Below are 72,089 nucleotides of genomic sequence, written 5' to 3' on the forward strand. Positions count from 1 at the left end.
GCTCCCTAATTGCCTGGTCTTTCCACTGGATGAGGGTTTTTAAATTTTTTCGCAGTGCACACCATTCTGGGAGTCTTTGAAACACATGAACGACCATGAATATAAGGACTCCAACTGCTGCTGTCCTCTACAGCAGCTCCATACAGACGCACATGCTGGGAAAACCCGTGGCCAGATTACGACGTGCTGGAGGAGGAAGAGACCTGAATTAACAAGTTACCTAATTTACAATAGTCAGCTCGTCTGTTCCATACTCAATGAGTCAAGCATGAAATTTTTTTAGGTATAATATACAGAGAGGAAAATTTACCACTTTCAATGTACAGTTTTGTGAGTTTTGAAAGTTGTTTTCAGTCATGTCGCCACCACATCATGATATAAAACTGTTCCTTTCTTTCCAAAAAATTCCCTCATGCATATTTGGAGTCAACTCTGGCCTTGCCCAGAGTCCCCAGCAATCATTGATGTTTCTATGCCTATGGACCACCTTTTCCAGAATGTCATATAGATTCATAAGTCATTTAGCTTTGGGGGCTGGCTTCCTTAACATACCTACATTTAAAATTCATCCATGTTGTTTCATGTGTTATTAGTTTGTTCTTTATTATTTGCTGCATAATATTCCATTGTGTGGATATACTGGGGTTTGCTTACCCAGTTAACAGCTGAAAGACCTTTTGTTTGTTTTCAGTTTGGGGTGATTATTAACAAAGTTGGTGTAAACATTTGCAAATAAGATTTTCTGTGAATATAAGTATTCATTTCACTTGAGTAAATATCCAGGCATAGCAATGTTGGGGCACACGGTAAGTCTGTGTTTAACTTGACAAGAAACTGTCAAACTGTTCGTGGCTGTACCATTTTGTATTCCCAACAGCAATGTTTAGAGTCTCCGTTGCTTCTCATCTTTGTCAGCACTTGGTATTAACAGGTCTGTTTTGTTTTAAAGCATTCTAATAGGTGTCTAGTGTATTTCACTGGGGTTTTATTTTCCATGTCCCTAATGACTAGTGATATTGAGTACCTTTTTATGAGCTTAGTTTCCACTTATATGTTTGTTGATAAGTCTCTTCAAACATTTTGCCTATTTTTTACTGGGTTGAGGTTTGAGAGTCTTTATATGATCTGGATACTAGTCATTTAGGAGACGTGTTTGCGAACACTTTCTCCCTGTCTGTAGCTTATATTTTCATTCTCCTTTGTTGTTGTTCATTCTCTCAGTCATATCTGACTCTTTGTGACCCTGTGGACTACAGCGTGCCAGGCTTGCCTGTCCATCACCAACTCCTGGAGTTTGTGTAAATTCATGTCTATCAAGTCGGTGATGCCATCCAACCATCTCATCCTCTGTTGTCCCCTTCTCCTCCTGCCTTCAATCCTTCCCAGCATCAGGGTCTTTTCATTCTCCTAACAGTGCCTTTTGAAGAGCAACATTTCTCAGTTTTTATGAAGTCCAATTGATCACTTTTTTTCTCTTCTAGGTTGTGCTTTTGGTATCAGTTCTATGTAATTTTTGCCTAGCCCAAGTTCACAAAACTATTCTCCTATGTTTTCTTTTAGAAGTTTTATAGTAGTGAGCTTTTATATTTAGGTTTATTGTCTATTTTGAGTTCATTTTTGAATAAGGTGTCAGGTATAAATCAAGGTTTGTTTTTTGCATACGGATGTCCAAGTATTCCAGTATAATTTGTTGAAAAGATTATCCTTTCTCCATTGAACTGCCTTCCCACCTTTGCCAAAAATCAGTTGACCATATACGTGAAGCCCTATTTCTGAACTCTCATTTCTGGTCCACTTATCTATTTGTCTATCTTTGTGCCATATCACTGTGTCTTAATTACTGTAGCTTTATAATAAATTTTGAAACCAGTTAGTGATAAAGCTCCAATTGTGTTCTTCTTTTGTAGATTAATTTTGGCTATCTTAGTCCTTTTGTCTTTTCCACATTTTAGAATCATCTTGTCAATTTCTACAGCTTGTTGAGTCCAAACCATAGTTCGAATAATTATCTGTGTGCCTTTGAGCAAGTTATTTGATTCTTTTGTGCCCATTTCTTCATTTATAAATGGAGTTGAGATGATGATGCCGCTGATGCCTACTTGGTTATGTTTTTTTTTAATTTTATTTTTTAAAAATTTTGGTCACACCGTGAAGTATGAGGGATCTTAGTTCCCCGACCAGGGATTGAACCCCCATCACCTACAGTGGAAACATAGAGTCTTAACTGCTGGGCTGCTAGGGAAGTCCCTCATTTAGTTGTTTTGAAGTTTCAGGACATAGTGAGAACTCATTAAAGGCTAGCCATTTTTTTCCTCACCATCACCCTTCCAACTGCCTTTTCCTTTGATTTCTTTAAGACAGTGGGGCACCATGGTGAGGACAATGGACTGGAACTGGGTGAGACTGATGGCAGGAAAAACAGGTCAGGAAGTGATTGCAATATCCCCGTGTTAAGTAATGAGGTCAATGTTAGTGAAGCTGTAAAGGAAGACTGAGCAGATAAGTAATTGGTTAGAGGAACTGAAAACAAGGAGAGCTGAATTTGACTCAGAATTGCTAGCTTTAAGAGACTGTGGCTTTTGGTGACTTACATGGTATCACATATAATTCACAATCTTTTTTGGGGGGGTCGAGATTATAGGAAGTTGGGGAATGATGGCATTCTTTAGACTGCTCTTTTGCTCACTACTGCTTACCTAGGACACAGCACCAGGCCTTGCTAGGTACTCACAGTAGACAGAATAATGCCCCTGCCCCCAGGTGTCCACATCCTACTCTTTGGAACCAGTGATTCTGTTACCTTTCAGTGCAAAAGAGACTGTGCAGATATGATTAAGCTATAGAGCTTGAGATGAAGACAGTATCCTTGACCTTCTGGGTGGGCCCAATATAATCACAAGGGTCCTTATAAGGGAAGGAGGGAGGGAGGAAAGTCAGAGAGAGAGAGAGACTGAAAGATGCTTTGCTGCTGGCCTTGAAGATGGAAGAAAGAGCTAGAAGCCAAGGAATGCAGATGGCCTGTGGGAGCTGGAAAAGGCCAGGAAACAAATCCTCCCTGGAGTCTCCAAAAAGGAATGCAGCCTTGTCAACACCTTCATTTTTTCTTAGTGAGATCGATTTCAGGCTTCTGCATTCCAGAAATATAAGATTATACATTTGTGTTGTTTTAAGCCACTGCATTTGTGGTAATTTATTATAGCTGCACTAGAAAATGAATGTATGTTTTATATACAGTGCTGAGAATTAGTGAAGATCTGTATTCTGCTGCCTGTAGTTTACTGAATCAAGGTTTGCACAACCTCATACTTCTCTAACAAAAGCGTGCTACCTGGTTGTCTAATATCTGATTGAAACTGAGGGGAAAGAAGAGATGTATGAAAAAGACACAGGCAGCCTTGCCCAGAATATCTACTGTTATCCTTCTTTAATTTTACAAAATGCTTTGTTTCCAAGATCCCAAACGTCAGAAACAAGTAAGTAAGAGGTTTAGGGGTCTTTGAGGAACGCAGAACAAACCCAACCAGAACAAAATAGTGGTAGGAACTCAGGCTCTGAAAGCAGGAAAAAACAAAACTGAGAGGCCTATTTTGCTAATGGGGCTGTTTCCAAGTGTGCTTCTCCCAGGCCACTGCTGATTGCATTGTGGAAGAGGCCACCGGCTCCCCATTTTCCCCTCAGAGGACTATGGGGGAATGTTCCATTTCTGCAGGCCTTTTGGCCTGGTCACTTTCCCAGCACATGCACTGCCAACTCCTTTCTGATCTCAGTTCACAGTTTACACTTCACAAATCCAGCTCCCTGCCCTGGTGTAACCAGAGACAGGGATCACCCCCATGACGTAAACCGAGATTATGTAAACTGAGTTTTTAATGTCAACAGAGGTCACCCGCTCTTTAGCTCTGTTTAGCTTTCTAGAATTACAATGGCTAACAGTTATTGAGTGCTCATGGTGTACAGTATCTGCATTCCTTAATCTTTCAAAGCCTACTACACTCTCAGTTTTACAGATGAGGAAAAAGAGACCCAAAAGGTTTTAAAACTCATCAAAGCTCACATGATTGGAGCAAATTCAGGAATATATATGGTTTTTCTTAGCAGACAAACTTTCTCTTTCCCCTGAAATTAAAATGTACTGCCTAGAAGCCTTTGGGCTTAGCTATTCTAGCAAGGCCTTTAGGAATCACAGCTTTTTTTTTTTCTTCCCTATTTCTAATTTTTCCCAAGGTGAGGCATTTATTCAGGTTGAGGCTTACAGTCCATTAGAAACTCAATTAGCAGAGCCTTGAAACACTGGAAAGGGGAAAATCACAAGAAAATAGGCAAATCCGAAATGTATTCATTCCCAAGAGACATAATGAAAACAACATTCCGGATCAGGATCCAGAAGCAAAGCAAGATCAGCATCATCACCCCAAGACTCGGTTCCATCTGCAATCTCATACCTGCTGAGATCGGAAGGGGACGCCTGCTACCACTTGGAAGCATTTCCAAGGACAAGAGCTAAAACCAAAAATCTTTTCCATGGGAACCTACTATGTAACACTGGAAACTCTATTAAATACTTTGTGATGACCTATATGGGAAAAGAATCTTAAAAAAGAGTGGATATATGTATATGTATAACTGACTCACTCTGCTGCACAGCAGAGACGAACACAACATTGTAAATCAACTATACTTCAACAACAAAAAGCTTTTTTCAAAAAAAATTAAAAAAAAACAAAAACCTTTTTCATTATCCACAACATTCTAATCCCTAAGCCAGTCCATATACTGCATGTTTTTACAAGAATTACCAAATAGAAAAAAAAAATTACCAAATGGAACTCAAAAAATGGAAAGCATGCTTTGTGCTCAAAAATATAAAAATACATTTGTGTATATATTTTATAATTTTATAAACACTAAAAGTTCTTATGTAAATATTATTTAAATAGTATGTAAATATAAGGTATATAAATAGATGTGGTAAATACAGAAATATAAGGGAAAATACTAAGCTTTGGTATATATAATTTTAATATTTATATAATTCATGTATTTAGTAAAATTCTGTGTATATTCAAGGTCACCATATTACCTTACCCAAAGAAGTTCCTATAGACAAAGTATCTCTGATTTAGTCATCCTACATTTTGAAAAAGAGTAAAAACTTAATATATTTTTAAAAGAAAACTGTGTCATCAGATCCATTTTAATAAGGCTGACTAATGTTACTAAATATATAACACTGTCTAATACTAAATTACAGTTGAAATGCATTACTAAGAAAAGACGATAGCCCCAACTATAATTTTCATTTTGTCATATATAAAAACGAGATATGACTCCTGGCGTACATTCTTCTGGAAATATCGTTCATTATCTGTTCATCTGTCTCGGAAAGTCAATGCCTTGTGCCATTGCCATTTTGATGGTAATCTAGTCTTTAGAAGGCCAAGGTATGAAGTTTCCTCTCTTGTAAGAACCTCTCACATCCCATGTGACACATTCTATGTGTAACCCAAGCCGTAGCTTCTCCCTACTGTCTTCAAATGTGATGTTTTTTCTATTATATTTGGAGAAAAGCAGGTTCATCGTCTGTCTGCTCCAGAGTCACTCACTTGGCACCTCCTTCTCTGCTTTGTGAGCCCCTGCTCTGCGCCACCCCAGGCAGCCTTTCTCCCCCATGTGACGATGCTGTCATGGAGAGGGACGGTGGGCCACACTCCCTGTGGTGGCTTGCCCTTCATTCCCCCATGCAGGCAGGGGATTAAGACCTTACTGACCGCGTAGGGATAAACTTATTGGTTTGACAGGGTAGAAAAACCTTTTTAACTAAATGCGAAATATGAATTCTCTCATGCTGTTGTCCAGTTGCTCAGTTGTGTCCGACTCTTTGCCAATTCTCTCATAGTCCAAAGGAAAAGAACAAAGGACATTAAACACTTCATTGAGGAGGCTGGGGTCCTTTTGATGGTACATCCCAGTTTTCAGACTTGCTCCCAGGCCCACTCTTCTCTGTCCCTTTGAGGGAGAGAGAGAGCAGGAGACCCCTTCATCACATGTGTTCAGTACAGTTTTCATTCCACCATAGGAAAAGTCCACCCCCTGTCTCAGGGGTCAGCACAGTGCTGGGTTTATCAGCTTCTGCAGTGGGCAGTTGGGGACCCCAGCCGGGCCCCCTGGGACCCTGTCTACAGTATCTATACGCTCCTCTCTTGGCTTCTGTGTGCTTTTGCTTCTAATGGTCTACATTTGAGACTCTTTTTAGAAGACTACCCTTATGCTATTGAAACTGCTTTAAAGAGCCAGAGCCAGGGCTAGGCGGGCATAGCAGTGTGAAAGCCCAGTTCCCTGGCTTGAAGTCGGGACAAACTCAGAGGGGTGACCATCTCCAGAGGCCCTCCTACCCCTCACAGGGTCAGGCTGAGGCAGGGTCTTCACCTGAGATCACGCCCTCAGGGTTTCTCCCCTTCGCAGTCTCCGGTTTCTCTCACCCTTTAAAGGTCTCCCTGGAAGCACTTATTTAAAAAAAAAAAAATGACTCTCATATGAATCCTCATCTCAGGGTCTTCTTCTGGGGGACCAACCTCAAGCAGCACCTTTCTAGCCATTTTTAAGCATAGTCAACGGCTCTCTAATTCTCAGGCAGGACGTTCCCCAGGTCCAGCAGAACAGCCCAGGATCTCTGGTGTGATAAGTCAGCTCCTCTGAGCTCCCTCCCCAGCAGGGCAGGATGAAACTGCACCCCTTCTCTGCTCCAGTCCCCAGTGGGTAAACGCTGGGCAAAATAAACCTCTGTCCCAAGACAAAAAAAAACCATTCTCAGCAGTAGATTTAAATCTGATTAAAGAGAACAAACTTTCCCCAAAGCAATACAACTTGCAAAGAGGTGCTCTACACCAAATTAGATTCTATAATTGGCCAAGCTGACTCTCTTCCCCTCTTCTACCTCCTGCCCGGATAGGAACCATATGCAGGAAGTCAGTCCATCACATGCTCTTGTGAAAGAACAAGCTGTCTACCCTGAGGGCCATTTTTAGTAATACAAACACTCCACAGGGGCTTTGATACAAAATGTCTCTTTTCTCTGGTCCAGTGATTCTCAAACTGTGTTGCCAGGACCACCAGCAGCAGCAGCAGCGAACTGGTTAGAAGCACAAATCCTCTGACCCTACCTCACACCTACTGAATCAGAAGCTTGGGTTGCGGGTGGGCCCAGTGACAGGCTTCTCAACAAACTCTCCAGGAATTCTGATGCATGCTCAAAGCCGAGAACCACTGCTTTAGTCAAGTCAGGCATCTTCTGTCTTTAGTTTCTGTAAACATTTTTTTTCAAATTCTCAGGAGAGAAAGTAGGATTGGCTGTTACCAAGAACTTTCAATCCTTGATGCAATCATCTACAGCAAGGAGAAATGATGAGTAGAACCAGGGGACCTCTGTGAACAAAGAGGCCTCTGTGAACTGCTGCATCCACCATTATTCACTGGTCCAGGAGTCATGGAAGACATCATCTATGATGACAATAAAATGAACTAGGTCAATCAAATATAGTGGTCTTCATGACAGGGATTTTGAAAAATGGAAATGAAGTGTTTCTCTGCTTTAGACTGTTTGGAAGAGCCTAATATCGACATGAGTGCTCCTCCAGTGTGTTCTTATAACATGACCACACTTACCCCATTAGTGTACATACTATCATAACTGCTTGCTTATGTTGTCCCTATACTGGAAGCATCTCAAAGATGGGGACTGTTTCTTGTCCACCTCCACATCTCTAAAGACTGTACCACAGTTCAGTTCAGTTCAGTTAGTCGCTCAGTTGTGTCTGACTCTTTGCGACCCCATGAACCGCAGCAGGCCAGGCCTCCCTGTCCGTCACCAACTCCCTAAGTCCACCCAAACCCATGTCCATCGAGTCGGTGATGCCATCCAGCCATCTCATCCTCTGTCGTCCCCTTCTCCTCCTGCCCTCAATCTTTCCCAGCATCAGGGTCTTTTCCAATGAGTCAACTCTTTGCATTGGGTGGCCAAAGTATTGGAGTTTCAGCTTCAACATCCAGTCCCTCCAATGAACACCCAGGACTGATCTCCTTTAGGATGGACTGGTTGGATCTCCTTGCAGTCCAAGGGACTCCCAAGAGTCTTCTCCAACACCACAGCTCAAAAGCATCAATTCTTCGGCTCTCAGCTTTCTTTATGGTCCAACTCTCACATCTATACAAGACCACTGGAAAAACCATAGCCTTGACTAGATGGACCATTGTTGGCAAAGTATTGTCTCTGCTTTTTTAATATGCTATCTAGATTGGTCATAACTTTCCTTCCAAGGAGTAAGTGTCTTTTAATTTCATGGCTGCAGTCACCATCTGCAGTGATTTTGGAGCCCAGAAAAATAAAGTCAGCCACTGTTTCCACTGTTTCCCCATCTATCTGCCATGAAGTGATGGGACCAGATGCCATGATCTTAGTTTTCTGAATGTTGAGCTTTAAGCCAACTTTTTCACTCCCCTCTTTCACCTTCATCAAGAGGCTCTTTAGTTCTTCTTCACTTTCTGCCATAAGGGTGGAGTTAGGTGATCAATAAACATTTCTTACATGTTGAATAAGTAGAAAGAAACCAGGCATCAAAATAACGTAATAAATTCCTAACTAGAGGAAAGCCCTGGGATTAGGATTGATGGTTAGTTTCTTCCATTTACATAAGCAACTCAAGGCAACTCTAAACGAAATACAAGGCCCCAAAGTACCTGAGTCGGGAAGATCTCCTGGAGAAGGAAATGGCAACCCACTCCAGTACTCTTGCCTGGAAAATCCCATGGATGGAGGAGCCTGATAGGCTACAGTCCATGGGGTCGCAAAGAGTCGGACATGACTGAGCAACTTCACTTCACTTCACTCCAAAGTACTTTGTGGTAGGGGAAGGTGACAACAGTGGAAACATTTTACAAAGGAAAGGTGTTTTTTTGTTTTGGTGCTTGAAGAGTGTGAACTCTCCACCCCCCTCCAGTTGTACTGAGATATAATTAACATACAACACTGAATACAGTTAAGGTACACAGCATATTGATTTGACTCACATATACTATGAAATTGTTGCCAGAGGTGCTTCAGTTCTTTGCTCAAAGCCCACCAACCTAGCCTTTAGCAGGAGTTAATATAATCTTTAAATTAAAGGGTGCAGAGATAAAAAAGGAAACTACAAAAATGGAAAAAAACCAGAATCAGCTAGGACCAAGATGGCAATAAATCTGACTTCCAACAGACCTGGTCTCATTATTTGCTGATTCTAGTACATTAGATACTAAATGACACATCTACTGGTGCTCATGACCAGACATTGAGTTCAGTTCAGTTGCTCAGTCATGTCCGACTATTTGGAACCTCATGGATTGCAGCATGTCAGGCCTCCCTGTCCGTCACCAACTCCCGGGGTTTACTCAAACTCATGTCCACTGAGTCAGTGATGTCATCCAACCATCTCATCCTCTGTCATCCCCTTCTCCTCCCACCTTCAATCTTTCCCAGCATCAGGGTCTTTTCAAATGAGTCAGTTCTTCGCATCAGGTGGCCAGAGTATTGGAGTTTCAGCTTCAGCATCAGTCCTTCCAATGAATATTCAGGACTAATTTCCTTTAGGATGGACTGGTTGGATCTCCTTGCAGTCCAAGGGACTCTCAAGAGTCTTCTCCAATACCACAGTTCAAAAGCATCAATTCTTCGGTGCTCAGCTTTCTTTATGGTCCAACTCTCACATCCATACATGACTATTGGAAATACCATAGTTTTGACTAGATGGACCTTTGTTGGCAAAGTAATGCCTCTGTATTTTAATATGCTGTCTAGGTTGGTCATAACCTTCCTTCCAAGGAGCACGCGTCTTTCAATTTCATGGCTGCAGTCACCATCTGCAGTGATTTTGGAGCCCAGAAAAATAAAGTCAGCCACTGTTTCCACTGTTTCCCCATCTATTTGCCATGAAGTGATGGGACCGGATGCCATGATCTTACCTTTCTGAATGTTGAGCTTTAAGCGAACTTTTTCACTCTCCTCTTTCACCTTCATCAAGAGGCTCTTTAGTTCTTCTTCACTTTCTGCCATAAGGGTGGTGTCATCTGCATATCTGAGGTTACTGATATTTCTCCCAGCAATCTTGATTCCAGCATGTGCTTCATCCAGCCCAGCATTTTGCATGATGTACTCTGCATGTAAGTTAAATAAGCAGGGTGACAATATACAGCCTTGACATATTCCTTTCCCAATTTGGAACCAGTCTATTGTTCCATGTCCAGTTCTAACTGTTGCTTCATGACCTGCATACAGGTTTCTCAAGAGGCAGGTCAGGTGGTCTGGTATTCCCATCTCTTTTGGAATTTTCCACAGTTTGTGGTGATCCACACAGTCAAAGCCTTTGGCATAGTCAATAAAGCAGAAGTAGATATTTTTCTGGAACTCTCTTGCTTTTTTGATGATCCAGCAGATGTTGGCAATTTGATCTCTGGTTCCTCTGCCTTTTCTAAATCCAGCTTGAACATCTGGAAGTTTATGGTTCACATACTGTTGAAACCTGGCTTGGAGAATTTTGAGCATTACTTTACTAGCATGTGAGATGAATGCAATTGTGTGGTAGTTTGAGCATTCTTTGGCATTGCCTTTCTTTGGGATTGGAATGAAAACTGACCTTTCCCAGTCCTGTGGCCACTGCTGAGTTTTCCAAATGTGCTGGCATATTGACTGCAGCACTTTCACAACATCATCTTTTAGGATTTGAAATAGCTCAACTGGAATTCCATCACCTCCACTAGCTTTGTTCATAGTGATGCTTTCTAAGGCCCACGTGACTTCGCATTCCAGGATGTCTGGCTCTAGGTGAGTGATCATACCATCATGATTATCTGGGTCGTGAAGATCTTTTTTGTATAGTTCTTCTGTGTATTCTTGCCACCTCTTCTTAATATCTTCTGCTTCTGTTAGGTCCATACCATTTCTGTCCTTTATTGAGCCCATCTTTGCATGAAATGTTTCCTTGGTATCTCTAATATTCTTGAAGAGATCTCTAGTCTTTCCCATTCTAATGTTTTCCTCTATTTCTTTGCACTGATTACTGAGGAAGGCTTTCTTGTCTCTCCTTGCTATTCTTTGGGACTCTGCATTCAGATGGGAATATCTTTCCTTTTCTCCTTTGCTTTTCACTTCTCCTCTTTTCTCAGCTATTTGTAAGGCCTCCTCAGACAGCCATTTTGCTTTTTTGCATTTCTTTTTCTTGGGGATGGTCTTGATCCCTATCTCCTGTACAATGTCATGAACCTCTGTCCATAGTTCTTAAGGCACTCTGTCTATCAGATCTAATTCCTTGAATCTATTTCTCACTTACACTGTATAATCATAAGGGATTTGATCTAGGTCATACCTGAATGGCCTAGTGGTTTTCCCTACTTTCTTCAATTTAAGTCTGAATTTGGCAATAAGGAGTTCATGATCTGAGCCACAGTCAGCTCCCGGTCTTGTTTTTGCTGACTGTATAGGGCTTCTCCATCTTTGGCTGCAAAGAATATAATCAATCTTAGTTCGGTGTTGACCAGCTGGTGATGTCCATGTGTAGAGTCTTCTCTTGTGTTGTTGGACGAGGATGTTTGCTATGACCAGTGCGTTCTCTTGGCAAAACCCTATTAGCCTTTGCTCTGCTTCATTCTGTACTTCAAGGCCAAATTAGCCTGCTATTCCAGGTATCTCTTGACTTCCTACTTTTGCATTCCGGTCCCCTATAATGAAAAGGATATCCTTTCTGGGTGTTAGTTCTAGAAGGTCTTGTAGGTCTTCATAGAACCGTTCAACTTCAGCTTCTTCAACATTATTGGTCGGGGCATAGACTTGGATTACTGTAATATTGAATGGTTTGCCTTGGAAACGAACAGAGATCATTCTGTCGTTTTTGAGATTGTATCCAAGTTACTGCATTTCGGACTCTTTTGTTGACTATGATGGCTACTCCATTTCTTCTAAGGGATTCTTGCCTACAATATCAAACTTGGGCTAAGTTGATCTCAGCTTAGTTACATTATTATTCGACTGCTCTAACCTGAATGGAAAAAGAACCCTTCTCTGCTGAGGCAGATGGCCTTGACCAGGATCGGGCCCCAGCAGGGTCCATACGACTTAATTAAGTAACAAAACGATTATGACAATAATTTTAGCTAACATCCATCATCTCATACATGTACAAAAGAAAAAGGGGAAAAAATGGTTTTTTACCTGATGATGAGAACTCTTAAGATTTACTCTCTTAACAACTTTCAAATACATCACAGAGCAATGTTAACTGTAGTCATCATTTTGTACATTACATCTCTAGTACTTAAAATACCTTATAATTGGAAGTGTGGACCTTTTGACCATCTTCACCCACTCCCCTCTCCCCACCCCCCACCTCTGTTAACCACATATTTAATCTCTTTCTCTATGACTTTGGGGGTGTTTATTTGTTTTAGATTCCACATATAAGTGAAACTGCACAGTATTTGTCTTCCTCTGACTTATTTCACCTAGCATAATGCCTTCAGGGTCCACCCGTGTTGTTGCAAATAGCAGGATTTCGTACTTGTTTATGGCTGGGTAATAGCCCATTGTGTGTATATACATACACACACACAAACACACACACACAAACCACAACTTCTTTATCTAGTCATCTGTTCATGAACTAGAAAGGTCTTTAATTGGAATCTTAAATTGCTTTTATGTCATAAAGGAGAGGTCTGTGGTTGCTTCTCAGGCCCCAGAAAGTAACATTTTATCCGTTAAAATGTACTGTTTTTCTGAAAAGAATTTATGCCATTTCCTGGGCCCTCAAAGCCTTTGTGAAGCTCCAAACATTTAGAGGACAGGTCAAGGTTTGGGGGGAGGGAGGTGAAATCTGAACACTGAGTATAAACGGGCTAGAGGGGAGTAGAACAAACAAACAAAAGTGGGTTTGGGTGGGGTGCTCAAGATCTTTACCAAGCAAATACACTGGGGATGGGGGGATGGGAAATGTTATCTGGTGTTTTAGAAAGGGAGTTTTAAGTTAAGGAGCATTTCTTTTAAGAGGCATAAATGTAAAACTATAATTTAAATCACCTTCCAGGAGTGAATGTGTACAACCAATTCATAAGCAGAAAGGGATCAGAAAATGCCAGCCCCAAATATGCTACCTTGACATAAGAGTTATTTTGAGCTAAAGGCAGTTAAGAAGCAACAAATACATAGAGAGCTCTCTGCCCTCCTCCTATCTGCCTAGAAGCAGAGCATAAATCTCCCCTTGTAAAAGTGTTCCTCCAGCCTTCTCCCATACCAGGAAGAGGAAAACCACCTTTAGCAACTGAGACATAAAGTCACTCCCAAGATGGGTCTGCATAACAAACCTTACCCAACAGCCTTTATCTTCCACTTATTTCTCCCATATATTTTGTTATTGTTTAGTCACTAAGTCTTGTCCGACTCTTTTATGACCCCATGGACTGCAGTTCACCAGGCTCCTCTGTCCATGGGATTTCCCAGGCAAGAATACTGGAGTGGGGTGCCATTGCCTTCTCCAGCCCATATATTTTACCTTTTCACAATTCACTGCCCCCCTGGAATCCCAAACTCCTTTATCTTTGTCTTATCACTTTTCCACAAATTTATCACCCTTTGTTAAAATGGAATATAAACCCCTGGATCTAAGTGCCTGTTGGAGTCTACTCCTTTTTTGTGAGGACTCCATATGCATATGTAAGAAACCTTTTGTCCTGTTAATCTGTCTCATGTCAGTTTAATTAGCATGCCCCAGCTACTGAACATAAAAGGGTATAGGAAAAGTTTCTTCCTCCCTACAATATTTTATTGGGCGCTAGAGAAACAGCTTTTGTCTTGAGTTTTGGAAAAGAATACCTTTAGTTTTTTCCAGAAGTTCTGGGTTTTGTCTTCCTCTCTTTTGTCTTGTGTGTTAACCTTGGTGGTTTCCTTGATTTTTCCAGCAAGTGACATCTGCATGATTCAGATCAGCCCAGGCTTCCCTGTACCCAACCTTTGGGATGATTGGTGATGAAGGAAATACAAAGATTTTGAGACTCAGTGTTAAAGTGAATTTACTTCTAAACAAAAAAGGGAAAACCTGACTGAATACAGCAGGATTAGGTTTTATGGGATGGAGTCTTCAAACTATCAAATAATAATTCAGAGACAATTAAAGTACTGAGGACTACACAAAGGAGAGCAGCTCCCACGGAGGCCCTCTCAGACCAAAAGCAAGGGTGGGATTTACAAAAGAAAACCTAGAAAGTTTCACAAAGAGTGACTGGTTGAACAAGACCAGGCTTGTCAGTTTAAGATTGGTTCATGGTAATGAAGCTGGGCACAGGCCATTTACTGAACCCCAAGTCTGGTTGTGGTTTTTAAGAGCTGTGTTTACCCATCAAGTCTGTTATGTTGAATCCAGATAATGCAGTTGAGTTATATATAGGTTGCAAACAGTCACAGTTGCATCATCAAGCCATTTTTCTGCTGATTTGGACCAGCTTTCCAGTAAGTGGTTGCTCAGTTCCTTTTAGTGGGGCCCTGATCATGCATTGTCTCGTGTGTGTGTGAGTGGTGTGGTGTGGTTTGTGCATGCTCAGTCATGTCCGATTCTTTGCGGCCCCTTGGACAGTAGCCCACCAGGCTCCTCTGTCCGTGGGATTCCCTGGGGCAAGAATATTGCAGTGAGTTGCCATTTCTTTCTCCAGGGGCTCTTCCCAACCCAGGGATCAAACCCACATTTCTTGCTTGGCAGGTGGATTCATTACCACGGAGCCACCAGGGAAGACTACTTTGTTAAACCCAGGATTTGTCACTGTGATCAGGAACATCTCCATAATTAACAGTTGATGGTGATAGACATTCTTTGCTTGATCAAACTTCAGTCAGGTTCCTGAACCTTCTCCTAGGCCCATCTGCACACTTGTGTAACAGAACAGAACCCTATGGGGCCTTCCCGGGACAGGCCTCCCCCCACATCCTCTTTGAAGTACCTAATTAATAGTATTTGATGCAAATTTCCTGAGTTGTTTTGTAGATGTGAAAACTCCCCACCAAATGGAAGATGTTAACTACTCAATGACCATGAGCACAGAGCCCCAGGCCTCCTGGAGTCTAAGGACTGGTTAAGTTCACCACTGGGACACTTCCCTGCTACCTCACCATCAGGCAATCAGAGAAGTGTGCCATCCTATACTGTGTAACACCACCCCCGGCCCCTCACCTGGCTTTTAAAAATGCTTTGTGGAAACCCTTGCGGGGAGCCTGAGGCTTTTTAGGGCACGAGCCACCTCATCTCTTCACATGGCCTTGCAATAAACCTTTCTCTACTCCTAATTCCCATGTTTCATTTTGACCTCACTGTCTGTAGGACACATGAGCCTGCATTAACAATTTCTTGTAGAATCTCCTTTTGGCAACAACCCTCTAAGTCAGTTAACCAGAACCCCCTCTGCTCGGTATCTGATCATCCTCAATATATGATCACGTTCCTCATCTTCCACCATCCCCCTGGTGATGTCTGATCATCCTGGCCTGTCTTCAGTAAAGAATCCTGTTAGGTCAGTTTAGCTAGAACCACCCCCTTACCCCTGATGTTTTCTCTCAATAATTTTCCAGCCACTGAGCCCCACCCTGCTCCTTGGTGTAAATTCCCACGTGCCCACCATATTTGGAGTGGAATCCAATTTCTCTCCTCCAGTGGAAAATCCTATTGCAGTGGTCCCTATACCATCATGAGGGTCTTGAATATATTTTTCTTTAACAATAATTCACATCTGAAGGGAGAATACATTAAGTGGACAAAGTAAAAAAGACTGTGTCTTATGTTGGGAGGTACCCCAGACCATCCCCAGGTTTGATGATTCGCTAGAACTCATAGGACTTTTTTTTTTTTCAACTGGAGGCTGTTTTTTTAACTGGAGGCTAGTCACATAGGCGGCCTCTGCTTACCATGTATAAAAATTCTAGATTCTTGGAAAGAAAGCAGGTTTCAGCATAAACCATATTGTTTAACAGTTTGGGCACAGTGAGCTAGTCTTATCAGCTAAGAGTGGGAATTCTCTCCAGAATCTAAGTTCCCAGATGTCAGTCAATAGCCCATCTTATAAGCAGGCTTTTCAAAGGACAGCAGTCAGGCCTGCTATGTTAACTCTTCTTTCAGCACATATCCTTATTAGAAATCATTCCTTATCATGCTCAACTTTTGTATTTAGGACATCATGGAGAACACAAATATTTCTATAAAAGATTTACCAAATCTAAGGACAATATCTACTTCTCCACTTATGTTTTACAAAGATTTTGTTCCCTGGATTAATTTTTTCTGTCAGATCTCCCAGACAAGAGATCAGCAAATTATGGCCTGTGGGCTAAGTACAGCTTGCCCTTGCTTTTGTAAATAAAGTTTTATTGGAACAAAGCCATGCCCATCATTTATATATTGTTTATGCCTACTTTCACACTAGAAGGGCAAGTTAGGATAGTTGTGACAGAGATTGTATAGGCCTCAGCCTAAAATATTTACTATCTGGTCCTTCAGAGAAAAAATTTGCTAATCCCCATCCCAGACCATAAAAAGTGCAAATAATCAGCTATCTTGTAAAAAAAAAAAAAAAAAAACTACAGGAACAAAGTTAAAAGACAGATTTAGATAAACAGAACTTTTATGCAGAAACATGTTCTTTATAGTTTTATTTATCCCTTTGAAAAATTAGAGACAGCCTAGAAGTCCAACAACTTTTTAAAAGATAATTACAGTGACTGTGACAGAAAATTCTCACAATCTATTACTAATTGATCAAAACACAACATAACATTTTGATCACATACTATAACTTTATTTCTATCATCACTAAAATCTATCATCGACTTCCCTGGTGGTCCAGTGGTTAAGAATCTGCCTGCCAATGCAAGGGACACAGGTTCGATCCCTGGTTCAGCAAGATTCTACATGCAATTAAGCTCATGCACCACAGTTACTGAGCCCTTGCACCCTAGAGCCCATGCTTCACAAGAGAAGCCCACACACTGCAACTAGAGAGGAGCCATCACCCACCACAACTAGAGAAAGACCGAATTCAGCAACAAAGACCCAGCATGGCCAAAACTAAATAAATATATTTTTTACAAATCTATAATTAAAAATGACAAATAATGACCTCATTGGGTTGTTGGAAGGGTTAAATGGGATATTATACTTAAAGTGCATAGAAGGCATCTAGTAAATGCTCAGTAATGTTAACTGTTACTGTTTCTATACAAATATATAATCGCAGACTGAGAAGAAATACAATGAAAAATGTGATGCTATAAGAGAGGATCCAGGATCCACGCTAGGTTTTCAAAACAAAGGATTCCTGTCAAAACAAAGGATGCCATGATGCTGACACAGAGCTTTAACTTCTAAGAGGCTTTGCCCTCAGAGTCCAGAGCCACCAACCTTGAAACAGGCCACAAACGAACACCACAGAAAGGACTGCAGACACTCACTGATACCAGCAGCAACACAGTTCAAGAGCATAGCTCGTTATGGGGTACAAAGTACTTTCACACAAAATAGACTCATGTAGGTACAACAACAAACCAGTGAGGTAGATAGTATTTAGGTTCTCAGATGAAGTGACTGAGCTGTAATGACTTCTTTAGTGTAACCCAGAAAAGGGGAAGACTGAGATTTAAACTTCATTTGTCCATATGTCCAACTTCAAAACACACATTTCCCCCATGCCCCAGACATAGAAGTCACTGCCTCCCCATCTTGTCCCTTAGAATCTGGGAAGGAAAGCAGAGAGTACAGTCTAGACATCTTACAGTGCATGGGCCAGCCCCCAGAGCAAGAGCAAAATCTAGCCCCAAATGCCAATAGTTGTAAGACTGAGAACCCCGTGCTATAAACTAACAAGACTGGTGGTAAGGATGGGTGAAATGAGTTTCATTATTTTTTTAATAACTTAAGTATTTGTTGTTCAGTATTAAGTTGTGTCTGACTCTTTGCGACCCCATGCCCTGCAGCATGACAGGCTTCCCTGTCCTTCACCATCTCCTGGAGTTGGCTCAAACTCATGTCCATTGAGTCAATGATGCCCTCTAACCATCTCATCCTCTATCATCCCCTCCTCCTTCTGCCCTCAATCTTTCCCAGCATTAGTGTCTTTTCCAATGAGTCAGCTGTTCGCATCAGGTGGCCAAAGTATTGCTGCTTCAGCATCAATCCTTCCAATGAATTTTGATTTCCTTTAGGATTGACTGGTTTGATCTCCCTGCAGCCCAAGGGACTCTCAAGAGTCTTCTCCAGCATCATAGTTGGAAAGCATCAATTATTCACACTTAACTTTTGAAACCATCCCATGGCTTTAGTTGGCTGCACTGCCAGTATCAATTTCTCATCCCCACTCCCTAACTTTTCCTTCCAACAGCCATCAGTTTCTCAGGGGTGGAGCATTTGAACAAAGCTAAGCCGATAAGTGCACTGCATCTCTCTATACAATGACTGGTTCAGAGGTAGGCATGTGGCACACTCTAGGCCAATCAGAGTTAATCTTAAAACTGCTGCTGGGAAGGCAGCAAGTTCTCTTTCTCCTGCTAGAAATGAAAGAAGAAAAAGGAACCATAGGTGTTTCCTGCAGCCATCTTGAGACTGCAACAGGATACATCTTTGGGTTGAATGACTTTGCAAAAGGCAGAGTGGAGAGACAAAATCCTTGCTGATGTACTCAGGCCACTCGATCAAGGCTCTCCAAAAGCCAACCTAGTCTGTAAACTTTTTGCTTGCATGGGTTATTAATCCTGTCATTATTTAAACCATTTGGAGTTACATTTTTTGTGCTTATAGGCACAGAATGGAATTTGGGTTTATAGTTTGGCCTAATAGCCATAATTGACACATGTATGTAGAACAACTGAAAATCATCCCCCTGGTTTTCTTCTTTGAAATACCTGCCTCAGGGTGAAGGTGAAAATCAGGTATCACTCTAGCTCAGTGGTTCTCAACACAGGCTGCTACATACTGGAATCATCTGGGGAGCTTTATTTTTAATTGAAATATAGTTGATGTACAATATTATGTGAGTTTCAGGTGTACAACCTAGTAATTCACAATTTTTAAAGGTTATGTTCCATTTATAGTTATTATAAAATATTTACTATATTCTCTGTGCTGTACAATATATCCTTGTTAGCTTACTTATTTTATATATAGAAAAGACCCTGATGCTGGGAAAGATTGAGGGCAAAAGGAGAAGGGGGCGGCAGAGGATGAGGTGGTTAGACAGCATCACTGACTCCATGGACATGAATCTGAGCAAACTCCAGGAGACAGTGGAAGACAGAGGAGTCTGGTGTGCTGCCTTCCATGGGGTCACAAAGAGCTGGACATGACTTAGCGACTGAACAACAATGACAAATCCCCTCTCCCTATTCTGCCCTTCCTTCTCCCCACTGGTAACCACTAGTCCTCAAGATCTGTGAGTCTGTTTCTGTTTTGTTATATTCATTAATTTATTTTATTTGTAAGTTCCACATATAACTGGGAGCTTTAAAAGCTGCTAATGCCCAAGCCACCTCCAGAGATTCTGATTTAATCAATCCAGTGCTTGGCTTCCTGGTCATGGAATTTTTTAAAGCTCCACAAAGGTACAGCCACAGTTGAGATCCACTGGGCTTCACGCAGCATAGACTCTTCTAAACACCATTCAACATCCTCTTTATTCGCCAGGCTGACCAATTTGTTCTTAGTGATTTTTGTATATGTTTTTCAGAACTTTTAGAGATTGTCTGGAGCACAAATTTTCATTAGTTATGGATGAGACCAAATTTCATGGTTTCCCAAAATAAAACTACTTACTATTTTACACTTGCATAATGTTTCTGATTAGGAAAGACTCGATGTGGGAATTGAAGTTTCATATTTAAGCAAATCAATAGACCATGACACAGAAAAATGTTCAATGACCACCTCTCTGGACATCTGAGAGAGGTAAGTTCCAGGGCTATTAAAGATAGGGACTGCGAACTAAAAATATATTTTTCTTTTGGTCAAATTTATTCCCAAATATCAGAAATAGAGACTATTCCACTGGCTAGAAAATCTGTGATACCTCCTCCTCTCTCTCAGGCCCAAATCCTAGGATATTATAGGTGCCACAAAACCCAGACTGATCAGGGAATTTACATTCATCACTTTGATGCAGCATAAACTTAGGGATCTTCTTGCATCTGAGGATCACATGATGTAGAAAAATAATTCCAACTGGTCACAGGATAAGAACTGAAGACCTCAACAGAACCTTGGACGGACACTGCAAGACCTCAAGGGTTACTCAGGAAGAGAAGGAGCCAGAATTCTCTGGTTAAGTCTGTTTCCTTTTGTTTTGACAAATCCAGTTCTCATCAGAGTGAAGGTTCATATGCCCTCAACTTAGACTGAACATGTGAAAATGCTGTAACATCAAGTACTGCAGAAAACTGTTGGCTCCAACTGCTGGGTTGCCCTGAGACCAGGAACAGGTCTCTCCCTGTTGCTGGTTGCCTCATACTAGGATCTGTTCCTTCCTTGAAAAGTAAGTCAGATTTCCTCAACATTTAGATCAGAAAGGCTCTAGATTTCATTCATCCAGAATGCAATAGATCAGAAAACCAGGACAAGTGGGAGAAAAGCAAACTGGAATATCCTTCAGTTCAGCAAAACATAGGAATTGGCTGATGAAGGAAAAAGTTAACACTTAAAAGAATTTCCAAATGCCCATTATGGTAACAAATAGTTATTTGTTATATTTCTCTTCTCCCCCCCCCCCCCCGCTAATTTGCTGCTTTTGCAGGATCCCTCCTAAATGCTATTTTTAATTCTCTGTAGCAGTTGATAAACGTTATACACCTTCTTGTGGATGGATCGAGTGCCATCATAGCACTATCCAGATCAGTTCAGTTCAGTTCAGTCACTCAGTCGTGTCCAACTCTTTGTGACCCCATGAACCGCAGCACGTCAGGCCTCCCTGTCCATTACCAACTCCTGGAGTCCACCCAAACCCATGTCCATCAAGTCAGTGATGCCATCCAACCATCTCATCCTCTGTCGTCCCCTTCTCCTCCTGCCCTCAATCTTATCCAGGATCAGGGTCTTTTCCAAAGTCAGCCCTTCGCATCAGGTGGCCGAAGTATTGGAGTTTCAGCTTCAATATCAGTCCTTCCAATGAACACCCAGGACTGATTTCCTTTAGGATGGACTGGTTGGATCTCCTTGCAGTCCAAGGGACTCCCAAGAGTCTTCTCCAACACCACAGTTCAAAAGCATCAATTCTTCTGCTTCTTTATAGTCCAACTCTCACATCCATACATGACTACTGGAAAAACCATAGCCTTGACTAGACGGACCTTTGTTGACAAAGTAATGTCTCTGCTTTTTAATATGCTGTCTAGGTTGGTCATAACTTTCCTTCCAAGGAGTAAGTGTCTTTTAATTTCATGGCTGCAGTCACCATCTGCCGTGATTTTGGAGCCCAGAAAAATAAAGTCAGCCACTGTTTCCCCATCTATTTGCCATGCTTTTGCTAATTTCTGAGGTACAAGAAACATTGACTTTATCTTTCTTTTTTTGAATTAACTTACTTGGAAATAATTTCAAATTCAAAAATTTGTAAAAATAAACATTGTACAAAGAACCCTGTATATCTTTTTCAGGATATACCTGAATTTACCCAGATTCACCTATTCTCCACCCTTCCCTCTTTGCAAATTTCATACATCATAGCCCTGGATCCCTAAATATTTTAGTGTGTACTTCGGAATGATGGAGATGGTCTCTTACATAACCACAGTACAGTTACAGACTGATTGGATGCCAGACACTGGATCCATTGTTAGGTGCTGGATTTAAGTAATTTTTGTAATATTCTCTAATTTTTGGTAAATAATTTTGTGCTTTCCTCTGAGATGCAGGTAAGTTACTTGGAAATAATTTGATTCTTTACAATTTTGCTTTTCAGCTTTGTTAGGCTGGACCAGACCAGAGTAGCCTTTAGGTTAGGCCTAGCTTATAAGTCCAATGATCTCACCACTGCGCTAATACCTTTCTAAGCACTCTGCCTAAGGCCCACATAGTAAGAGGGTTCTCCAGCCTGGCTGCTGGGAAGATGAACTGTTCCCAAGCCTGTGCAATCTCCAAGAAGTCTGCCATCTGATACTTTTGGAAGAGGATCCCCCTGGCCTCAGGCAGTTTCCTTAGAAACTCATGCACAGATTAGCACTTTGGGGGCTTCCCTGATAGCTCAGTTGGTAAAGAATCCACCTGAAATGCAGGAGACCCCGGTTTGATTCCTGGGTCGGGAAGATCCACTAGGCTACCCACTCCAGTATTCTTGGGCTTCCCTTGTGGCTCAGCTGGTAAAGAATCCACCTGCAATGCAGGAGACCTGGGTTGGATCCCTGGGTTGGGAAGACACCCTGAAGAAGGGAAAGGCTACCCACTCCAGTATTCTGGCCTGGAGAATTCCATGGACTAGGATATGACTGAGCGGCTTTCACTTTCTTTTATCAAGCTGATGATTCAAGGGAGCCCCTCTGCAGACCTCCAGTGTTCTATCTCTGTGGAGCACTCTCCTATCTGGTCCTTTGCCTTGCAAATCCTGGCCACGGTGGCCTCTCCAAATTCTCAACTGTGTCTCAACTCAGAAAGACTGGGGGCTCTGTTTGCATTTCCCTCTATGCGCTGAGGCTTAGAAACTTGCTCCAGACAGTAAGCAGGGGCAATTAGAGGGTTCATCTTGTTTGTTTCTCCGCTCTTAGGGATCTCAGTCCTGTGCTGCCTGTTCCAAAGTCTGTGAACCATCATTTCATTTTATCTGGTTCTTGAGTTGTTTAAGCTAGGAGGGTAAAGCTGGTCCCTGTTACTTCATCATGGCCAGAACGATGTTTTTGTCTAATCTACTGTCCAAATTTCAATTTTGTCAGTTGACCTAATAATGCCATTTGTAGTATTTTCACTTTCTCCGTAGTATGGTGTTCAGTCTAGGCTCAGGTGTTGTATTTAGCTGTCATATCTTTTAGACTCCTTTAACCTGGAACATTTCCACAGCCTTTCTTTGTCTTTTAAGACATTGAAAGAATATTGCTCCACTTCCTTTTCCGTGTTTTGTGTCTGGCTGATGTTTCCTCAGGATCAGATTCAGATTATACATTTTCAGTCAAAATACTGCCTAAATGACATATATCCTTTTTGGGGTATCACTTCTGGAGCTACATGATGTCCATCTCTCCTTCACTGGTGATGTTAATTTGGGTCACCTGGTCTAGGTGTTGTCTACTTTTTCCATTGTATAATTACTATTTTTTCCTTCCCCTGCTACTAATGAACGATCTCTGGCAATATACTGAACAACCATGGAAATATCCTGCCCATCAAAATTTCCTCTAAATTTAGTATCCATTGATGATCCTTGCCTGATCAAGGCTAAATGATAATCTTCCAACTCTAGGACTTCCTCCACATTGACCAGTCAGTGCTTGGCATTCTATTAATATGTGTGTGTGCTTAGTTGCTCAGTCATGTCCAACTCTTTGCAACTCCATGGACTGTAGCCCACCAGGCTCCTCTATCCATGGGGATTCTCCAGGCAAGGATACTTGTAAGCAAGCCCTTCTCCATTTACCCATTTATCTGCCTGTTTTTCCATTGATTTATAATTCAATACTATAATGAATTATTTTGGTGCTCAAACTGTCTAAGATTTAGCCAGCTGAAACCCATTCAATCTGGCTCCTCTGCACTTGTGGCATGTCCCTATCATTTTTCAGATCATTTCTTTACTTCCTGACACATCATGATATTCCACACTCATCTTGAATCAATCGTGCTCCTTCCCTGGAGTCAGCCAGAGAAACATAGTTTTAAACTGTGAAACAAACCTCTGATATACACAACTGGCTTTCTTCAAGATCTTAATCCAGGAAAAAAGAGAAAGTTCTCTCCAACAACCAAGTCATTTAAACTTGTGTCCCATACTGTTTAATCAGGTGGCACAATAATTGTTGAAGGCACGATACACAAAGCTGCTTACAAACCCACTAAAATGGAAAAAATTTGGAATATAAAATGAGTTATACCCTCTTCTATCCATAAAAGTTACTCACAAGTCAGTTCACACATGGTTAATTTACTTATCATTCTGGATCACCGAAGTTTCATTACATTAATATATTTTATATTGCACTTCATGAGCATCAGCTGTGCTAGATAACGCAGTTAAATAACCCAATCTCTTCATCTTTTCCAGTACCCATGACATTCACTGTGTGGCTTTACACCTCTTTCCATCAAAAGGCCAAATATACAAGCTCAGTCCTTAAGTTTCAGTTGAGCCATGTGGCTTGCTTTGATCAATGGTAAATATATGACACAGGAGAGGCTTGTAAAAGTGCTTCTGCAATGGGGCCTGTTCTCATGCAATCTTGCACCCCTGCCATTTCCATGAGAAGGATATGACATCTGGGTTAATCACCCTTTTCCAGCCCTGCTGGGATCAGTCAATGTCCCAGGCATGTGAATTCAGCCAGCATCAGCAAAGCTGCCCAGGAAGCCCAGCCTAGATTAGCTAAACCCTACAGACCTATGAAAAAATAAATATTTATTGTCATATACCACAGAGGTTTGTGATTATTATGAGGCAAATGCTAACTAATCTATTAGCTAATGTAATACTCAAATATCCCTCACTAGGTAGGTGGAATGGATATCATTATCCTCACCACAGATGTGGGAGTGAGACTGATAGAAATCAAACGATCTGATGATAGTCACATAGCAAGTAGGTGGGAGAACAGTATCTCAGAACCTCAGTCTTCAGAGTTGGATTCCAGGGCTCTTCCCACTGCATCTCTTAGTAAAGCTGCCTTTGGAAGAATGGAATTTAAGGGCATTCCTGCAAAGTCACATGCTTAGTCAGGGGGCCCTTAACAAGTGGTTGCTGAGCTGCACTCTTCCGCTTGACCACCTAAGATTATAGCTGCTTCACCCTTCCTGCCTGGAAACCACCAAACTTGGAGCAGAGGGCAGAATGGCATGTGTCATTATAATTGGTCATAGTAGTAGCCAGTTCCCACTTCAGTACTCTTGCCTGGAAAATCCCATGGACGGAGGAGCCTGGTAGGCTGCAGTCCATGGGGTCACTAAGAGTCGGACACGACTGAGCGACTTCACTTTCACGTTTCACTTTCATGCATTGGAGAAAGAAATGGCAACCCACTCCAGTGTTCTTGCCTGGAGAATCCCAGGGACGGCGGAGCCTGGTGGGCTGCCGTCTGTGGGGTCGCACAGAGTCGGACACAACTGAAGCGACTTAGCAGCAGCAGCAGTAGCCAGTTAATTTTCTGTCCCCAAAGCTATAACCATTTGAGTTCAACTCACAGCTTAATACCAACTGAAAAGTATATCCATGTTCTTTTGAGTAAAGAACTCACTTCATTTTAAAACAACAACCAAACAAAATAAGAATTACAGAACTGTCATTAAAGCCTAGAGTTGGATAAAGCAGGGTTATTACCTTTTCTTAATATCTTCCCACAGGGGAAAAAGAATTTTAAGTTCTTTTCTGTACCACCATGAAAGAACTAAAATTTTCTTTAGCTTGGAATGTATCAACAGGCAGTGCACTGGACGGTCCCGTGGATGTGTCTCTTGCTACAACAGTGTTTGTTTGCACGGAACAGACCCAGGGACGCCCCTCCCTCCAGCCTCCAACCACCCTCCAACCTCTTTTCCAGTCACAACCTTCAGAATCAGCCCCTCAGCTACCCTCAGCCACCGGACCACCAACACCATTTTTGACCTTGACCTCCTAGATTCGTCAGAATGACTCCACGGAGGTGGAGGCCCCATCCACTGCCTGGTCACCCTGCATCTGCGGGCCTCATGCACCAACCTCTCTCTAGGCTTCTGTTTCCACCGCGACCACATGGCTCTGGAGCGCGGTGGCCACCTTGTCCCCAAACTGGCCCAGGAGAAGCGCGAGGGTGCCCAGCATCTCTTGAAAATGCAAGACCAGCAAGGCGGCCGCGCCCTCTCCCAGGACCGCAGCCGCATCTCAGGCTGAGTGGGGTCAAGCCCAGGACGCCTCGGAGGCCCCCGAGCTCGGGGACAAGCACCCGAACCGGGCCATCGTGGGCCTGCAGGCCCGGGGTTCTGCCCGCGCAACCCCCACCTCCGTCACTTCCGGGAGAGCCGCGGCCTAGGTGAGCCGGTGAAACTCATCAGGAAGATGGGCGACCGCCTGACCGACCTCGGCAGGCTGGCTGGTCCCCGGGCGGGGCTGGGCGGGTCTCTCTTCCAAGGGCTCACCCGCAAGCACCACCAGGAGCCGCCTGAGCCCAGCGGGCTTGGAGGAGCCCCTCTGGTGTCAGAGCTTCTGTCTGAAGTGTTAAGGGAAACACTGACTGAAACAGCCCACCGTGACCAGGCACCATAGCAACCATTTTGTATGAGTTATTTTATGACAGGAGGTCCTGTTAAGGAACAGGAAACTAACAAGCCACCAGGAGCCGCCTGAGCCCAGCAGGCTTGGAGGAGCCCCTCTGGTGTCAGAGCTTCTGTCTGAAGCCCCTCTCTGCAGCCACGAGGCAACTTTTTAACCACCCCAGAGCCCTCTCCCAAGCCTTGCACCAATGAAAACAAGAAAGCTTTTTGCAGAGGGGGAAAAAAAGAGAATCACACTGGTTCAGAATGGACATCAGTTCAGCCACTCAGTCATGTTCGATTCTTTGCGACCACATGGACTGCAGCAAACCAGGCTTCCCTGTCCATCACCAGAATGGACATAGATGCCCATTGACAGATGAATAGATAAAGAAGATGTGGTACATATACACAATGAAACTTTACTCAGCCATAAAAAATAATGAAATAATGCCACTTGTAGCAACATGGATGGACTTACAGATCATCATACTAAGGGAAGTAAGTCAGAGAAAGACAAATATATATCACTTATATACGGAATCTTTAAAAATTATACAGAACCAATAAATTGGCTAGATCATATTAATCACTGGGATACTTATTAAATTAGAGACAGCTGGACCTTACCACAAACCTCCTTAAAAATAATATCCAAGGAGGGAACCTGGGATTTCTTATTTTTGATAAGAAGTCAGGTGATTCTTATGCTCAGCCAAGTTTGCATTTAGCTGATGCAGAGACAGAGAAGGGTTATAAATTGTGATTTTTAAAACAGTTACTTCCAGTTCTGATGCGGTAAGAAAATCACTCATCTTCCTTGGACCTCGGTGTTCTCATCTATAAAACTATCACTGGACCAGATGCTGTCTGGAAGAGACAAATAAGAGCTAGAAGGCTAGAATGAAGTTTGAAAGTATTGGTTCTCAATCCTGGCTACATACACATTAGAATCCTCTGAGAAGCTTTTAGAAGTGAAGGATGTCCAGGTACCACCCAGAGCAATGCAACAGAATCTCTGGGCGTGATTCCAGATGTTGCTATTTTTAAAATCCCCCTGTGACTTGAATGAATAGCTACGGGTATGAACCTCTGCTCTAAAGACTGCTGTTGTCGAACAAGATGATTCTGATGAGTCTCCAGACTCCTTGTCTGGAAACTGGGTAGCATGGGCTTCCCTGGAGGCTCAGTGGTAAAGAATCCACTTGCAGGAGACGTGGGTTCAATCCCTGGGTTGGGAAGATCCTCTGGAGAAGGAAATGGCAACCCACTCCAGTATTCTTTCCTGGAGAACTCCATGGACAGAGGAACCTAGCGGGCTACAGTCCACGGGGTTGCAAAGTCAGACACAACTGAGCGACTCAACGACAACAACAAACTGGCAAGCATATCACCCACCTTATGTGGCACACAGCTCCTATTTATGGAGTGTCTACTGTGATAATGCTAAGGAGTCTTTCTCTACATTAAATAATCTGCTATAACCCAGGATGAAAACTCTCAGCTTAATGAAGGAAATTCAAAACAAACACACTGCCAGTGCTGATGTCACTGTCCACAATAAGAAGGACCAGTGGACATTTTTGTAATGGGGAGACATGTGTGACGGGATTGGGGCAACTCACTAAAGAGAGCACTCCAAGAAAGTGGTTCTTTCTAAAGTGAATTCCAGGACAGTTTTCATTGGCACTCAGTATGAGGTTGGTGGCTTTCCAAAGAAAACTCACCTGGTGATTGGTAGGCTGGGCAGACAGAAGACGGGGTAGCAAGGGGACCTGTGCTCTTTTTGAATTACCCTTTTTGAAGGGGGTGGGCTATCAATTGACCACCACATTCTTTACTCATCCTCGGTTCCTTGAGGGATCACAAAAGCAGAGAAAACGATGAAAGGAAACAGCTGGGAAGTGGCATCCGACTTTCAAGGTTTAGGAAGGAAAAGGCCTTTCTTGAACAGCTGGATTGAGTGTTTTAACTCCCCTGGTGGTTTAATTGTGCACATTTTTCAAGGGGGAATGTTCCTTGCCATCCACAGAGTGAGTCCTGGAGGCTGACTCAGCTTCTACCACCTGCCCATGTAACACTGCAGAGTGGTCTTTTCCTGGGTGGTGACTTTTCCTTCACTCCTGAGAAAGTTGTAAGGTAGGTGAAATATTTCTTCCTGGCCCCACAAGTCCCTGGTCTTTTTCTCACCTCCCTCAAACAGCCTATGCTTTCTCTCCTCCCTCAAAACAAACAAACAAACAAAAACCACCACACAGGTTCTCAGGCATGATCTGAAGTTCATCTACTGTTTTAGAAAGTTTAAAGACCTTCTGAAACCCATCCATGGTTCTCCTAGTAAAAAACTTTGGGACTTCCCTGGTGGTACAGTGGATGGGAGTCTGCCTGTCAAGGTAGGAGACACAGATTCGATCCCTGGTCCAGGAGGATTCCACATGCCTGGAGCAACTAAGCCCATACGCCACAACTACCGAGCCCCAGCTCTAGAGCCTACGAGCCGCAACTACTAAATCTTGTGCACCTAGAGCCTGTGCTCTGCAACAAGAAGACACTGCAATGAGAAGCCTGCGCACTGCAACGAGAGAGTAGTCCCAGCTGGCCAAACCTAGAAAAAGTCCGCACGCAACAACCAAGGCCCAACAGAGCCAACAATAAATAAACAAAAATTTAAAAATTAAAGCAGCACATATTTAAAATAGAAAAAAAAACTTTGACTTAAAATTTCAGATTATCAAGGAGATACCAGAGGAGAGCTGTTTTTTGAGCCAGGAACTCTAATGTTTCACTGCCAAACAAACAAGTTTGGGTAGCAGATCAGGAGTTGGGTTTGGGCATATTAAATTTAAAATTCCTATTAGGCAACCAGGTAGATTTTGAATAGGAAATTTGATGCTATGAGTCTGTAGTTCAGGGGAGAAGTCCAGGCTGGAGATATAAATTGAGAAACCATCTATGTTTTAAAGCCATGCACCTAGATGAAATCACTGAGGTACTGACTGTAAATAGAGTAAAGTGAGGGAAGGAGTGAGTTCAGGGACGGTCTGACATTATGAAAGCAAAATGAAGCACAGAGAACATACACTGAAAGAGCAAATACTGAGTGAAGATCAAAGAAAAATTATTGAAATAAGCAAAAATTCTCAACTGTGGAATAAAGCTGAAAAATTAGGAAACTGTTAGTGACTGTTATCAGGCAGATGAATTTAAAAGGAAAATCTCTGCTAGTATATTTCTGAAAATCTACTTTCTAAACATTTAATGATATTTTTGTTGGCATCTCTCCTATTAGCCAGAGACTCTATATATTAATTAGGTCCAATGGAAATTTTAGAGAATTAGCAAGATAATTTGGGGCCAACCATAAAATTAATTGCAGCAAAAAACAAACAAAAAAGTTAAAAGTCACATCTAATCATTTGAGCCGTCCTGGAAATTAAGATGTGAAGTGTTTTGTGGTTTGTAGATTGCCGCTTCATTTCTCCAAACCCAACTGTTTTGTGATACCATGGGGTCATGATGCTTGTTTGTTTGTTGTATAGTCGCTAACTCGTGTCCAACTCTTTGCGACCCCAAGGACTGTAGCCCACCAGGCTCCTCTATCCATGGGATTTCCCAGGCAAGAATACTGGAGTGAGTTGCCATGCCCTCCTCCAGGGAATCTTCCCGATGCAGGGACTGAACCCAAGTCTCCTGCTTGGCAATCAGATTCTTTACCGCTGAGCCATCAGGGAAGCCAAGGATGCTACTAAACACCCGACATTGCCCAGGACAGTCCCCTGCAACAATGACAACAAGCAGAGGCTGAGAAACCATGACTCAGGCTATGGCTATTTATCTCAAGAAGTGTATAACAGAGCAATAAAACCAGAAAAACATCCAATTTCAGTAAACTGATAAAAAGACGCACAAGTGGGGAAAGGTGGAAGGGGAGAGACAGTTCAAGAAAAAAGAAATATGCAGTGCAACACTTACGGGCTCTGAGAAGGTCTTAGATCCATGAAACAACTAGTAGATGTGGCAGGATAGAATGATGTAAGAGGCTGTGGGAGTGATCTCTGCTCACATAATCTCACAGAGCTACAACATTCCCTGGGATTTGCTTTATTGAATCTGGGGCCTGATCACAGCATAACACATGGAGTCTCAATACGAGTGATGGAGGATTAAAACTGGATGAGACCAATGAACAATGTCTCGTCACCTTCTGCAATCTGTGATGTCTGCAGTTCCAAGGCTCTGCCTGGTCCATCTAATTCCCTGGAGCAGGGAAGAGGTGTTAAAAACCTAGACCTAGACCTTAGTGGGTGGAGAACAGAGAAGCTGACTACTGTAAATTAGGTAACTTTTGCAATTAGTTCTCTTCCTCCTCCAGCACGTCTTAATCTGGCCACAGGTTTTCCCAGCATGTGCGTCTGTATGGAGCTGCTGTAGAGGACAGCAGCAGTTGGAGTCCTTATATTCATGGTCGTTCATGTGTTTCAAAGACTCCCAGAATGGTGTGCACTGCGAAAAAATTTAAAAACCCTCATCCAGTGGAAAGACCAGGCAATTAGGGAGCTCAGGGGCAGGAGGTGGCTGAGCCATGAGAAGCCCTGGCAGGCCAACCAGAGCTCACTGGGACACACGCACGGCTGGGCCCAGAGCCTCAGCCAGTGCACATGTGGCCAGATTGCCTTGGGGGTTGTCCCCGTGAGGAGTAAGGCGAGGATCGCACTCTCCACTGTCGGCCCGGTGGGCTGTAGCAGCTGACAAAACCTCATGTGAAATCACCCATTTCGCTTGGAGGCAGAAGAGTCTCACATGTCCACATGCCCAGATACATTACACGGCACATTCTCTGCATCATCGAGAATGATGGCCGAATGCTTCCACTTCTCTGCAGCCACAGGCGTGGCCCATGCTGCCGGGGCCCTGCCCGTGCCCCCGTGGTACTGCCATCCTGGACACGAGCACTGAGCATCACCGCAAACACTCCTGACGCTCGCCGAGGGCATTCCAGCCACAGTAGCATGGCAGCACTCCTATGTGGCAACCCGGAGGGATCGGGAATACGGCCCCCAGGGCTGTCCTCGGCCGGTGAGAGAGAGGAGTGGATGACATGTATCCCAGCTTCTGTGCCTCTAGGTAGGACCACCCGACGCTTGCGCGGCACTGTCTCCCAAAGGCCCCCAGCAGGCACCAGTTGTCCCCAGCAGCCTTCTGCTCCTGACTGTGCCTTTTATCACCTTCTTCCCCAGTCCTGATTCAGCTGCCCTTTCCCTGCCCAGAGTTTCTCAGGATGAACTCCAAATAAACTCCTTGCACTCGAATCCTCTTGTCAGGGATGGCTCCTGGGGACCCCGCCCGAAGACACAGTCACCACAACCACTGAGCCTCTAGTCCATCCAGAGGAGAGGGGCAGATACACCTCTCTACTGAGAGAGGGGGGCCCGGGGACAGAAGCTGAGGGGCTGATCGGGATCAAGCTCATGGTTTACAGAGCAGGGGACCTCAGGGTTCCGAACCAAGGGAAAGACATGCCCCCCCAATGGTACCAGGCAACACCTGGAGCCATGTTTGGTTCTCACGACGGATGAAAGCTATTGGCATCTAGTGGGTAAGGCCAGGGATGCTAGCAAGCATCTCGCAGTGCCCGGGAAAGTCCCCCCTAGCAAATGTCACTAGCACCAAGACTGAGACCCCCTGGCATAGAACACACGACAGAGGACCTGGCTCTGCGCACTTGGCTCGTCCCTAAAAGTGGGGATGTGGGCCTGGAAACCAATCATCTGGTGGTACCAAGGGATGACTTATACACTTGCCCCAGGACAATTGACATGCCAGGAGACAATGATTCCTGTCCATTCCTGAACAAGGGATGTGCTTCAGGAACTCTAGTCAAGGAGTTTTTAGTCCTATTTCAACAGATTGTATCTACTGTAATATGTAATTATCATAATTGCTATTGGTCAGAAAAACATTTATTTTATAGTAGTCTGTAATTCAGGAGTTTCACCAATTGATTTTGGATTCTTCTCATTTGTGACTCTTCAGAATGAGTATCCTATTATCATTATGTCTAAACCTAAACATCAAGAGGTTAAAAAAAAAAACCTGTCCAAAAGGCTGGCAGATTTCAAGGCAACAGTATTAACAGAAAACAATGGCTCATCAAGTATCTAGGACTCAGTCATATCCTTCTAAACCATCCCTAGGACTGTAGCTATGGGCTCCAGTTAGAGTAATCATTTAAACTGTACTGCCAGCACCAGGAACAATAGTTCTCAACCCTATCAGACACAAACCACCTTTTAAAACCGTTTAATCCTGAACTGCAATTGCTAGACAATATAACTTACCTACCACACACTAAAAACCCTTTCTGAAATAGCTAGGGAAATAAAAGGGAAGCGCTTATGTAAAAGAATGTCATGTTACCCTGCACATCTCTATGAAAAGCATCAGGCAGATCACGGGAAGAGTCACTGAAGAATTCTGATGGTTGCACCAAATACAGCAAGTGTCCCTGGAGTCAAGAGGTACGAACTGGGTGTGTTAAACTGGCAATGGACACCAGGAGCAGTCCTGCCCTTGGGAGCAAACAAAAGCCTCCCAAAACATTGGGTAATTCTTGGTGATGTGATCGCCAAGGAAAGAAAAGACCACCCCTCATGACCTTCCCAGCAACTGATTACCATGAAAATTGGTGTGTATTCAAGCCGTACAAAAAAATGTTGGATTTTTACATTGACCGCTTGTACTTTGGGATGCTTGCTTTCAAGGTTATATGAAGACAGTCTGTCGCCGCCCAGCAGTTGGCAGAAGTGCGGTTTCAGACCCGGAAGGGCGGTCTGCAGGCCGGGCGTCCAGGAGGTAATTGAATGATGAGACCGGAATCTGCAGCCTGCGCATGCGCACCTAGGGGGCGCTGTGCCGGGGGTGGGGGCATGGGGAACCGCTTCCATCCACTTCCGGCCCATCTGCAGGAGCGCGAGGCTAGACCAGCGCTGGATTTCCCCAAATCGCAGGTATTTTGCACGCTGCTTGTTGTTGGGGGCGGGGGCGGGGGGCGAGTTTCTTGGTGTTCATTTTGAGATACGCTCCTCACTCCACAGTGGAGTGGCTGCGTTTGCAAGACTGCACCATCGATACCGCAAATAAGAGTTTTCGCCCGGTTCATCGCCCACTTCCATGTTCTCTTCTTACAGGGTCCCCATCTTGTACGATAATGCAACAAGCTCTAGAGCAAGCTTTGGATCTTGCGGAGTATGTCATTGCAACTGCCCAGCAGAGACCGCCGAAAAGGAAATATTCATCGAGCGGAGAGACGTCTCTCCAGGAAAAACTGTATGACATTTATGTTGAAGAATGTGAAGAGCCTGAGGTTACGGAGGAATTAAGAAGCAACGTGAACCTGTTAGAGAAGCTTCTTAGGAGAGAGACGTTGCCCTGTTTGGTGATCAACCTGTACCCAGGAAAGCAGGGCTATTCCCTGATGCTCAAGGGAGAAAATGAATCATTTTCAGAGAGCATTCGACTGCCTTATGAAGAACGGGAATTTCTCGAATATTTGGATGCTGAAGAATTACCTCCTGTTTTGGTGAATTTCCTGGAAAAGTATGCGGTTAACGTTTTTCATCAGGGGTGTGTCCTAACAGAGATACGGGACTACAGGCAGTCCAGTGCCGGGGAACCTCCACATTACCAAAGCAGGCATATTCTCTTACGTCCCACCATGCAGACGTTAGTCTGCGACGTAGAGGCCATAGCCAGCGATGACCAGAACTGGACCCAGGAGGACAAACTTTTGCTTGAGAGCCAACTGATCTTAGCTACAGCGGAACCACTGTGTCTAGACCCTTCTGTATCAGTAGCCTGCACTGCAAACAGACTGCTCTATAACAAACAAAAGCTGAACACTCTTCCCATGAAAAGGAGCCTCAAGAGGTTTTCTGTGCCTGCTCTGAATCAGCAGCAGGAGCTGTCCCATTGTGCACCTCCTCCTGAGCTAAGAATCCTGACTTCTTGCAAAACAATAAGAGAAAGTAAAACAAGTGAGCATCATGGCCTTAAGACTTTTAAAGCAGGCAAGTGTGTAGATACGTGGAAACAGAGACCCTGTAACTTGGCCGCCCCTTCTCAAGTGGATGTGCAGAAATATGCTAAAGGGAAGAAGTCTGTCAGATACGAGGAGTCACAACCAACCCAGGAGGTACTAGGTGATTCTGCAGTTGGATGTGAGGCTGCCTACCAATCCCAGGCAACGAGGTTGACCGTCAGGCAGCCAACTGATAATTCACTTGCCACTGGAAATGGGTCTGAGAAAGAAGCCACATGGGAGAGAGAGCTGTGTCTGCCCCAGTCCTCCACAGATGACCACTTCAAGAGTTTCCTGCCTGGGCCACAGACTGATGCTGGGAGAGTGGTCAGTCGGTCCAAGCAACTGGTCCAGAAAAGCACCCAGTGTCCAGTGCAGACGTCACCCAGCTCCCGTGGCTCAGCCCATCTCAGGCAGCCTTCTCCAGGGACAGAGCCAGCACAGCCTAGGGCTGTGTCCGTTCAGTCCTCAGTGCCAGACTGGGGAGCCAGACCTCCACCCCCACTCAAGAGACATCCCTGGAGCCTAGAGGAGAGCTCCTGCGGTGACAGCTTTACCTCACAGCAGGCGGGCAGCTCTCAGGCCCGTCGGTCTCCTGGCCCTGCTCCTCAGCCACCCGATCTTTCCCAGAGATCATCTGTGCAGCTGAACAGAGGTAGCTCGCTTCCTGCGGCCGCCCCGTCCACCACAGGCGCGTTACAAAGAACCCCAGACGTCCGGGTCACGGCCATCTCCCCTGGCCTGAAGGTCATCAGAGTAGTGGGCCCCTTTTGCTGTATCCAGGCCTCAGGGAGAGGGTGTGCCCCTAGGGCTCCCGCTCCTGTGGGGATCCAGCCCGGCCAGCAGCCCACAGCTCAGCCACTGAACCTGCAGCCCGCACCACCAGTGGGGCTTCCTCAACCTGCTTCTCTTCGTCCTCCTTCTCCTGGAACGGTTCAGGTGCTTTTGAAGAACGCTTCTGATCTGGGGCCCTTTACTCTGGTGCAGCTCCCCGAGGGGTCGGTGGTCTGGAGCAGCCAGCAGGGGGTCCTGCAGCCGGGCTCCTACCAGCTGCTTCCCCAGCAGCCCTCGTTGCGGCCCTGTCCCGTGAATCATCGGCAGCCGGTGGAACAGCCTTCAGGTACACAGGTTCCAGGCGGACAGGCTCCAGGGGCACAGACCCCACAGGCACAGGCCTCAGTGCCGCAGGCTCCAGGGGCACAGACCCCACAGGCACAGGCCTCAGGGCCACAGACCCCAGGGGCACAGGCCTCAGGGCCACAGACCCCAGGGGCACAGACCCCACAGGCACAGGCCTCAGGGCCACAAGCTCCAGGGGCACAGGCCTCAGGGCCACAGGTCCCAGGGGTACAGGCCTCAGGGGCACAGGCCTCAGGGCCACAGACCCCATGGGTACAGGCCTCAGGGTCACAGGCTCCAGGGGCACGGACCCCACGGGCTCAGGCCTCAGGGTCACAGGCTCCAGGGGCACGGACCCCACGGGCTCAGGCCTCAGGGCCACAGGCTCCAGGGGCACGGACCCCATGGGCACAGGCCTCAGGGTTACAGGCTCCAGGGGCACAGACCCCACGGGCACAGGCCTCAGGGCCACAAGTTCCAGGGCCACAGGCCTCAGGGCCACAGGTCCCAGAGGCACAGACCCCATGGGCACAGGCCTCAGGGCCACAGTGTCTGGGCTCACAGGCCTCAGGGCCACAGACCCCACAGCCACAGGCCTCAGAGCCACAGACCCCAGGGGCACAGACCCCACAGCCGCAGGCCTCAGGGCCACAGACCCCACAGCTGCAGGCCTCAGGGCCACAGACCCCACAGGCGCGGGCCTCAGGGCCACAGACCCCAGGGGCACAGACCCCACAGGCGCGGGCCTCAGGGCCACAGACCCCAGGGGCACAGACCCCACAGGCGCGGGCCTCAGGGCCACAGACCCCAGGGGCACAGATCCCACAGGCGCGGGCCTCAGGGCCACAGACCCCAGGGGCACAGACCCCACAGGCGCGGGCCTCAGGGCCACAGACCCCAGGGGCACAGACCCCACAGGCGCGGGCCTCAGGGCCACAGACCCCAGGGGCACAGACCCCAAAGGCGCAGGCCTCAGGGCCACAGACCCCAAAGGCGCAGGCCTCAGGGGCACAGACCCCACAGGCACAGGCCTCAGGGCCACAGTGTCAGGGTTTACAGGCTCTAGGGACACAGGGCGCTGCCCGACCCAATGTCATTGTCCGCGCCCAGCCAACAATGGTCATTCACCTCCGACGGCAGCAGGACTCCCTGCAGCCCCAGGTGCCCGGGTTGTCTCCACCAGGCTCTGGCCAGAGCCACCAGGGGCTGAGGATCTTGCATCACAGGATCCAGGCCTCACAGGCCCCCCGCTCACGGATTTACTGGAGGGTAGTGCGGTGCCCGGTGGCTGCAGCCCCCACAACCCCCACCACGTCGCCACCTCGGGGCTCTAGTCCAGGCAGCCAGACTACAGGGACCCCCGAGGGAGGCCCCCCAGCCGCCCCCAAGCCCTGAGGCCTGCCTGGTTTTCTCTCTTTACAAATATGCCAAGAGCAGCAACCAAATGAATCTCGAGTGTCACCCTCATTTGGGTTATTTTTTAATGTGTCAGTATTTTACATTCTTAGATGTGCAGATCTTCCACAGAGGCATAATTTTTACATACAAGCCCTGAAGGTCTTTAATAAACTGGGATTATTTCACTTAAGCCATGGCTTTGGTGGTAGTTGTGGACAGTTATTTTTTTTGTGATGTTCTCAAGTGTATCCAGACCCAAACTAGGGTCAGTTTAAACTCCTGAAACCTTGTTATTTCTCTCAGGCAATAAAACTGTAATACCAAGAAAGTCAAAATTAGTACTAACAAGATGACTGTCTTTTAAATTTTTAGATGAGTTACTAACACATGAACTGTGGCATCTTGACTATTTTACGTGCCCAGCTCACTGGTGTTCGGTGGACTCACCTTGTCGTACAACACATCTCTAGGATTCTTTTCTGCTTGCACAAGTGAAACTCTCTCCCCGTGGAGCACCAACTCCTCGGTTCCCTCTCCCCCAGCCCCCGCCCCAGCCCCCGCCCCAGCCCTCTACTTTCTGGGTCTCTGAGTCTGGCTGCGGTAGATTCTTCCTAGAAGTGGGGTCCTGCAGTTGTCATCTTTGGTGAGGGGCTAATTTCACTGAGCATCCTGACTTCAAGGTCCATCCCTGTTAGCATGCCACAGGAAGGTCGTGGCTTTTTACAGAGGGTTTCACTGTAAGTAATCTACACTGAAGTGGCCTATGAAATATTAGAAACATCCTTCAGAAGAGAATGCACATCCATATTTGTTTAAGTTTTTGTACAGTGTGTGAAATGCAACTTTTACACATTTTGGGGGAGAAAAAGCTAAACGTACCAAAAATTGATCTTGTCACTTTAATGTTGAGACCCTGGGACCCCTCCAGGTGTGCAGCAGGGGGTGGGGCACTTGCTTGCATGGTTGTCCCCAGCAGGCAGGTCTGTCCCCAGGCTGCAGCTTTGAAAAGGCACTTCTGGGGTGTGGTTGTCTCTCTATAAAATCATTTACATTTTTGAGATCCCTGGGTAGTTTGCAGAAGGTAAATAGCTAAACGTTTGGAAATGAGTCGATTTGTTTGTTTTTCAGGTGTTTTCAACCTTGTTACATTCGAGGTGACCTCCCCTTGCCCCCTTCCTTTCTGTCTCTTGCTGAGAGATCACCCATTGGTCAGCCACCCCTCTTCCTCTTCTCTATTTTTTCCTTCTTTCTTATTTCAATGGAGCTCAAAAGATCCCTGAACTTTTCTGTTTTCTTAATCCCTTTCTTTCCCCCCCTTTTTTTTTATTGTGGTAAGTTTATGTAAGAATCAGCTATTTTAAAGTGTACAATTCAGTGGCATTTACTCCATTTACAATGTTGTGCACCCACAGCCTCTATTTTCAAAACGTTTTCATCCTCCAAGGGAAATCTCTGCACCCATTCAGCACTCTCTTGCCAGCTTCCTCTCCCCCAGCCCAGGAAACCACCGATTTACATTTTCTCTATGGACTTAACCATTCTCCATTTTTCCTAAAAACAGAATCAGAGACTATGTGACCTTTACTGTCTGGAGTCTTTCACTTGACATGATGTTTTTGAGGTTCATCCATGTTGGCACAGGTCTCAGTACTTCCTTCCTTTTTAGAGTTGAATACCCTTTCCTTGTTTGTGAACACCAGATTTTGTTTATCCACTGTGTGTTGATGTACATTTGAGTTGTTCCCACCTTTTGCCATTGTGAATAGTGTGGCTCTGAACATTTGTGTACAAGTATCTGAATGCCTCTTATATTTTGTTCTTATAACTTTGAAGGAGAACTTGCTTATAATTTTTTCTAAGTATACATATATGCCTTTTGCCGTAACAAAGTAAAGGAAGTTTGGTCTGGCAGTTCCAAAAGAGATGAGCAAAGAGACAGATAACAGGCGGGACTTACTTGATCAACCCAGCTGTACTAATGTGCTACAGATCTTACTGAGGAAAGATTTGGTCAGCTTGAGGCCAACAACACAGAGAGGCCAGTGGAGTGACCCTGAGTCCATTAGAGCTTCATGCAGCCCACCCTGGACATCTTCGGGAATGGTGCCTGCACTTTTAAGGAGTGAAGCAGTGCAATGGCCAATTGCAAAGAAGAGTTTATGCACAGCCTCGTGAGCCAACCAGACACCAGAACTCAGAATTCGTGTACCTCCTCCGTTTTGTCCTCACCGATCTTTTCCAAGTGCTACATGGTGACACCAGCTGAAGTCCTGCTCCCTTCCCAGGCAAGCAAATAAATGCAGCTTTGTTTCAGATTACTGTTTGGTGGTCTTTGTTTATTTCCTTCTAAAGGTCCTCACTAAGGTTGGTAATTCAAAGCAACTGCCACACTGATGAAGACTGTACTCCTGGAAATAAAATCCCAGAGGATGTCTTCATTCAAACAGCTGTGTAGAGAGGACGTCCCATGTGTCTTATACTGTGTGAGGCCCCAGGTGGGATGGGGAGAATGCAGATACCAAAGAAAAATACCTCTTTAGAATGTAGGTCTCATCCAAAAGTCATGTAATTTTATCCATCAGCAATTTAAGCTAGATTCCCTGTATGATAAAGTCTGAATTGAATAACGAATGTTACACATCTAAAGATGAGTACATGACAGAGAAAATGGGAAACAGCAGAAGATTCAAGGTTTTAGTGACTTACCCCCCTGCCACAAGTTGGATGTCAGGACACGAACCAGAGAAATGATGGAAATAGGACTCCAGAGAGAAAATACTGCCCAGCTGATTAAGTCTGGGTACATGTATCTGCACAGAGAATTTGTACTTGTTTATAAGTGATAAATTTAAAAATCTGTCATTCAATTTTAGGTTGCTGTTTTGAGAAATCTTGAGGAAAAGAATCCTAAGAAACTTTTGTTTATTACTATTTCTTTAAAGTAACAGAAGCATATTAGGTTTCTTGCTAGACAGACTATCTGCAATGCCCTGTTCTTACTTTTGCCACCTCTCAGCAGATACCAATATTGGCCTGTTGGCTTTTGTTGTGTTTGGCTTCCTGAAATAGCACCACGACCCCCTGTTCCTTAGAGAAAGCTGTTTATTCTTACTGGCAAAGGAGAGGACAACATTGACAGTCTTAGTAGTGTTTTAGATAGTTAAATGTCTTTTCCCATCAAATCTAATAAAATAATCCTTCAACTCCAGTACTTCAGTATTTGATCTGCGGGGAAAATGTAAAACTTAGCTGCTTTAATTGCATTTTGAGAAACACCTAGGCTCTAAAATACAAGATTTTCCCCTCTGTTCTCACTTGCTGCTAGGTGCTGTTCTGTTTTTACATGTTTTAATTCACTCAGTCTTTGCGAGGAAGGTACAGTTATAGATGAGGAAACAAAGCATTGAGCACGTAAATAATTTCCTCTTTGTCAGCCAGCTACGAAGTATCAGAGCCCAGACTCGGACCCAAGCCTCCTGGGGTCAGAGACCACGTCCTTTAACACACTACCCTCTCCACTGCCTCACTGAGGGCAAGACATAGACTTGTCCCCAGTGGGCTCATCATATGATTGGGAAGACCTCAAAACGTGGATGAAATGATAGATTACCATCTGTCACTTAGCTATATGTTGGTGGTTTTGACCATTTGAAGGAGAAAGATTCAGTACTCAGCTGAATGTTGATATGTTCTCTTTATATGTTATGCTCATATATTCAAATACATAATTGAGATCTAGACCAAGCAGGTTTTCTAATACTGCGCCCTATATTAGAGTCTTCCACTCACTCACAGGCAGGGCTGGAGATCTACAGACCCTCCCCGTGAGTCTGGCTCTCTCACAGAGGGAATTGAGTGGGCAGTGCAAGTCCAAGTTTACTTTGATGAAGAGCTTAATCCCTGGATAAGAGGCCTCTGGCATTTGGTGAAGGTTATAAATCGTTTCTCAGAATAACATTTTTATGTGCATAAAGTAAAGTATATTACATTATAAAGGAAGCCCATTGTACTAAAATGCAACCCTGAAAATATATATATAAATAATACATATATAATAATATATATATGTATATAAATAATACATAATAAATATGCTTCTTTGTTAACGTATTAAATAATAAGATTTAGCAGTAGAACTAATAATTATCATAATTTCAAAGAAGTGCTGAGCATGAATGATATTTTGAGGTATCTGAAGTAAATGAAAACACCTGTGATTTTGTAATTTGCTTCAAAGACACATTGGTCTGTTATCTGTCTTCATTTGTGGGAAATCCTACATTTCACTTAGAGATCAGAGAATATAAACATATAAAGCACTAAGCATTTTCTTTTCTCATTAAGTTCATGGATCCCCTAGAAATGTCCATGGGCCCCAAGTTAAGAATATTTTCTCTAATAGAAGCTCCTCCCCTGGCAAAAGAAGTAGGTAATGAGCATCATCTCCAGTGGTGTGTGCTATATGAACAGGACTGGGCTGTGCTTAGTCGCTCAGTCGTGTCTGACTCTTTGTGACCCCATAGACTGTAGCCCACCAGGTTCCTCTGTCCATGGAATTCTCTAGGCCAGAATACAGGAGTGGGTTGCCATGCCCTTCTCCAGGGGATCTTCCCAACCCAGAGATCAAACCCAGGTCTCCCACGTTGCAGGCGGATTCTTTACCATGTTGGCCACCAGGGAAATCCAAGAATTCTGGTGTGGGTAGCCTATCCCTTTTCCAGGGGATCTTCCTGACCCAGGATTCGAACCGGGGTCTCCTGCATTGCTGGTGGATTCTTTACCAGCTGAGCCAGCAGGGAAGGCCCGTGAATAGGGCTATCAGGGACCATTTGCTCACACTGTACATAGTGACTAGATAACTGAATGGTTATCACAGCAGCTTGGAAATGTATGCATTGTTCATTTAATCCTCAAAAAGACCCTGTTTGTAGTTAGTATTGTTAACTTCATCCATTTCAAGTGAGGAAACTGAGGTGAATATAATTTGCAATGTAATTTGTCAAAGGTCACGTATCTAAGGACAGGTCAGCATTTGAATCAGGCAGTCCAGCTCCAGAACCAACAGTCTTAACCACTAAACTGAACCTGCTTAGTAAGTTTAGAGCACTAATCTAAGCAACCTGGGGCTAAGTATAAGTGCAATTTATAAAGTTATTTCCCTAGAAAAATACTTATAAATAAATCACTGGACGACAACTCTTCCATAGACTAGGGCTTCCTCCATATGGAGGTCAGGAATTACTGAACACCCTCTAGTTGCCAGTTACCCACTGTGTTGAATAAGCATTATCCCAAAGTGACCTTATTCTGGGTTGCCTGGACCACAAATTGGCTGCAGCTGGTAGGCTACAGTCCATGGCGTCGAGAAGAGTCGGACACGACTGAGTGACTTCACTTTCACGCACTGGAGGAGGAAATGGCAACCCACTCCAGTGTTCTTGCCTGGAGAATCCCAGGGACAGGGGGGCCTGGTGGGCTGCCGTCTATGGGGTCGCACAGAGTCGGACACGACTGATGCGACTTAACAGCAGCAGCAGCAGCAGCAGAACAGAATGGAGAGCAGCACTCCCATGGAATTCAGCTTCCTAACTGGAGGGCGTGTCACTTCTAAAGAGCTCTGTTGAGTACTCTGAGGGGTCTGAGACTCTACCCTGCAACCTAACAAGTCGGCCTTAATTTCATGAATGCTGGCAGAAGACAAGAATATTGGCTCAGAGACAAAGGACTTTATTACTCATAGCACAACAGGCAGTGCGAGTTTCATGTGTGTCTTGGTTTCCTCGCCCACCCAAGTCCTGTGGGGACAACACAGAGGTGGGTCCAAGTGAATACCGCACACACAGTGGATGCGTGTCACAGGGGAAGAACCCAAGTGGAGGAAACAACAATATTTTTAAAGAGGCTGTAAACAAACCTGCCCAATTTTTTGCTCAAGAGAAAGACATTATCTTTACTATGACAGGCCACAAACAAATTTGTCTTTGGCTCGATTAGGGAGATACTATCTCCTTTTCCTAAGGCTGTTCACTACACAAACTCCCTGGGAAAGTTAGTCCATGGTAAAGGCTGTCAGCGTCTCTGCTCATAAGATATCCAGAAACAAGGAAAACATGAAGTGTCCCCCAACAGATTTCAGATGCTGGCAACTGGAATTCCTAGACAACTCCTTTAAATAGCTAGCGTCCAAGTCCAGATGACGGCACTCAAGCAGTTCGCGTGTGCCTTCACTTATAAGGTTGTTTTCTCACGCTCATTCTATAAAAGGAGAGTAACAGGGTGCCAGTCCCTCTACTAGAACACGGGGACACTATGTACCCAGGAGAGTGCGGTGGCACTGGCACACTTCTCTAATGAATGATGGAAGGGAGGGGACCTGTGCCTTTTCTCTTGCTACCTTGCCCTTTCAAGTTTTCCTGTCCCCCAATAAAGCTGACAACTCCACTCATTCCAAGCCCTGATGTATGACACGTGATACCCAAACGGTCTCAGAACAGCAGATAAAGAAAAATAACAGACAACTAATACTTCCCAGAAGCCAGAAGGAGGAACATAAAACAGGACAGGCATCCAGCAAAACGGAATTGCTAGAGGCGGACTTAAAAATCGTAAACATTCTGGAAATGGATGCTATGGCTTTAAACTTCAAAATACATTAGCTGAATTAAGGGAGGGGACAGCTACTGTGGTGGCCAGAGTTAGTAACCTGGGTGAAAGGGAAGAAATACTCAAGGGATAATGTCTCAAAAATTTAAAAAGGATGGAACTTAGAGAAAAAAAAGTAACGAGACTTGGAGGATAGATCTAGGAGATACAGCAAGCAAAAATAGGAGATCAGGAAGGAGGAAAAGGAACTGATGGACGTGAAACATGATTAAGCAAGCAAAAAATGCAATTTTCCTTGAACAAAACAAAGACCCAAGTTTACAAACTGAAAAAAATGCACTGAGTTCCCAGGTTCCCTTAGAAGCACAGTAGAAAATCTACCCATGATAGTAGATTAATTACTGTTCAGCAAGTATTGATTCCCTCCCCTTTAAGATGGAGTAAATTCTACTTTCCCAACTCTTCAGCTTGAGCTTTATCATGTGACTCACTTTGGCAGACGGACTCTTAATGGATATGATACAGGAAAAAACTTGACAGACACCTGCACAGTGGGCTCACCATCCCCCGCTTCTGCTTTCTGCCCTGAGAAGCGCATGCTTTGGGAGGCTCCTGATCCGAGGAGGTTGACAAATACATCAAGAGGCAAGCCCAGCCTAGATTTGTAGATGCGTGAGTGACAAAATGCTTATTGATTAATACCAATGAGATTTTTGTGGTAGTTTGTTACACAGCATTACTGTAGCAAAAGCTGATATATACACTTAGAACCTGGTAAAATTATAAATCTCAATAATGAAAAATAAATCCTAATTTTCTAGTCAGAAAGAACAAGTTTTCTATAAATAAAAAGTAAGGCAAGGTTTTGGCTTTTCTTACACAATGCTGGAAGTCCTAGAAACTAGATGTTGAAGTAACATCTAGGAGATTACTGAGAGTAAAGGACTACAACCCACAAATCCCATACCCAGCCAGTATTTCATTCATCCATCCTGGTTTTTAAGAATTAAAAAAGTTGAACAACAACATGCTCTCATCAAGAAAAATCATTCTAACCACTCAATCATAAAAAAAGAATGAAAGAATGCCATTTGCAACAACATGAATGGACCTGGAGATTGTCATACTGAGTGAAGTGAATCAAAGATAAATGCCGTATGATATCACTTATATGTGGAATCTTAAAAAATGATACAAATTAACTTACATACAAAACAGAAATAGGGTCATAGACATAGAAAACAATCTTAGGGTTATCAAAGGAGAAAAGGGGTAGGGGAGGATGAGTTAGTTGTTTGGGGTTAGCAGATACAAACTACTATGTGTAAAATAGATAACCAGCAAGGACCGACTGTATAGCACAGGGAACTATATTCGGCATCTTGTAATAAACTATAATGGAAAAGAATCTGGAAAAGAAGCTACACACACACACACACACACACACACACATATATCTTTGCTGTACACCTGAAACTAACAACATGGTCAATCAACTATTCTCTAATATAAAATTAAAAGTTAAAAAACACAAATCCACCCTAATTAATTAAATGGGTAATGACTGGATTTCTAAAAATAAGTAGTATGTAGTTTAATATAAATCAATCATAAAAGTCTTAGAATATGTAATATAAATACTAGATAAGGATTCTTGAAACAAAAGAGGTTGCTGCAAAGACAATTTTATAATAATCTAGAACTAAATTTTCAGAAAACCCTAGACGTTGGATGTGGTGAGGATGGAGGTAGAGTGGAGAAACAGCATTTGAAATTTCTCAACTAGAGCAGGAAGAGAAATTAAAATAGTCTAACAATATCATCTTATTGGGGTAAGGAATTCAGGGAAAAATATTCTGCCTTTGTGAGAAAAATAGTTGAGGTGCCTTATGTTCAAATAATGGTAACAAAATAAGTAATTAAGAATATCAGAGAATAACAAGTTGCCATTAAAAGAATGGAAAAGTACAATGGAATGCCATTAACAATGGCAAAAAATAGAATGGATAGCAACTTAATAAAACCAGAAAAAAAAAGAAAAAGGAAAAAGAAGGACCATCAAAGTCAAATGGTATAGCATAAATACAACACAGAAGGAATAAAACCAAGTATACCAGTCATTCAGTAAATGCAAACAAACTTGATTCTATCAAAAGATCAAAAATGTCAAAATGAGTTTTAAAAAATGAAACCAAACCCAGCTATACAGTAAGTTATAAAAAAAGAAGAGGAAGAAGAAGAAGAGACAGCAAGGCCAATGCCATAAAAAACAGAATGGCAATATTATGATCAGGAAAGGGGGAATTGAAGATGAAAGAACCTTCGAGAGACTGAAGAGGTATATCACGGAATAACAGAAGGCACAAGTGTCAAAAACTTTTATGTTCCAAGCAACACCGCAGTTAAATACAGAAGAAAGCAAGCCTAGGACTGAGCTTCGAAAGATGCCAACATTTACAGCTTGGGAAAAGAATAACAGTTGGGGACTTGCCTTGTGGTCCAGTGGTTAGGACTCTGCACTTCACTGGGTTTGATCCCTGGTCAGGGAATTAAGATCCCACATGCTGTGCAGCATGGCCAAAAATAAGTAAAAATAAAAAGAATAAACTGGAATGGAGGCTGAGAAGTGATCAAGAAAGTAGAGGAAGAGCAGGAAGATGGGTGGATGGTAATTTCTGGAAGCTTCAACTTACATACACATAAAGGCAACTCCAGCCACAGCAGTCAGACAACTCAGGGTCAGAAAAGACAGAACCTGGGGGACAACATGCCCTTCCCTGCAGACAGACTGAGGGAGATGTGGGTCTTTTCTCACAGCCCTCCATTCTCCCGCTTCTGCAATTTGTAGCAGATCGTAATTGAGATGCACAGTGCAGAATTAGGTTCTTTTATCTAAATGGGAGTTTTGTAGGCTTGGAGTGTTGTTAAGAAAGGAGCAGCTGCCTGATGTATGGGTGACATTGTGGAACACACCAGTAGTGGAAATAGAAAGAGGGTGCCCATTATCTCCCATTAAAGATCGATTTAACTTCCTGAGATTTAAAAAGTGAGTCCATGTTAAGACAATGTACTGCTTCTGACCCACTAAAAATCCCCCTTTCTATTCTATTGACTAATCAGGAGTCTATATTTATTGTCAAGTTTTAGCAATAGGTTTAGGAAATTTTTTCTAACATCTATAGGAAATAAAACGGTTTAATATTGGCAAATACAAGTCAGATCCCATTGCTGTGCCATAAGATGTGCAGAGCTTTCATTTTTCAGTGATGGGTATTTGTGGCAACTGGTAAATTTTCAAAACACTCTCATTGTGCACACTGACTGCCCCCCTACACACACACACACACACACACACACACACACACACACACACAGCCTCTTTTTCTGGAGTGAGTGAAGTCGCTCAGTCGTGTCTGACTCTTTGCGACTCCATGGACTGTAGCACACCAGGCTCCTCTGTCCATAGGATTTTCCAGGCAAGGGTACTGGAGTGGGTTGCCATTTCCTTCTCCAAGTTTTTTTCTGGAACTGGTAGTAAATTATGAAAGAAAAATAAAGCTCTGCACAAAATACAGATATGATCAGGATACCACTTACCTGGGATTGTTACCTCTTCCTAGCCTTCAGGGAGATGCTGGCATTTTCAACGTGCAGGGAACTGGGGCAGGAGGACAAAATGTAGTTGGCCTGATTCAAACAGGGGGAGGGAAGTGAAAGAATAGCTGATGTCCCAAACACTTCTTCCCCTGGTGAGGGGACTTGGGAGCTATTATTAAAGGGTATAAACTTGCAACTAGTAGATAAATAAATCTTGGAGATCTAATGCACAGCACAATGATTACAGACAACAATATTGTATTATATACTTCAAAGTTGCTAAGAGACTAGATCCTAAATGTTCTCATCACACACAAAAAAATTTTTAATTATGTGAGGTGATAGAGGTGTGAACGAACTCTATGGTAATTATATTGCAATACACAAGCGATCAAAGCAACGTGTGGTACACTTAAAACTTACACGGTATATGTCAATTATATCTCAAAATTTTAAATGAATTTTTGAAAAACTTCCACTGAGTAGAACATTTGGAAATGGCTAACAGCATCCACTCAGGAATATACCTTAAAAAGAAACAGATACAAGTAAGGTCTGTTGTTATTGTTGTTCAGTTGCTCAGTTGTGTCCATTGGGAGGGACCCCATGGACTGCAGCACATCAGGCTTCCCTGTCCTTTACCATCACCCAGAGCTTGCTCAAACTCATGTCCACTGAGTCGGTGATGCCATCCAACCATCTCGTCCTCTGTCGTCCCCTTCTCCTCCTGCCTTCAATCTTTCCCAGCATCAGGGTCTTCTCCAGTGAGTTGGCTCTTTGCATCAGGTGGCCAAAGTATTGGAGCTTCAGCCATGCTGAAGAGCCACGCTACCCAAAGTGCGGTCCCTGGACCAGCAGCATCAGCGTCACAGGGAAGCCTGTTAGAAATGCAGATGCAGGGCCCCATCCCGGACCTACTGAATCAGAATCTGCATTTTGCCAAGATCCTCACAAAAGTCTGCAAAGTGCTACTATGGACACATCTCCCAGCGAACTAATAAAGATTAGACACCCAAGTGTGTTAAAGTGGGATGCAGCCTGGACCTTTGTATCTTTACCAAGTTGCTCAGGGGACTCTGATGCTCGGCCCAAGTCTGAGCACCAGTGCACGAGAGCTGTGCTGTTCAACACAGGAGCCGGTAGTCACCTGTGGCAATGTATTTACATCTACATTTAAATCTATTTGAACAAAAATTAAAAATTCAGTCATACTAGCCACATTTCAGTGCTCACATGTGCGCTACATATGGCTAGTGGCTACTCTATTGGATGCTGCAGGTATAACACTTCCATCATTGTAGCAAGTTCTGTTGGGCAGCACTAGTTCATTAGTTCTCAGTCTTGGCTACACATCAGAATGACTGGCCACGGTTTTATTGTTGTTGTTAGTTTGTTTTAATATAGAATGCTTATTTTTTTTAATGTTTATTTATTTATAGCCACACCTCGCACCATGTGGGATCTTAGTTCCCTGAGCAGAGCTTGAACCCATGCCCCCTTCACTGGAAGCACAGAGTCTTCACCGCCAAGGAAGTCCAAGAATAAATAAAAGAATGTTTATTTTAGGCCTCATCCTATAGACACTTTATCTTCATAGATACTTGACCTACTGTTTTCTAGTAAGGACACTATTAGGAAAGCCAAGCTCTTGATCTCAATAAAACCTCACATATTTATATACAGATAATCATGTGAGATACTATCATTTCGAAACCGGAGCAGGACCCTGTGGGGCCCTCCCCAAGGACAAAACCCTTTCCACATCCCTCATTTTGTGTCTGCAGACAAAAGACTTCAGCCTCTAGACCTTCCCTGAGTTCCAAAGGGCAGATTCAAAGAGTTACTAATGAGGGAAAGGAAGAAATACAAAAATAGGAGAAACAGTTAAGAAACAACAGTGCAGCAGTGTCCTGGTTCCTCCTCAAGGGATATACATAGTTGCATCTTTCTGAGTTCTCCTACAGGAACTAAGGTCCCCACCCACGTGGAGGATGGTAACTTCAGGCTGAGCACAAGCATGTGGATCCCAGACTGGTTGGAACCAAAAGGCTGATGACTGAGATTCCTGGAGTGCCACCCTATTACCTCACCACCAACCAATCAGAGGAAGGTCACATATACTGCATACCTTCCCCTAAATTTTGTCTATGAAAACTCTTCTTCGCTGAAAACCACCAGGGAAATCAGGCCTCTTGGGCACAAGCCACCAGTTCTCTTTGCTTGGCCCTGCAATAAATCTTTCTCTGCTCCAAACTTCAGCGTTTCAGTTTGTTTGGCCTCGTAGTGGGTCAGGCATACAAACTTTGGTAGGACAACAATTTAAGTTTGGGGAATTCCAGGCTATGATGTCTGGTTCTGCATAGGTAATTTCATGAATGTGATACATTCTTCATTTTCCTTTCTATTAGCTGAAAAAAAAATCACATAAAAACACTAAGAAAAACATGAAAAGATTTCACACAACCATTACATTCTCTCTCTGACTTAGTCATCTTTGTTCAGAGGCATTCCTCTCTAGTCTTTGCATACTTGTGTACAGAATCTGATTTTTCACAGGCCACCCTAGCCTGGCTGTCCAACAGGTTTACGACCATTACAAAACTGAATCTCAACAAGATCGGCCCCCACCCCCAACCTTCAGAATATACCAAAAAGTCATCTCCAGATGTCTGCCTTCCCTGGGGGGGGGGGGGGTTCTGATTTGTTCCACATATATTTTTGCACAAACATAACATGCCTCTTCAGCCTCTGCTCCCACAAAGACAGCAGTGCCCCAGGGCCCCAGGTTATTTAGCGGTGCCCTTTGCTGCTTCTGACTCCTAGACATGACTCCATTTTGCACTGCAAGAATCTCAACGAGTTACCGCCCTGGATTACATTCATGAGAGCAGCTCTGTATGGAGATTTGCATGATGGAGCACTTTTTCTTGCTGTATCTCCTTGTTCCAGCCCAAAGCCCCTAGAAGATCTACTTGACATTTGACTACATGGAAATATCTTCCCTCCAATCAGCCATCCTCTAACCAAGTGTGTGCCTTTGGACTCTCCCTCCTTTGGGGTTAATAAGGAGTGGCCCTCATTCTCAATGGGGCTCAGTCCTAGAGGTGGGAGAGAGCCAGTGGGGGCTACTCTCTAGTTGCAGTTTGCAGGCTTCTCACTGCAGTGGCTTCTTTTGTTACAGAGTTTGGACTCTAGAGCGAACGGGCTTCAGTAGTTGTGGCACGTGGGCTTTGTTGCCTCGTGGCATGTGGGACTTAACCAGACCAAGGATTGAACTTGTGTCCCCTGCATTGGCAGGCGGGTTCTTAGCCATTGTACCACCAGGGAAGCCCCAATTGCCAAAAGTTTTTTGTGTGTGGCATGCTGTTAAATTTCGTGCAAGTGCCTCACCCTATTCCCAAGCCCTGATGCTTTCCATCAGGTTCCTTTATGCTTCATTCAGGTAGACCCGTGGAGGGCCAACTGCTCATGCCATCAAGTCATACCTATAAAGCCCTCCTGGTACCCAGCTTAGGCCCTGAGCTACACATAGATGATTGCTACCTATTAATAGTTGTAATCACGGTATGCACTACATTATAATCTTCATAAACAATTGTTTTGTACACAATTTTCCTTGTTTCTAGGTTGCCTTGTGCTGTACTTAGTTGCTCAGTCATGTCCGACTCTTTGCGACCCCATGGACTGTAGCCCTCCAGGCTCCTCTGTCCATGGGATTCTCTAGGCAAGAATACTGGAGTGGGTTGCCACTTCCTTCTCCAGGGGATCTTCCCGGCCCAGGGATCAAACCCAGGTCTCCCACATTAAAGGCAGACGCTTTAACCTCTGACCCACCAGGGATATTCTCCAATTACTGGATACTCTGCTTAGTTTCCATTTCTCATTCATTAATGAGTCCTTAGATCTACAAAGGAGCTGAGTGTTCAGGTAGAGGCTTGAGTGAGATTAATTGCTCTGCCTAAAAAATGGGAGGCTTTCTGATGTCATTTCGAAGTTTGGGGGTCTGGAGGGTTTATTTTTGTTTGTTTCCTCGTGGCCAGCAGAGAAGAGAGTTAAGCAACTTATTGGGAAGCTGGAGTCCAAGTGGGAAGAAACGGTGGAGGGACATTTTCAAAAGAGAGATGTGTGATACTGAATATAAGGTATCAGCTAAATGGAGGCACAACAGATATCCTGCTGTGACTGCTGCATCTTCAGAAAACATCTACCACAATGCAAACTGACTCAGAGACACACTATATAGGGAGCTGTTAGGATATTTCAGATGTATACAAAAGAAGTCACTAAGAGATTAGTTCCAGCTAACAAAGGCAAAGACAGAAGTGAGAGGAAAGAAGAAGAAATGGTGGACATTTGAAAATCATGGCATTTGTTTTCTTTTCTTTAGCATTTCTTCTGATGCTAATTGGATGGTGTCAAGAGAAGAGGCCAGTACAGAGGCCTACCAAAAGAAGATTGACAGGAGCGTGCCTGTAGTCAAAATCCGATTAGCTTGCAGCAGCTAGGAAGAATTCACTCCTGGGGAGCCACAGGGCACTTGAGTAAGAAGGAGTATGAGGGGGTATTAGAGGATTTAGGCAGGCATTGAGCAGTTCTAAGAAGAGTTTACAGAAGAGGGGGCATGTTCTGAATTCCATGTTGCTGAGAGGTAGCAATAGTGTTTCTTTGAGGGGGGAAAAGTAAGAAGGGACTAGAATTATTAATATACTGATAAAGGAGCTACAGTGAGTCCTGTTGGTCAAGGGAGAGGATGAACTATTAATCATTTTCTGGGTTGAGGAGTGGCCTTGACTTTTTCTAGTTCTTAACGTGGTCAGAGTGGCCTTCTCTGGACATTATTTATTTTCTACAAGCACTATTTATCTTCAGCTGAGAACATCACAACCTAGCTGCCAGCAGGGCTATTTTTCATTTCCACAGTCCCTCCTTTTGGCTAAGGGCAGTCAAGCGCAGCCTGTAGGATGCTCATCTGAGGGGTCCAGGTCCACACAAGTCAGGGCATTCTGCCCTTGCACAGCTGGATCAGTCATCAAGGGAATAAATCTGGTCGTTCACGGATGCCCCAGGAGATCCTGGGAATCTACCTCCATGTCTTTCCGACAGGCTGTATCTGCTCTGTGTCCTTTGATAGCGCCTGCACTTCAGTTATGCCTTTTCCCTCACCCCCATTTTTCTGAAAAGATGCAAATGCTGGGTCTTAGCTTTGACTCTTTCCAAATGCCGACCCCAAGGTGACAGAATGCATATAGGTAGTGCACTGTGGAAAGTTACCCCTTTTAGCAATCGTGGCTCATCTACACTGGGCCCAGCTGAGGGCCTGTAGAAGATCTGCCTGAGACCCTCATGTTCTTTGGATCTTCATCAGACCCAGAAGGGGCAAGTCTTTACCCATTGGCCCATCCTCATGGTCAGGGATCTCCCCTGAGTCCCTCACCTTTCCAGGTGTGTGGATTTGCCAGAATAACTGAGTGGCCCCCATAGGCATCCCTTGGCTGGCCAATGTTAAACATTTCCTTGATATGTGAGAGATGATAATAGACAAGTGAAAAAAATCTTCCAGGATTTTGCCCCTGAGAGTTTTCAGTGATTTCTACGGCCACCATGTTAACAGGCTGAAGTCTCCAAAGTGGTTGTAGCATATGATACGTTGAAAAACCTTACACCTGAGCTGGCTTACCTGGCTTTACCTAGGCAACACTTGGCCTCTTAAAACTTCTACAAGTCACGAGCCAGGGTTCTGCCTGCCTCTCCTGGGCCACAGAACCTGAAAGGTTGTTTCTATCCTTGTGGGTGAAAGCCCTCAACATACACATCTCCCCACGGACCAGACCCCTCAGGGCCCAGTAATGAGAGGACGAAGGAAAGAGAGAAGGCAGACACACTAGCTTTATCCTGCTCTTCTGCTATCAAACTGGCCGCACAACTCCTCAGGACAATGCATCTCTATTTTCAGCAGTATAACTCTGGACAGTAAAATTTCAACCTTTAGCAGGTTAAGAAAGACTGGCCAGAACTGAAAAGGAGCCCAAAATGTACTGATTGAAATGGGTAATGTACATAAATAGCTGGACCAATTCATCTCTTGCTTAAAATCCTATTCTATTTGTGAGCAATTTTCTTCCACTTCTAATTCTCTCATTATATACCCTTTCATTCAAAAAGTTAATTCTCGCTCCTCCTGTAATTGAACCATCCACTAATCATTTCTAGGATAGAAACACATATTCCTAAGCAAAACTCTTTTGAACAGCTGAATTAAGCAGACAGTGGGTTTGTTTCTCTCATTTCTTGTCTGATGGTTAATAGAATTGCCAAAAAAACCACCTTTTTTCAAAATCTTAAACACATGACAAAACGTTTTTGTGCAAACTAAACTTTGGGAGGCCAGACAGATGTTTATATTTCAGTATTTAAGGTGAAAATAGACAAAAACAATAAAAAAATATGCTGCCCCAAAATGATATTTACAAAAACAACTTGAGAGTCTATAAAAATACAGAGCAACTCTCTTCCCAAATAAAAGGAAAAGTACAGAGATATGGATTCTAACCTTGGGTGTTCTGGTTACTAGCTAAGTAACTTTGGGTATATGTCTGCATTTCCACCAAATTTGTGAGTCCATTTTAAACAAACAAAGATAGAAATCAGAAAAGAAGTTTCACGTAAAGAAAGGCTATCAATATGAGGGGACAGGGAAGAAGTCGGATACCCTCTCTGGTTCATTTATCTACCACCACTTCTATTCCGCCTTCCCTACCGCTCAAGGGACTATCTAATCAGAGTAATTCACAGTCTCCTCAGCAAAACAACCCTCTCCAGGATGTCAGCAGTGAGCAAGACCAGCTAAGGCTTCCCTGTGTTTGAAGTTGAGAGATAAACTATCAACTGGCTCCAAATTCTATCTCATTTATAAAATTAAAATTGAATCTGCTTAGAGTCAATGGTTCTTACTAAATCCGATGTCATCCTTTATCGCTGTGGGGAAGAAACATTAAAGATCTGAGCATTTTGAGACCCTCCATTCCCTCCTGTTCTCACAGAATGAAAAAGTTCCCAGGTCATCAAATGCATGGTGTGGTAAGCCACCCAAGGGCCTAATTTCTTCCCCCTCCCCACATCTACAGCATTTGCCATGGAATTTGGTGATGTCTTCCTGCTGGGGTACTCAGCCAAGTTCACAGCCTGGATTTGCAGGGCCCCGTGCAAAATGAAAATGTGGGACAGCCTTGTTTGAAAAGCAGCAAATGAGTGCTAATAGAGCTCCTAAAATATAGAGGTTTTTTTTCTTCCGCAGCCTTTCTCTCTCTCTCTCAACTTGTAATGGTGTTTTTGGGTTTTTTTGCTACTGTCATTCTAAGTTTTGTTAAAAGTTTTTTAATTGGCATCAACTTTGCAATTCATCTTTATATGTTACAAGAAGTGACACCTGGGGCTGGGACAGTCCAAGAAAAGTGTCCGAGGCAGGGACTCTGTGCAAAGACAAGTATGCTGTATCTGCCCTGGGTTGAAGATGACTTGAGTCTGGAGGCATATTTATCTTTGAATCTCCAGTGTGGGGCACAGACTTGGATACATAGTAAACAATAAATCTATACATTAAGGGAGAAGGAGAGCGAGGAAGGAAATGAGTTTGAAAATCACTTGTAGAGCAATTGGCACTGTCACACATCACAGGGAGGAGAGAAAGATGGTGCACCCGCTTTGGAAAACAATCTGGCAGCACCTCAGAAACTTCAACAGAGAGCTCCCTGTGAGCCAGCAGTCCCGCTCCTAGGTACAGACCCAAGACCAATAAAAACAAATGCTCATGGGGACTTCCCTGGTGGCCCAGTGGTTAAGCCTCTATGTTTCCACTGCAGGGGGTGTGGGTTTGATCCCTGATTGGGGAACTAAGATCCTGTATGCCTAGGAGCAGGGTTATAAAACATACGTTCCAAAAACTTGTACATGAGTGTTCAGAGCAGCATTATTCATAATAGCCCCAAAGTGAAAACAACTCAATTTTCCATCAACTAATGAATGGACATTCTTGTCCTGCCATAAAAAAGAATGAAGTACTGATTCAGGCTACCACAGGGATGACCCCTAAACACGTTATGCTAAGTGAAAGAAGCCAGTCACAGAGGACCACATATTGTATGATTTCATTTGCTTGAAGTGTCTAGAAGAGGCAAATCCCGGGGGAATGAGGAATCACTGCTAATGGATAGAGTTCCTTTTTAGGGTGATGACAATGTTTTGGAATTAGATAGCAATGATGGTTGCACAACTTTGTGAACATGCTAAAAACCACCGAATTTTATGAATGTTATGGTATGTGGATTAAACTTCAATTTAAGAAGAAAAAAAAAAAAAACAGTTCTGCCTGGGCCCATTTGGTAGTATTGTGTGACCTTTGAAAAGTAATGTAACCTCTCTGAACTTGCAGTCTTCCCCACTATAAAGTGGGAAGTAATAACACTTCTGTACAACTGTCTGTGAGGATCCACTTGGATATGAGATGGAAAGCCTCTGCTCTTCCCTGTTGTTCTTGGTGTCACAGAGAGTCCCGGCCAGAATTCAGAGCAAACTGACACGATGGGGTCACTCGCTCACCCTCTAACGGTGGGGAGTAGAATGTGGAGGAACATTCGTAAGAGAGTAGAGGGATCAGAGTTCTCACTCTTCTTTCTCTGCAAGTGGCTTGTCTCCCCATCTCCCCTCGGAGTGGTCTGATGAAGTGGATGAAGTCTCTTCTTGGGACAGACTCTGTGCCTTGGAGGGACCAAGTGAGACCCCCGGTCAAAAGAGCTAGGCCCCTGCCACCCTGAGCTTGGCTGATCTCTAGGCCATAATGGGCAGAGGAACAGGGCTTCTCAGGATTTGTGCCTGCTCCAGCCACCCTCAGCACCTTAGAGTGGAGTAAAGTGTGAACAGTGTGCATGATCTCTTACTGGAACCGGATGCTCAGCAGGAATACAGTTTCAGGGAGGAGAAGCCAGCCTCAGTGTCTGGCACAACCTGGTCTAAACAAACCCATCTGGAGCTCCAGGCAGCAAGGTTCAGACACCTATTCAAAAAGAATGCTCTTGAACAGTATTTGCTCAAAATTATTTTGTGCCTTGGTATTGATAAGGAGTGGTTTTGTATGTCCACCAGAGGGCGCTGTCTGCCTCCTTGGTCTATGTGGAGTTAAGTTAAACCATATAAACAATTTGTTTTAACACCATGAAAGTGACTCCCAAATCTACACTTTGAACTTCCCTCTAAACACTGGTTCTACATTTTCAGTTTTCTGTTTCCTATTTCTGTCTGGATGTTCTGCTGACCCACGGAACTCTTTCGCCTCAGCTGAGCTTCTTACTTCTGTGTGGACCTGAGACAGCTAATTCTATTCCGCAGAATTTGAACTGCAAAAGGGTCCCCAGCTGAAACCCAGTTGCACTCTTCTGGCCAAGCCAGGCCCTCAGGAAAAAGCAACATCTTTCTCTACAGTGCCCCAAAGACCATAACGGCCAGCAGAGGTCCAGGGCACCATGCTCATCTTGTACTCAACTTGCTCATTTGCAAGTAGGTGCTTTGCCCTAGTCCATGTCCACCAACATCCTTGAATGTCAAAATCATATCTTTTTTCCTGAAGTGTTAATCACTCAGCTATGTCCGATTCTTTATGACCCCTTTGACTGACTGTAGCCCGCCAGGCTCCTCAGTCCATGGAATTCTCCAGGCAAGAACACTGGAGTGGGTTGCCGTACCCTTCTCCAGGGGATCTTCCCAACTCAGTGATGGAATCTGCGTCTCCTGCATTGCAGGCAGATTCTTTACCATCTGAGCCACCAGGGAAGCCCACTTTTTCCTGGAGATCCACCACAAATGTCACTGCCATAAAACCTCTGGATTGCTTTCTCTCCTGCACTCCCACCAACTTTAAGTCTGTTCTCCAGCTGAATTTTCAAAGCACCTTACTTTACTTACTATGGCATTTAGCCCTTTCTGCCTGGTACTCAGCTATTTTATTTTCTGGTAAAAAACACATAACATTAAACTTACCATCATTTAATCATTTTAAGTGTACAGTTCAGTACTGTTAAGTATATCTGCACTGTTGTGCAACAGATCTCTATAATTGCTTCAATTCAAAACACTGAACCTTTATAGGAATGTAAATTGGTGCAGCCACTATGGAAAGCAGCATGGAGGTTTCTTTGAAAACTGAAAATAGAGCTACTGTATGATCCAGGAATCCCACTCTTGGGCATATATCTGGAGAAAACCCTAATTCAAAAAGATACATCCACTCCACTGTTCTTAGCAGCATTATTTACAATAGCCAAGACATGGAAGCAACCTAAATGTCCATTGACAGATGAACAGATAAAGATGGATGTATGTGTGTGTGTGTGTGTGTGTGTGTGTGTGTGATGGAATACTATTCAGCCATAAAAAATGAAATAGTGCAATGTGCACCAACATGAATGGACCTAGAGATTATCATACAGAGACAAGTAAGTCAGACAAAGACAAATATCACATGATATCACTTATATGTGGAACCTAAATTGGGAGTTTGGCACTAATAGATACAAACTATTATATCTAAAATAGATAAACAAAGTCCTATTGCATAGCACAGGGAACTATATTCAATATCCTATAATTAACTGTAATAGAAAAAAATGTATGTGTGTATACATATACTGAATAGTTTCACTGTACACCTGAAAATTTACTACACTTCAGTAAAAAAAAAAAAAACTGTAAAAAATGAAAACTGAAGCTTTATATGCATGAAACACCAATTCTTCCAGCCCTTGGTAACCACCCTTCCACTTTCTGTTCCTATGATTTTGACTACTCTAGATACTTCTTATAAGTGCAATGATACAGTATTTGTCTTCTTGTGATTGGTTTCTTTTGCTTAGGATAATGTCCTCAAGGTTTACCCATGTTGTAGCATGTGACAGGATTTAAGGCTGTATAATACACACACACACACCACTTTCTTTATGCATTTATCTGTCAGTGGCCTTTAGGGTGGATTGCTTTCACCTCTTTGCTACTGTGCATAATGCTATGATGAATGCTATCTCTTGGAGATCCTGCTTTGAATTCTTTTGGATATGTATCCAAAAGTGGGGTTCATGGGTCACATGTTAGTTTTTATTTTTATCTTTTGAGGATCCTCCATACCATTTTCCATAACAGCTGCACCATTTTACACTCTCATCAACAGTGCATAAAGGTTCCAATTCTCTGCATCCTCATCAGTGCATGCTCTTTTGATAACTGTTGTTGTGTTCAGTCACTCAATTGTGTCCAACTGTTTGCGACCCCATGGATAACTGATAACAGTACCTCGCTATTACAGTACACATTGCTGTATTAGTTTCCTAGAGCTGCTGTGACAAATAATCACAAATTGAATGGCTCACAATAACAGAAACTTATTCTCTCCTACTTCTGGAGGTCAGAAGTCCAAAATCAAGGCATCAGCAGGGCTGGTTCCCTCTAAAGGCTCTGAGGGAAGAGCTGTTCCATGCTGCTCTTCTAGTCTCTGGTGGCTGCTGACAACCTTTGGCATTCCTTGGCTCATGAGAGGATGACTCTAATCTCTCTCTACCTCCATATTGAAACAGCCATCTTTTCTGTGGCTTTTCTTTCTCTGTCTTTTTTAAGGACACTGTCACTGAATGAAGGGCCCACCCAATCAGATGGGTAAAAACAGTTCAACCCACTACAGTTGTCACTACTAGACTAAGCTCCATGAGACCAAGATCTATGTCTTGTTCATATTTCAGTTCAGTTCCGTTCAGTCGCTCAGTCATGTCCGACTCTTTGGACCCCATGGACTGCAGCACGCCAGGCCTCCCTGTCCATAACCAACTCCTGGAGCCTATTCAAACTCATGTCAGTGATGCCATCCAACCATCTCACCCTCTGTCGTCCCCTTCTCCTCCCGCCTTCAATCTTTCCCAGCATCAGGGTCTTTTCCAGTGAGTTGATTCTTTGCATCAGGTGGCCAAAGGATTGGAATTTCAGCTTCAGCATCAGTTCTTCCAGTGAATATTCAGGACTGATTTCCTTTAGGATTGACAGGTTGGGACGCTCAAGAGTCTTCTCCAACACCACAGTTCAAAAGCATCAATTATTTGGCACTCAGCTTTCTTTATAGTCCAACTCTCACATCCGTACATGACTACTGGAAAAACCACAGCTTTGACTAGATGGACCTTTGTTGGCAAAGTAATGTCTCTGCTTTTTAATATGCTGTCTAGGTTGGTCATAGCTTTTCTTCCAAGGAGCAAGCGTCTTTTAATTTCATGGCTGCAGTCACCATCTGCAGTGATTTTGGAACCCCAAAATAAAGTCTGTCACTGTTTCCACTGTTTCCCCATTTATTTGCCATGAAGTCATGGGACTGGATGCCATGATCTTAGTTTTCTGAATGTTGAGTTTTAAGCCAACTTTTTCACTCTCTTCTTTCCCCCAAATGCCTAGCACAGTGCCTTAAACACAGAAATGGCTCAGGAATTCCCTGGCGGTCCAGTGGTTAGGACTTGGCACTTTCACTGCTGGGGCCCAGATTCAATCCCTGGTCAGAGAACTAAGATTTCACAAGCTGCAGAGTACAGTCAAAAGAACCCCCCAAAAAACATAGAAAGGGCTCTGTATGTCTACTGAGTTTATAGGTGAACCGACTGATGCTTGGTCAGATGATGGATATTGTCCAACTCACTGGATCGACACATGATGCACATTAGGGTTTCACATTCCCCATAGAAACTGCATAATCACTCTAGGTAGGACTTTAAAATACAGTGCACAGAACTCAATGAAAAAACCACTCATCTTCACAGCCATGTAGCTTACAAAAAAACTTCTTCCAATCTTTGCAAATAGATCCCAGATGAAGGCTGTCTGGCCTTGGGAGATTACGGTAAACTTGGCTAAGACAACCAAGTTGCACAATGAGAGTCCATAGCCCTCCCCATAGTTTCTGCGGATTCTCAACTCCCTACTGCATGGTCCTGATTTGTTGTTCCCGTGTGTGTTCTTGATTCCCTTCCTTGCCAAAGGTCAGACCCTTTACCAGATGCTGCACAAAAGTCCCAACTCGCCGCCTGCCACAAGCATTTTGTATGTTTAGATCTCCACTAAAGATCTGTGTGTGGGGGACACAGTACACTCCCCCCAGTCTTCGGCCATAGTGCTCACTCCACTTTCTCTAGGATTCACTTTTCCCTTTCCCCTCTCTCTCTGGTTCAAAACACAAATTCCTTTCCTTGTCATGTGCCAGGCCCTTCTGTAGTTCTGTTCACACTTCTGGCCCTATGGCCATCTCAGCTTCTACTTGAAACAGGCTTATTTTTAAAAGTTAAGGGAGGTAGGCAGGCAAGAGAAAAGAGAAGGACAAAGGTACGGGAGAGAAGAAAGGAAGGAAGGCGGGAGGGAGAGAAGGAAGGAAGGGAGAAAGACAAAAAAGGAAAGGAGAAAAGAACTTCTAAGAATTCCCATATGGGCTATTAAAATAATATTATTTTCTCTTCTTGTATTTTATAAATATTAATAATAACTTAAAATGGAAAGTTCTCTGAGTAGGGAGGGAAATTGAACAACAGCCTTTGGTCCATTTGCTGTAGACTCTCCCAAATCTTGGCCTTCTTACCGGAGTGAAGCAATCCTCTTCTCAAGTTTACATTTAATTATAATTGCAACCGTCATGATGATTAAGTCTCTCCCTTTGTCATTGTCTTTTCTTGGCATCATTTCGTTGGCTCAGCTTGCATGCTATAGACCTCAGATGAATCACAGAGAATCTGTGCTTCTTAACTGTGGCGAAACCATAGGCAGCATTCTGTTTATTCCCAGAATCAGTTCCAAAACAGCTGTTTAATGTTCATCCTTGGTTTTGTCATCGTATTTCAATTTTAACAGCAGCATCTTCTGTTTTTAATTCCCCTGAAGAAAAAGAAAACTGTGTGCTGTGTGTAGGTGCTAGTTAATGACTTACTTCCTCTCATTTCCTTAATCAGGAAATTTCATAGCTCAGCAGCGGTGGGGTTCCCATGAATGTGGCTCTGACCTGAGCCAAACTGTGTGAAACACTCCACCATGAAAACAGCTTGCTCTGCAACCCTCTGACTGTTCCAAGCTGAGACCGACCAGAAGCTTCCATTTGACACAGTGGTAAGGAAAGCTTGTCAGTTTTTCATGGGTAGTGATGGTTCCATCTCTTAATAGAATCAATCAGCCAAACGTTAAGTCATCCATCAACTGGTAATTTGGACACAAACTGCCTGGTGTGTTTTACTTTAGGGAGATTTCCTTCTGAAAACTGACTGTTGAATAATGGACACACTTAATATCTTGTGGTATGAAAAAACACTCAGGAAAATCAAGACAAATTGTGCCCAATCTGGGTGCAAGATACTGCTTATAGAGAATCATTGCTTGAAGGCTAACAACTTATGAAAATGGTCATTTCTAAATGTCATCAGCCATGTTTAAACTGCTTTTTACCAAAATGGTTCTTCATGCTGTTGCTATACATTAGAATTACCTGAGGACAGCTCTCCAAAAAAAATACTGGTAACTGACCCTACCTTCAAAGACTATGATTCACTGATCTCAAGTGAAACCTGGGCAGTGATCTTTTTTTTTACTTTATTTATTTTTAATTGAAGGATAATTACAATATTGTACTGGCTTCTGCCATACATCAACATAGATCAGCCATAGGTATACATATGACTCCTTCCTCTTGAACCTCCCTCCTCACTGATCTTTTTAGAGTGCTCTCCAGGATATGGAGAGAAGTGAACCCTCCTAAACTATTGGTGGGAATGTAAATTGGTAGAGCCACTGTGGAGAACAATATGGCGATTCCTTTAAAAACTAAAAATAGAACTACCTTATGATCCAGCAATCCCACTCCTGGGCATAAATTCAAAGGAAACCACATTCTGAAAAGATAGATGCACCCCAATGTTCACTGCAGCATTATTTACAATAGCCAAGACATGGAAGCAACCTAGATGTCCATCGACAGAGGAATGGATAAAGATGTGGTACATATACACAGTGGAATATTGGTGGTGGTTTAGTCGCTAAGTTGTGTTCGACTCTTGTGACCCCATGGACTGTAGCCCACCAGGCTCCTCTGTCCATGAGATTCTCCAGGCAAGAATACTGGAGTGGTTTCCATTTCCTTCTCCAGGGTATCTTCCCAACCCAGGAATCGAACCCAGATCTCCTGCATTGCAGGCAGATTCTTTCCCCACTGAGCTATAAGGGAAGCCCCAGTGGAATATTACTCAGCCATAAAAAGAACGAAATAATGTCACTTGCAGTAACATGGATGGACCTAAAGATTATCATACTTAGTGAAGTAGGTCAGAGAAAGGCAAATATCATATGATATTACTCATATGTGGAATCCAGTTTTTAAAAATGATACAAATGAACTTAAAAAACAGACTTACAGACTTCAGAAATAAACTTCTGGTTACCAAAGGAGAAATGTGGGAAGGAGGGATAAATGGAGAGCTTGAGATGAACACACACACACTGCTATATGTAAGACAGATAACAAACAAGGACCTGTTGTATTGCACAGGGAACTCTACTCAGTATTCTGTGATAACCTATATGAGAAAAGACTCTAAAAAAGAATGAATATATGTATAACTGAATCACTTTGCTGTACACCTGAAACTAACACAACACTGTAAATCAACTATACTTCAATAAAATTAAAATCAAAATAAATAAAGTGATCTCTAATGTGTGGCCAACTGGAGGCACTGCTTTCTGCAAATCACAACTACAAACAACTTTGAAACCTCTATATTGCGTATGGGGGACACACAGTGTGATTGTGCATTTTGCAATAAGTCTACTTGGTATGTAATGACCTGTCTGTGAAATAAAATTTGTTTTCTTTCTATCAGAGATAAATTAGCCTGTGACAATTAGTCATTGGCAAACCTCAGACTCACTTCTGTTCTCTCTCTCCTTCTAAGCCTAATCTTCATTCCATACTATCTTTCAGAGACAAGATACCTCCAAGGCCCAGTTCAGTTCACCACAAGGTAAGCCCTACAAGGAAACTCTTAATATCACCATTTGCCAAAGTAGTCTTTGTCCAGAATCCATTTCAGGAAATGGCCCCAAATCCAACCTCTTATTAAGCTGATAACTTGGACTCCACCTTGATCCTCTCCTTTCCTTCGTCCTTCACGTCAAACCCTTTGCACCTTCCTCACATTCAATCAGCTCAGCCTTCAAACAGAAGTCACAATCACGCACTGCTCACCATTGCTGGGGCCACCTGCCTACTCCAACTATTATCACCTCCCACCCTGACTGCAAATGCCTCCTGCCTCCTTCCGCATTCACCCCATTCAAGCCATTCTGAGCCCAGCAGCCAGAGTAATCCTTCATGTGGTGATTTAGAAGCCACTTTCCCGCTGGAAGCCTTTCAATAGTTGCTCATTTCAAATGGAAGATCCAAACTCCTCACCTTGGCCTCCAAGATCTGGCTGCTGCTGCTGTGTCTCACCCAGATTTGTCCCCCTCTTCCTCTCTCCCCCTCCCTTTTTCCTCCCCCTCTCCCTCCTCCCTCTCTATCCCCCAACTCCCTCAGCAGGATCCACTAGCATAGGTTGCTGCCTATTCCTGGACCATAACATATGCTCCCTGGGCACCTTGCCTGGGTGGCTCCCTTACCCTGCTGGTCTTCTTTTACGTTCCCCTCTTCAAAAAGGCCCTCCTTGATGATTTTATCTCTGTCACAGCACCCTATTTCTTTCCTTTCTCATGAGTATTTAATTTACCTGTTTGTTTTCCATCTTTCCCCACGGGAATTGAAGCTTCATGGGGAAAAGGACTTTCTTTTATTCGCAGTTGTATCCTCAGCACCTAACAGCATACCTGGCATGTAGTAGTTCAGTTCAGTTCAGTTCAGTCGCTCAGTCATGTCTGACTCTTTGTGACCCCATGGACTGCAGCATGCCAGGCCTCCTCGTCCATCACCAACTCGTGGAGCTTACTCAAACTCATGTCCATTGCAACGGTGATGCCATCCAACCATCTCATCCTCTGTCATCCCCTTCTTCTAACGCCTTCAATCTTTCCCAGCATCAGGGTCTTTTCCAGTGAGTCGGTTCTTCGCATCAGGTGGCCAAAGGATTAGAGTTTCAGCTTCAATATCAGTCCTTCCAATGAATATTCAGGACTGATTTCCTTTGGGATTGACGGGTTGGATCTTCTTGCAGTCCAAGGGACTCTCAAGAGTCTTTTCCAACACCACAGTTCAAAAGCATCAATTCTTTGGCGCTCAGCTTTCTTTATACTCCAACTCTCACATCCATACGTGACTACTGGAAAAACCATAGCTTTGACTAGATGGACCTTTGTTGGCAAAGTAATGTCTCTCCTTTTTAATATGCCATCTAGGTTAGTCATAACATTTCTTCCAAGGAGCAAGCGTCTTTTGATTTCATGGCTGCAGTTACCATCTGCAGTGATTTTTGGAGCCCCCCAAAATAAAGTCTCTCACTGTTTCCATTGTTTCCTCATTTATTTGCCATGAAGTGATGGGACCAGATGCCATGATCTTAGTTTTCTGAATGTTGAGTTTTAAGCCAACTTTTTCATTCTCCTCTTTCACTTTCATCAAGAGGCTCTTTAGCCCTTCTTCTCTTTCTGCCATTAGGGCAGTGTCACCTGCACATCTGAGGTTATTGATATTTCTCCTGGCAATCTTGATTCCAGTGTGTGCTTCATCCAGCCCAGCATTTCACATGATGTACTCTGCATATAAATTAAATACGCAGGGTGACAATATACAGCCTTGACGTACTCCTTTCTCAATTTGGAACCAGTCTGTTGTTCCATGTCCAGTTCTAACTGTTGCTTCTTGACCTGCATACAGATTTTTCAGGAGGCAGGTCAGGTATTCCCATCTCTTTAAGAATTTTCCACAGTTTGTTGTGATCCACACAGTCAAAGGCTTTAGTGTAGTCAATAAAGCAAAAGTAGGTGTTTTTCTGGAACTCTCTTGCTTTTTCAATGATTCAGCAAATGTTGGTAATTTGATCTCTGGTTCCTCTGCCTTTTCTAAATCCAGCTTGAACATCTGGAAGCTCCTGATGGTGTGATCAGTCACCTAGAGCCAGACATCCTGGAATGCAAAGTCAAGTGGGCCTTAGGAAGCATCACTATGAACAAAGCTAGTGGAGGTGATGGAATTCCACTTGAGCTATTTCAAATCCTAAAAGATGATACTGTGAAAGTGCTGTACTCAATATGCCAGCATATCTGGAAAACTCAGCAGTGGCCACAGGACTGGTAAAGGTCAGTTTTCATTCTAATCCCAAAGAAAGGCACGTAGTAGGAACACATCAACTCTTTGTGGAATCAATGAATGAATAATGACAGGATAATCCACAGAGAGATAATCTACATCTCTGCATGATTCAGGGTTCACTGCAGGTATTGAGAAAAGGAAAGTCAGCTTTTACTTAATGTGTCCACTGTGGCCATTAGCTATTGTTGACACATGTATCACCCAAGTCCTTCTTATAACATGCATCATGGAGAGCTCTGGCTATAAGTACAGAAACCAACGAAAGCCAACTGAACCAAAACAAGAATCCACTTTAAGGCTGCTGGTCTGCCTCATGGAACCTAAGTGGAGATTAGAAAGGGACTAAAATCAAGGAACTCAAATTCTTAAAAAGCTGGGGATATCTCTCCCACTCCTTCCCCATTTTGCTCTGTACAACAATTTCTTTCTTCTTCCTCTGCAGATCAACTTTCTGCACACTTGCTATTCACAGTTTCTGAGCTTTTATATCTCTGCTGTCCTAGAATCCAAATGGAACTCAAGTCTCACAGAATTGAACCTTCAAATTTCCTGAGAAAGAGATTCTGATTGCCCTCAGTAAAGTGCTTAACCTCGGACAATTATCTACAGCCAATGAGATGGGAAGACACATACAAACACTCCCTCTAAGGGGACCATGTTGAAAAATGGTGATGAGGGTGAGGCAGTTAGAAGGGACAATTTCTGGCAACATGAGGAATCACTGATTTTTTGCTAAGTGGACACCTCAAAATATATCCACTAGAAACTCCAATTAGTTGCTGGGACATGCCTGTTCTCACCCACTCCTGGCTGTCTTTCCTGTTCGCTCCCTGTGACTAGTTAACCTCTGGAGAATCCAGGCTTTGGGCTGATTTGTTTAGTTCCTGGAAGCTGCCAGGCACTGAACTGGGCCTATATAGGAGAAAAAGAAGAGAAAAAGAGAAGCACTTTTATATCACAGAAAGAAGAGAATTAGATTAAGGAAAGAATAAGTATATTTTAAGCATCAAGGCATGACAAAGGATTTCTAAGAAGAGAACTGGATTAAGAAAAGAATAAGTACATATTAAGTGTGAAAGCTTGATGGATTATTTTAAGTTGTTGCCTTTGAGTCATTTTTTTTCAAACCAAATGACTCAGCCACTAAGAGATTCTTCTGTTGTATGATCAATCTTACTTTATTGCTAATAGCACAAGTTCAAATGATGTATACCTGATTAAATGCTGTAATATATCTATATTTTCTACATATGAAAAATATACCTATATGATGAAGCAGCCTGTCTCTCTATAAAGTCCTTAGGTTCACTTTATGAAGCATCATCTTCCAACACTGACGCTTGAGTCTATAAAAGAGACTCATCAATATATCTGAATGAAAAATAAGTAGTCGAATTTGTGTATAGGAACAATGCCATGCAAGATAGAATGATAAAACATATTTAGGAAAAGGTCTTCCTTAAAGGCCATATGGTACATTGGTCAATATTCTGGCTTTGTGGCCTAGTGATTCAAATCTTGGTTTCTGTTTCTTTACTAGCTGTGTGATCTTCACACAATATTTAACTTCTTAACATAAAATAGGGGTAGTAATAGCATTTGGGTGATGTTTACTTGAAATAATGGATTGTATCAGTTAGAGATTGTGCTACAATCTCTACAACAAACAACAGAATCCCTGACTAAACAGTAGCTTCAACAGACCAGGGGATTAGTTTTTCTCACTCACCAAGAAGCCCAGAGGAAGGTAGTCAGTCACTGGCCTTGGTTAAGGGGTTCAAAGATTTCAGAGCTGAGGTCTTTGCAGCTCCCATGACTTTTCTCTCATGATCCCAAAATGGCTGCTGCAGCCTAAGCCATCACATCCATATTCCTAAATGGGAAAAAGGAGAGAAGGTTAGTGATTGAATCAAGAGAGCAAAAACTTTCCCAAATGTTTAAGTTAGGGCAGGCTAACAGCTTTAACAAACAAATCTCCACTCATTAGGAATACAGTGGATTAGCACAATAGAAGTTTACTTTTCACTTCTGCCAACGTCAACTGATAGCAGAGGGCATGGGTTGTAGGGAGAGGATGGGATGCAGCTCTGCTCAGTACAATCATGTAAGGACCAATTTAGAGTATGAGGCTTCCAGGCTTATATTGGGCATGAATATCCCACCAGCAGACAAGGGAAAAGAGAATATGGGGAATTGTATAGGAAGGTTTATGGATCAGACTGAGAATTGAGGTACTATATTTTTATGCACATTTGATTAGTTGGACTTCAGTCACATGGGTCCACACAGATGTAAGGGGAACCAGAAATAAAGTCCCTAAGTGGACACTTCCTCCTAGCAACATCTCTCTGTCATGGAAAGGGAGCATGAATCTTTAGGGACACAGCTGTCTCTGTCACATTGGAGATCCATAGCCATTTCTACAGAAATTGTATTGCCTAGAACTATGGCATCTGATCATCCCTGCCTGTAATAAAGGCTGGGGAATGTAATTCTCAGCCAGATATCACCGCAACCCTACTGAGCTTAGGTTTCTCTTAGTGAGGAAGAAGATACTGTGCAGGCAGCTAGCAGTGCCTGCCACTGGAGAGCACAGTGCTTGGTACTCAGTAAATATTCAGTAAATGCTAGCCGCTGTCACTGTAGATAATAGTTTTCTTAGGGAAAGATAGCCTATCCGATATAGCTGTCTCTCGTTTTGGAAGTTACTTATTTGGCATCCTGGTTGATTGATTGCTGAGGCTGGAATGAGAAGATTTGGGTTTAAAACCTGGTTTGAGCCCTTCCCATCATCTCTGAACCTTAGTTTCTTTCTCCAAAACATGAGACGGGTTCAACCTGCCTCACTAGTTTGTTATGTGGATGAACTGAGACAATGAGCCTGACCGAATGGGCTGAAAGTATTATTATACGCATATTACATATACAATATTAAAATACAGGGTGCTCAGGGCTGGTGAACCAGGATGACCCGGAGGGATGGGATGGGGAGGGAGGTAGGACGGGGGTTCTGGAAGGGGAAAACATGTACACCCATGGTGGATTCATGTCAGTGTATGGCAAAACAAATACAATATTGTAAAGTTAAAAAATAGATAAATAAACTAATTTAAAAAAATAAATAAAACTGAAAGTCAAGTGGAAGAAACCCACATGCCCATTGCATTGCTTTCCTAGGGCTGCTGTAATGAATCCCACAAACTGTGCAGCTTAAAACACAGATACAGTCTCTCAAGAGAGGTATTGGCAGGGCCAGCCTCCCTCTGAAGTCTCCAGGGGAGAATCGGTCCTTGGATCCTCCAACTTTTGGGGGTGGCTGGCAAGACTTGAAGTTCCTTGGCTTTCAGCTACATCACTCCAGTCTCTGCCTCTTGTCAGCACATGGCCTTCTCTCTGTGTGTCTCTTCTCTTCTTGTAAAGACACTCTTTAACGGCCCACCTACTCCCACATGACCTCATTTTAACCAATTGTATCTGCCATGATCCTATTTTCACATTCTGCGGTATTAGGAGTCAAGACTTCAACATATCATTTTTTTGGGAGCAACACAACTCAACCCATAATATTTGTCAAATGATGAATGGAAAAATAAAATCTGATATAACCATATAATGGAATCTTATTCAGCAATAAAAAGGAATGAACTACTGACACATGCTACAATGTGGATGAACCTTAAAACATTATGCTAGGGACTTGCCTAGTGGTCCAGGGGTTAAGACTTCGTGCTCTAAATGCTGGGGGCCCAGGGTTCAATCCCTGGTCGGGGAACTAAGATCCCATATGTTGCACAGTGAGGCCAAATAAATAAAATTACAAAAAAAACTATTCTAAGAGAAAGAAGCCAGGCATAAAAGGGGTATTGTATCATTCCATGTAGACAAAATATTCAGTATAAGCAAATCTATATAAACAGAAAGTAGATTAGTAATTGCTTAGGGCTGTGATAGCGGGGACTAGGGAGCTACTGCCAATAGGTACAGAGTTCCTTTTCAAGGGGGACAAAAATATTCTCAAATTGACTGTGGTGAGAGTTGTGCAAAGAAAATGAGCAAATGCAGTCATCAAAAAAAAAATAATAATGCCATTTGCATCAACAACCCAGAGATTATCATACTAAGTGAAGTAAGTCAGAAAGAGAAAGACAAATACCATGTGTTATCTCCTATATGTGGAATCTAAAATATGACACAAATGAACCCATCTACAAAACAAAAACAGACTCACAGATATAGAGAACATTTGTGGTTGCCAAGGGGGGTGGGGGAGGGGAGGGAAGAAATGGGAGTTTAGGATCAGCAGAGGCAAGCTATTTTTTTTGAGGCAAACTATTACATATAGGATGGATAAACAACAAGGTCCTACTGTATAGCCCAGTTAACGAACTATATTCAATACCCTGTGACAAACTATAATGGAAAAGAATATGAAAAAGCATATATATATATATATATATATATAAACTGAGTCCCTGCTGTACAGAAGAAATTAACAAAACAGTGTAAATTAACGTGGCTCAGACAGTAAACTGTCTGCTTACAATGCAGGAGACCCAGGTTCAATCCCTGGGTCAGGAAGATCTCCTGGAGAAGGAAATGGCAACCCACTCCAGTATTCTTGCCTGGAAAATCCCATGGACAGAGGAGCCTGGTAGGCTACAGTCTATGGGGTCGCAAAGAGTCGGACACGACTGAGCGACTTCACTTCACTTCAATAAAATTTACAAAAAACAATATGAGCAAATGAAACTCTGCCATTTTAAATATGTTTACACCTCTAACCTTCAATAAATTACATTTCCAGGGTCATGAAAGAACCTATGCATGTCGTCGTATAAATGCTGCTAGAAAGCTTAAAGGAATCCTGTGCTGGGAAAGAAGAAAAGACTTTCAGGCCCTCCCTCCAGCACCCTTCCCCAAATTCCTCATGGGAGGAGGAGACATAGCTGACCAAGGGGACCAGGGAGAACTGACAATCACTGTTGTCTTCATTCACACTCTTTGCCCAGCATCTGGAAGTCCCTCATTAAGAATGCAATGACTTAAAAAAAAAGGAATGCAATGACTTCCTTGATCTACAGTCAGGACATCACCGTGTATCTTGGCTTAGCTCAATTTTGAGCCCTCTGTCATCACTGGCTAGAGTAACCCCACTTTTCTCTTCCCTCATTCCTTAAAGCTAAATTTACATTTAAGCATTCTCTTCCCAGGTCAACTTCGACACAAAATTCAAGGCCCTGTTCTTAAAATTTTCACAAAATTATCCCTGCAATGTCACAACAGGATATGAAAATTTGGAACATCTATTACCACCAGACTGTGATTTAAACTTACATTTTTATTTCTATTTCCCACAGCATCTAAACAGTCCAACTCCACTTAATCTTGCAAAGAAAAGGGGACAGAATCTCATTTTTCCAGACAGAAAAGGCAGCTGAGAGCTGCTATTTTGATCTTGCATACTGTCACATGCCTGGCCCAGGGCTGGGGGCTGTCTGTGATCCAAAGAGATGAATAAGACCCAGAATCTGCTCTTAAGAATCTCTGAAACTTGTGGATAACAGTGTGAGTGAAACGGAAAGAACTAGTGCACCTAAGATTTGTGACTCCAACTGCCTGCAAAACTCCCCCACCTTACCTTTGTCCCTCTCTTGGTTTTGAATGATTTCTCCACTTTCTCGTGTACATTGTTCCAAAGAAAGTTTCTCTGGCTCTCTTCTCTCTTCACCTTTCAGTAATACTTCTTTTGGGGTAAGTCTTTCCTGCCCCCACCTCAGCCCCTAAATCAAGCAGGCCATTTCTTCTGCTTCCAGCTGCCCTAGGGTTAAATACAAATGTCTGTTACATTAACAGGAAGAAAATGGAACTGAAAGAAAGTCTGCCTAATTTGTAAAATAAAAATGAGTTTCGATCTCAGTAGATTATGTATTATTTGTGTAAGAACTGGGTTTACATCGATCATCTTTTCCATGGCAGTCAAGTGTGGAATGTGGTGAAGTTTAGAAATGTAATTGTGTAGACATAAAAAATTACACTTTTCTCAAGATGTTATTTCAGTAACATCAGTTACTGATGTTTCATCAGTTTCAGTATTTGGAGCAATAACGATATCAGTTGAGAATGTAAGAGAAGCAACTTAAATGTTATGGCTCGTTTACTTCTGGGAAGGCTAATATGCTCCAGAGTAAGACTATTGCTCACGACATTAGGTACTCCCAGAGAGGCTGGAAACACTTCACGACCATTAAAATAAAATGCCAGTCATTCCCGCTGTTCAAATATTAGTCAACTTCTAATTTAAGGCACCAACACCTAAGAATGTAATTGTGTTATTCTCTCTGAGAGCTGGAATCTATTTAAGCCAAATGCTCGGGAATTATGGACCACTGGGGCTACAGGAGTCCAGAAGACAAATGAGGTGGATAAAACGTGGGTTTTTTGCACTGGCACATTCAACATTAGAGCTCCGTTACCATTTGTGTTAAAATGC

General features: G+C 43.4%; 1 protein-coding gene and 1 pseudogene across 1 annotated transcript; both read left to right on the forward strand.

The window, feature by feature from the left end:
* The first annotated feature begins 25,606 nt into the window (after nt 1-25,606).
* On the forward strand, nt 25,607-26,469 carry LOC145535768 (ferritin light chain pseudogene; annotated as a pseudogene).
* A 6,869-nt stretch (nt 26,470-33,338) lies between these two features.
* On the forward strand, nt 33,339-39,365 carry LOC145535555 (transcription factor SPT20 homolog). Its single transcript, XM_081563999.1, has 3 exons — nt 33,339-33,463; nt 33,644-36,985; nt 37,641-39,365. Exons 2-3 carry the CDS (start codon nt 33,664-33,666, stop codon nt 37,652-37,654), a joined length of 3,336 nt encoding a protein of 1,111 aa, XP_081420125.1. The 5' UTR covers nt 33,339-33,463; nt 33,644-33,663; the 3' UTR covers nt 37,655-39,365.
* The last annotated feature ends 32,724 nt before the right edge of the window (nt 39,366-72,089 follow it).

This window comes from Giraffa tippelskirchi, chromosome X, assembly GCF_054371585.1.
Source record: "Giraffa tippelskirchi isolate mGirTip1 chromosome X, T2T-mGirTip1v1.2.pri, whole genome shotgun sequence".
NCBI classification, from domain to species: domain Eukaryota; kingdom Metazoa; phylum Chordata; class Mammalia; order Artiodactyla; family Giraffidae; genus Giraffa; species Giraffa tippelskirchi.

Bases quoted from the DNA above. Each gene is read 5' to 3' on its own strand.
- LOC145535555 (XM_081563999.1), top strand. From the start codon at position 33,664: ATGCAACAAGCTCTAGAGCAAGCTTTGGATCTTGCGGAGTATGTCATT.